At 41.3% G+C, this 69,073-nt stretch overlaps 1 long non-coding RNA gene across 2 annotated transcripts; it reads right to left on the reverse strand.

Moving 5' to 3' along the window:
• Nucleotides 1-20,768: 20,768 nt before the first annotated feature.
• On the reverse strand, nucleotides 20,769-58,416 carry LOC140529319 (uncharacterized). 2 transcript variants are annotated; one of them, XR_011975498.1, is made up of 4 exons: nucleotides 57,385-58,416; nucleotides 39,920-40,003; nucleotides 36,421-36,531; nucleotides 20,769-20,941 (listed from the first exon to the last, which is right to left on the reverse strand). It is a non-coding gene; the product is annotated as an uncharacterized lncRNA (long non-coding RNA). The 2 variants fall into 2 exon arrangements; XR_011975499.1 differs by lacking the exon at nucleotides 39,920-40,003 and having other exon boundaries at nucleotides 57,385-58,415.
• Nucleotides 58,417-69,073: the final 10,657 nt, after the last annotated feature.

Genomic DNA, 69,073 nt, shown 5'->3' on the forward strand with positions numbered 1-69,073 from the left:
TCATTCTGGTTCTTTGTTATCCTTATTTCTTCTTCCAGATGTTCATTAATCAACCCTATACCACTATGTTTTAGAATTTTGCCAGGAATAAATGTCAAACTCAGTGGCCTATAATTGGCTGATTTTACTCATCCCTTTTGTAAAATTTGGAACATTTGCCCTTTTCCAGTCCTTTAACCCCTCTCCTGTTCTCTACATGTTCTCAAAGATTTCTGAGAGTAGTCCAGCCAGTTCTTTCAGTACCAAGTTCATCAGGGCCTGGTGCCATGGATTCATCAGGGGTAGCTAGGTACTCTCTTACTAGCTACCTCATTATCTTGATTTTTACCTTTCAATTAGCAATTTTTGTTCTGGCCTTTCCAGTCCAAAATTATTCTTCTTAGAAGAGAAAATAGAAGATAAGATTTTAGCATTAATTGCCCTCATAACTGACATACACATTGGTCATAGATTTAAAGCTGTAAAAAGGACCTCAAAGGTTGTTTAGTCAAACAATTTCATTTTATAAATGAGAAAAGATCTTCTAAGCAGTAAATTGTAGAAAGAGAATTTGAATTCAGTCCTCTGACTACAACCAGTAGTTTTTCTACTGTAGAATGTACATAACACTTTAAGGTTTGCAAAGCTCTTTACAGTCATCTCATTGAGTATTTGAGATAATAACCAGATGTTACTAACTTCTGGTAACCAGAAGTTTTGCAGGCCTAATCTTTTTCCTATGAAATGTCTTCTTTTAACATTCCCCTGTCTGTGATGTCCCTGAGGAAGAATCTGGCCCTCTCTCTAAAATACTTGGGCCTCTTCAGCATTCCTGAACTTCTCTGAGAAATAGTGATGATGGAAAGAGTTGGGAGACTTTGTAATAGTGGCTTACCAAGTTGTTTGGGCAGCCTTTAGTGATTTTAATTCTCACAGGAAGGCCTTTGTGCCTTTATGAGAAATGCTCAAAGGCCTAAGGAAGGGGAGAAAAGGATGCACACAAAATCTATGAGGTTAGAGTGCACAGGGACCAGTGATGGTCACTGGTAAGATGAAGTTATAGCCAGAATCCAGGGAAGGCCTCAGCAGCAGGGCACGAGATGGGGATCCATAATGGGCCTGCCAAAGGCTGCCCACATAGATCATTAGTCCATCATTCCAAAGTCTCTCCATTCCTTCCATCATCACTAATATCTCAAAGAAGCTCAGGGATACTGAAGAGGCCTAAGTGTTTTAGAGGCAACATTTGAACTCAGGTCTTCCTGGGTTCAAGTCTAGCTTCAGACACTTACGAGCTGTGTGACCCTAGGAAAGTCATTTAACCTAGTTTGCCGCAGTTCCACACCTGCAGAAGGGGCTAGAGAAGGAAATGGCAAATCACTTCACTATCTTTGCCAAGAAAACCCCAAAGGGGTCACGATTGAAATGACGGAACAACAACATAATGACAATTCACACCCTGTTTGTCTTAGCCTCTATGGATTGTTAAGCCAATCTCTTTTGAGCAGTCATGATTTTTGTTGAGGAGGACATCCTCTGGGGTTTGGTGCAGTAAGCATAATATCATCTGTGAATGAAGCATCTGTAGGAATCCCACTCCTATCTGGACCTTTCACAAGACAGTCCTTCATGACGGTGCCATATACCTTTAGCAAGCATTCATTTTCCTGGTTCATTCCTTGCTTGATATTAATAAAAATGTGTGCTATATCTATTTTCCAGACTATGATATGGAATAGATGGTCAGTTCGTTGAATTAGTCTGTCAATGTATGTATCTGGGGCAGGCACTGCAGATGCCCAGTGAGTTGGTAAATTGCATATCGCTTTTAATGATCCCAATGTACTCTCAGCAAAAAGACTCACTTTTTTTAAAAGCATAAATGTTTTCCCAGCAATGCTGAGGGATTGAGAACCTTTGAATAGCACGAGCTCTAAGGAATCAAGGTTGCAAAAGACATAAAAGGTCAATGGAAAGATGCACAGTGACCACAAGTGGGCTGCTACGTATTTTTGTTGATGACCCATATGCAAGAAGTTTCAAAAGGGATCTCATGGAGGGAACGTATGATCAGAAAAGGGGGTGGGCTGACTCCATGGAAGAGGGAACAGTAGCATAATGGAACAGAAAAAAGATTTTGAACAGGACTTCTTCAACTTGTATTTTACACATAAGTAGCAGGTAGAGAGATACAGATAAATATGTCTGTATCTAACTATATACATATATTACTTTGGGTCTATGAACTTGTTTTTTAAAAAATAAGTGTTTTGGTAAATTATTTCAATATAATTGATTTCCTTTACAATCCTACATATTCTGTTTTTTGCATTTAAAAACATTATTCTGAAAAGTAGTTGATAGGCTTTACCAGAAGATAGTCAAAGGGGTCCATGATAGAAAAAAGTTAAAAACCCATGGATTAGAGGAAGGAGAAAGTAGAAGTGAGATCTATTAATTCCTATTACTTAGAAAGTGACCTAAAGGCCATGTAGTGATGAAACACAAATAAGGCGAATAATGATTTCTTGCTATGATGGTAGGAATATAGGCCACATAAAAGTTTCACAGCTTGGCTCCAGTGCCACCAAGTACCTCCTTTGAGATTTATAAAGGCTTTATAAAGTCAGTTTGTATGGCCCTAGTACTAGCTGTTCTAGGAATTTACTTGTCCAGATGAAAGTAAGGGTGGGGAGAATTTTTTTTTAAGAGGATAAGGAAAGCTCTAGATGGCCAGTGTTTTCTGTCAGTTAGATATGATATAGGTTTTATTTTGTTGTTGGGGTTTTTTTAACAAAATGGTTACACATTTTTGTTGATTAGCTTCCAATATTTGCTTGCCCAGGCAATTTCAAAAACAACAATAATAATAGCAACCCATGTTTGTATACTCAGTTTTTAGTTTTCAATATTCACTTCCAGAAGATTATGAGTTCTAAATTTTCTTCTCCTTCCTCCCCTCCCCCACCCCAAGATGGCATGTAATCTGATATAGGCTACAAATGTACATTCATATTAAGCATATTTTCACATTAGTCATGTTGTAAAGGAGAATTAGAACCAATGGGAAGAACCATGAGAAAGAAGAAACAACAATGATGACAAAAAAACAGAAAACAGTCTGCTTCTCTCTGCATTCAGACTCCATGGTTCTTTCTCTGGATATGGATAACATTTTCCATCATGAGTCTTTTGGAGTTGTCTTAGATCCCTGCATTGCTCAGAAGAGCTAAGTCCATCAAAGTTAGTCATCTCACAATGTTGTTATTTGTACGGTGTTCTCCTGGTTTTATTCACTTCACTCAGCATCAGTTCATCATCATTCAGTTCAGCAGCAGTCTTTCCAAGTTTTCCTGAAGTCCACCTGCTTATCATTGCTTATGGAACAATAATATTCCATTTCATTCATATACCACAACTTGTTCAGCCATTCCCCAATTGATGAGCATCTCCTCAATTTCAAATTCTTGGCCACCACAAAAAGACCTGCTATAAATAATTTTGTACATGTGGGTCCTTTTCCCATTTTTATAGTCTCTTTAGGATACAGACATAGTAGTAGTATTGTTGGGTCAAAGGGTTTGCACAGCTTTATAGCCCTTTGGGCATAGTTCCAAATTGCTCTCCAGAATGGATGGACCAGTTCACAACTCCACCATTCATGCTCCAATTTTCTCACATCTCCAACATTTATCATTTTCCTTCAACACACATTTATTAAGCTCTGAATATATGCTGGGCCCTTTCCTGAGTTTGGGATTACAAATCCATGCAAAAAATAGTCCTTGTCCTCAAGGAACTTACATTCTAATGAGGGAAAATACATAAAAGGGGAGCAACAAAAGGGAGGGGGAGAGAGTAATCCCATAGGACTATGGTGGCATCAAAAGAATGAGGAATGGTTGGTCCAGGTCCTTCCCCAAAATGGAAGTTCCAGGAAGAACTCACCAGTGGCAGAGGGGTCTCTCAAGTGGAGTGAGGAAGTGGTAAGAGATAGTGATGAGCTTAGAGAATGAGAGATACAGCATGGTGCTTTAAGATTTACAAAGCACTTTTCTCCTACATCTCAGTGAGATTATATAAGTGAAGAAACTAAGGCTGAGAGACTCCTAATGGGATCCTTAGCCACGATCTTATTGCTAGTACATATCAGAGATGGCATTCAAAGCCAGGGCTCCTGTCCATCCATTATCCCATTGCCTCTGTATTCCACTCTGTCTCTGAAAAGAATGACAACACATAGCACTCCTTCTTCCTAGCTACCCCCTCCCCCAAGGAAGAAGACCCTTCAGTAAGAAAATGTTGACAGTGAAGCAGCAATGTCAGCTTCAGACCTGACCACAGTGCCAGTGGAGCCACCGTGCCAATGGACCAAGAATGTGGTGTTGATCCTGTTTCCAGGAGAGGGAGCTGCCAAAGGGGCCCCACGCATCAACTATCTTTTCCATATCCGGTAGTGTGAGTTTTCTAAGGAATGCTGCCTTCTCTAATGGCACAGGATTCTGTGGGATTTTATACTCCTTCATATCTATGGAATCTGAATTGAATTTTGTCACTTGATTTTTCCTTGTTATTTACTCAGCTATTCTGTCCTAATTGCTATTTGATGTATAGTCCTTTGTAGGTCTGTTTTTCAAGAATGAACTGGATGTGAGTTCAAGCCATATTTACGTAATCATAGCCACCCCCAAATCCCTACCCCCAAATTTACCTAGGGGTAGTAAGGGGTCCAGAACTGAGGTTTTCAGATTCTAGAATCATATAGAATGTTATAGAGTTGGAAAGCCCTTAGAGATTCAGTCCAGTCCTTCATTGTATGGATAAGAAAACCAAGGCCTGGAAAAGGAAGTATCATCTGTGGTTACATAGCTAAGAAACAACAGAACCAGGGCTGCAGCCCAAGTTTGTTGGCTTCCTTTCTTGTTTGGGTATCCTTTCCTCTACCTTCCTTGGCTCTCGCTTCATTCATAATGTTTAGAAGAGATGGAGAAACTATCCCCAGTCAAGTAACTTATTCTACAGAAATAAAAGGCAGTTGTATACGGAGAGAAAGTCATGATCGTCCTACTTGGAGATTTATCAGAAATACCTTCTCTACTGACTTGAGTACATCTGAATAGTTTTGTGCAGTGCCTTTCCAGTTTGTAAGAACATGCACAGTATAGTGTGAAATCTTAAGCAATAATGTTTTATCAACCACTAAATTGCTGAGGGCCCCTTCCTAGGGATGCATAAGCTTTTAGAGCCTTTTTAGGACCTTAGAGATCATGTGAGCCCTGTCGTTTTTCAGACAAGACAGTGAGGTGGGAGGAGGAATGTCTTGCTCATGACCACAAAAGTTAGTAGAAGAACCAAGACGGGAACAGACATCTCCCAGTTCCCAGTCCAGCGCTCTTTTGGAGCCTTAGGTAACTTTTTCACATGCCACTGTTAGAGAAAAGGGTCTAGGTCTGAGTGCTCTGCCTTCTATTTCAATTCAGCAGACATTTGCTAAGCACTGAGCTAGGGTGCTAGGGGATACACAGATGAAAAACCACACAGCCCCTATCCTCAGGCCCTTTCAGTTTAATCAAAGAATGCAGCTTGTCTGTAAATGTGTGTTATAAAAGGTAGAACATGATCAGAGCAAAGGAGAGATCCACACAAAGTGCCCTAGGAAAATAGGAAGTGGGAGAGAATGCTTTCTGCTGGAGAAGTGGATGGGGGATGGGGCAACAAGGGAGCCATTGACTTACTTGAAACACAAACAACAAATAAGGATGTTCGACCAACTCTCTGTTAATGCCTCCTCCCACATATTCCTAGTCGTGTGTGTGTGTGTGTGTGTGTGTGTGTATGTTCATCCTTTGTTGCCGAAAAAGACCATGCCATCAGAGAAGTAATGGCATGACTCGCACTTGACTTTATTTTGAGTGAGGGAGGGCTGTGCAGGTCACCAGCCTCACTTGTCCTCCAGAGCCATCTCAATCCAGTGACCAGATATTCATCAGGATGACTGGAGATGACCCAGTGACTTACCCAAGGTCACACAGCTAGTGAGTGTCAAGTGTCTGAGGTGAGATTTGAATTCAGGTCCCTCTGACTCCTGCACTGGTGCTCTATCTACTGCACCACCTAGCTGCCTGCTCCTAGTCCCTAGGGTAGCACTAGAGCCCTGTATGTTTGTATATGCAAGGCATTTTATTGTTTATATTTTCCAGTTTCCTTCCAGGAGCCAGAATTTACCCCTCTCAGGCCCTATCATCTGGATAGTCAAATACAGCCCAGAGGCTTATATCCAACAGGCTTTCGTCATTCAGGGAAAAAAACACTAATGAAGTGCCCCTAACTTGAAGTCCAGGCATGGGAGGACCAGGGCCCCTGCCTCTAGCCTGGCCTGCAGATGTCTGGAAAGGCTGCCCATTTCTTCCTAGGATAGGCTTTCCCCACCCCCATTTCCATGAAAACCAGAAAGGTTAAAGGACTTGTTGCCCTAAGCATTTGTCTGCTCCTTGTATGTAATTAGGGAAACACTTTGTGCGAAGAGAGGTTTGATAAATGGATTTCAAGAAAGAAAGCAGGCAGTGACTGAAGTCCTGCCAGCCTGTGTGAAGTGTTCACATGTATTATACCATAAGCCTAATGTGATTGGGCCGTGCAAGGTATCAACAAGGCCTGTGTCCATGCAACAATACAGTCAAATGGCTATCATTCTATTTGGCAGCCAATCTGTCTGGCCTTCCACATGCCTTCCTCTCCTCTTTGTTCTCATCTGCCTCCCCCTGCATCATTTAACCCATTGCCTCAGGCTTCTCAGAGGATGCAGGTCTCCAGTGTTCTTCTTTGCACAAGATTTAGAGTCATCTCCTATGACTTTGTTCACTCCTGGTAATGACCACTGTTGGTCTTAAACAAGGGTCATGATCTATAGCACTGAAACATTCAGAAACATTAAGTGCACCAGAGCACCAGGTACATTTCCAAAGACAGCCCTTGGCAAATCTATGCAGTAATCCAAATTTCTCTATGGACTTTCCCCTCTCATTTCTTGATAGCTTTTCCCCTTTCCTGCCCTAAAACAAATCCCTTTTCAATATCAGGCACTTGGAACGAAGTGGGAAGAAGAGATAGAGGGTCTAAGAGTCCCTCTTGTCTAGAGCGTCTAATTCACATTGTGGTGTGTGTCACTACTGAAGTACTTCATGAAAGACCATCTATTGTAGTGGAATCAGAAATATATAGGAGTGAATACCACTTCTGATATATTCTAGCATTGTGTATGAACAAGGACAAGTCACTCCATCTTTCCATGCCTTTGTTTCCTCATCTGTAAAACGAGAGTTGAACTAGATGGCCTCTGATGTCCTTTATGACGCTGATGTGCTGAACCTGTATCCTGCTTATAGAGCTTTCTGTTGCTGCTGTCTAGTTGTTTCAGTCATGTCGGACTCCTTGTGACCCCATTTGGGGTGTTCTTGGCAAAGATACTGGAGTGGTTTACCATTTCCTTCTCCAGTTTATTTTATAGATTAGGACTTGAACTCAGGTCCTCCTGACTCTAGGCCTGGCACTCTCTCCACTGTGTCACCTAACTGCCCCTCATAGAGCTTTAAAGGCATGTAATACTGACTAGTATTGACTGAAGAAGCGTAGGTTCCCTGGGGGTATCTGCCATGCTCCTTGAATTTCTCTCTGGCTCCTGGAATTACTGGTTGTTACTCCTCAGCTCCATCCCTTTGAGGGGATGTCAACGTTGTCATTTATCTAGGTTGATATCTCCACCAACTATATATATGGTTTAACCACCATCCTACTAGTCATCCCTTTACTTTGTCGTGTTTCCCTTAAGGCAATTACAAAAGAAATATACATGTATAAAGGATTAAATCAGAAAAATAGGAATTATTATAGACTAATCTCAGTAAATACAGCACATATATTTTACAACCCCATATCTTCCTTCAGTCACCTCGTTAAACTCCCATCCCCACCACCATCACCACTGTCAGGTAAGTGGAAAGATGGAAAATTGAGGGCCCCTCCCACTCCTCCTTGTGATAGTTCCCAATGAGGAACTGATAAGATGAGATTTGCATTCCCAACAAAACCTTCAAGGTGGCTAAGCATCCACATGTGTGATATAGGAGTTTGGAATCTTGGTTTTGGAGCCTCTCTTGAAGATGGCATGAGCTGTATTAACAGAACATCATCTATGGTATTTTCCCTTTCAAATGGCCATACTCCCCTTTCCTTATTCCTAGCAACATAAAGTATATAAATTTAATTTGCATCTTGTCTTATTAGGGCTTTACCTTGAAGTACTGGGCAGTTCATCCCATCATCCTATCCCCTCAGGGATACAAATTGCCTGGCTACCACGATCCCACCAAAGCACTGGCTGCCAAGTCACCATTTTCCTGATATTACTCCCCATGGTCCAACACCTTCCTTTTAAAATCATGCATTCCTTAACTTTCTCCTCTAATCACCCTTCGGTGTATGCTCCTCAGTCATCTTCAGTGTTGAAACTCTCTTGGTGGGGCATGAATGCTATATGAAGATTATTTTGGTGGCCATTTGAAAGTTATATATTATTCATGATAGGTAGGCATGAAACTTCTTGGTACTCACATGCCTTTGGCCTCTTTCTCAGTCCTGAGACATATTTTCCAACATGTTTTCTATCTTCTCCATGCTCACTTTTGCATTGAAGTATCAAATGTTAAAACATAAATTTATTAGATTTATGGTATCTTATCAGAGACTTTCTTTACTTTCTCATGCTCTACAATAGGAGTTGATGCATAAACTACAATTATTTTCATGGTAATCTTTTTCTTTACGCCCACCACAAGCACAGCAAGGAAGATGGCCGAGTGTCCCACTGAATCATTTCTTGTTACCTTTGGACAAATGATAAAGCCCATCCATTTACTTGCCTCTCCAAGGAAGACTTGTGGCTACTGCTTTCTTTTGTCTTAGGACTTGATGTCTATTGAGAATGCCAAGACTGATAGGGTTCATTTCTTCCAGTATTGTCTGCTTGTTGGTGACTAAATAAGGCTCTTAAGTTTAGAGTATCATCAGTTATAATAATGATTTATTCACTGTCTATAAACTACATGATTCTTAGCTCCTGTCTCCTTCACAGCTGCTCTGTCCTTGTTGTTCAGTCCTGTCCAACTCTGTGTGACCCCATTTGGAGTTTTCTTGGCAAAGATGCGAGAGTGGTTTGTCATTTCCTTCTCCAGCTCATTTGACAGATGAGGAAATTGAGGCAACCAGGGCCAAGTAACTTACAGTTAGTAAGTATCTGAGGCCAGATTTGAATTAGGGCAGATGAGTCTTCCTGACTCCAGGCCTGGCATGCTATCAACTTGCACCACCTAGCTGCCCTGCTCTGCCCTCATCACTGTAGAAACACAAGGGGGTCATATAGATCTGAGGTTCAATTTTTCATTTCATGTATGACCCTGGACAGAGAATCTCTCTAATTGGCCAATGTGTTTTGGGTGACCCTTTCCATATTTACTTATTATGGTTCTTGGAAAGCAGACTCCATCTGTTGCCAGGGCCAGTCTTTCACTTAGGTTCGGAGGAGTCAGGCTCATAGACCCAGGAGCAGAACTTAATTGCTCAGTGTGTGTAGCTAGGTGGCACAGTAGATAAAACACTAGCCCTAGAACCAGGAAGACCTGAGTTCAAATCTGGCCTCAGACACTTGCTAGCTGTGTAACTTTGGGCAAATCACTTAATCCTGTTTGCCTCAGTTTTCTCATCTGTAAAATGTTGTGAAGATCCAGTGAGATAATAAATTGTAACACGCTTAGCACAGTGCTTTGTACATAGTAAGTACTATGTACATGTTAGCTGTTATCTTTATTATTATTATTTCCTTGGGGACTCCATGTACCTAAGGGCCCTCAGCATTATCACAGGTTAGCCTGAATTTTCCCCTTTATAGTCTTGGCCACCCTACACCCACACACAATCACTAGAGGAGTATTAATGGTTTATTTTCATATTTTAGTCTGGAATATAGTAACCAGGGCAGTAGCCCCCTCCCCTGTTTCTGCTCCACCCTGAAACCTAAACCCACTCACTCTGAGCTTATGTTTTTTTCCACTTACCCAGTGAGGTGAGATCAGGGCTCTTTCATGTCTGGTACCAAGCACCTTGTACAATAAGCCCTCTACAATTTGGCTCCTACCTATTTTTTCTGTCTTTATTTCATGTCACACCCCTTCAGGCACTCTCTATTTCAGTAAAACTGGCCTTCCAGCAGTTCTCTGAACATAACATTCCATCCCTTCCCCTCCCCCTTTGCATCTGTTCCCCCTCATCTGGAATACACTCCCTCCTCACCTCTGCCTCAGGAAGAATCCTTAGCTCTTTCAAAACACTGCTCAAATACTACCTCCTACACTAGGTCTTTCCTGATCTCCCTCCCCCTAGTTAGTAGCAATATCCCCCTCTTGAAATGATTTTTTTCATTAATTTGTATATATTTTTGTAGTAGGATTATTCCCCCTTCATTGAAGTATGTCTGTCTAGTCACCACTTCTGGCTCTAAACAACCACACAGAACTTGAAGGGGGGGGGGGGCTTCTGGATGTGTATGATTCATCACTGAGGTGGTTACACTATATGTTGATGAGGGGTCTTCTAGTTGACTGCTGAGCTGGAGAGCTGATAGCTCAGGGACTGAGTCCAGTGAAAGATAGAAAGAGTTTCCCAAGTGGCTTCAGAGCTTGAACTCAGGGTTTGTAAAAGGAGGCAACCCATCACTCTGCCTCTCTTCCTTTCAGGAAGCAGGAGGATTATCCCAAGCCAGATCCTGATAGTCTCCCACCCTGGCCCCAAGCAGCCTCAAGCGCCTAAGCAAGCCTGTGCCTGGGATGAGGATGCTTCTCTTTTGTGTTTCCTTCCCTTGGAATGTGACCTTGTGAGATTCTAAAAATCTGAAAATCTGTGGTTGCAAGGGCATTCCCAGCTTTCTGACATGGTAGCAGAGAGAGTATCCACTGGCAATGACTAGGTAAAGAAAAGGAAGGAAAGCAGGACCCTAGCCTCTCTATACTCCCAGTAATCATACTCTATGCCACACTTTATATTGACTCTTTCTACTCATCATGTCTCCCCACCCTCCTCCCCAATTAGATTGAAAGTTCCTTGAAGGCAAAGACTGTCTCTTACCTCTTTTTTGTATCCCCAGCACTTAGCATAGAGCCTCGCACATAGTAGGGCCTTAAAAAATATTGATTGGTTGATTCCATTAGCAGTGAAGTAAACTGAGTCAAATTAAATTGAATGAAGGAATACTTGACAAGAGAAAGCCCCTTAGTCTGGGTTAAATATGGGACATAAATTCTCCAAAACACTCACAAGAATCAGGACTAGGAGGGAAATGGTTAAGAAAGTCAGATGGGAATGTTCATCTGTTTGCTTGTTTACATGAGAAGCTTCTAGCAACTTTTTAGAAATCAAGTGTAACAAGTATCTCATTGACCTGACTCTCCTCGAGTTGAAGCCAATTACATCTCCCGCTCAGTATTCTAGGGATACTTCTGAGGTGTTTGGGATAGGTGATAAGTTGGAACCTCTATTTTGGGTGTATTTCCTTCATTGCTAGCTTCTAGTGCTCAGCACTCCAGTTCCATTTAACCAATTAACACCAATTACCTTTTACAAAAGAATTTTTACTTCTAAGATATAGCAAGAGGAGAAGGTCAAACATCTCCCCACCCAACACTTCAGGGCACACTGTCCCCTATACCACCTCAACAGGGTCTCATTGAATGTAAGAAAGAATTCCCTAACTGATAGTAGAAATTACCTAGCATTATTCCCACCAAATTCATGTCCAAATGTGGGCTCACTGCTAGATGAAGCCATATCAGGATCTCAAAGCTTCACTAGCTCACTGTAAACTCTAGCATAGACTCTATTCCCAACCAAACCTTGGGTGGTTTACTCTTTTGACCTCTGAAAATTCACAAGGTTATAGCCTCTAATCTTTTTTTTTAACCTAAAATAAAAGAACATATGGTAAGGCAAAGAACCAAGATTCGTAGTCATGGGTTATATGTTGGCCTTGGAGGGAGAGGGCCCAAGGTCTTTCCCTTTACAACATTGTCTCTCTTCTTCCAGAAAAAGGTAACTTGGAAGGTAGCAATCATCGAGAGAGAGAGGGGGAGAGAGAGAGAGAGAGAGAGAGAGAGAGAGAGAGAGAGAGAGAGAGAGAGAGAGAGAGAGAGAGAGACAGGGACAGGGAGAGAGACAGGGACAGGGAGAGAGACAGAGAGAGGGAGTCAGAGAGAGAGAGGGAGAGAGAGAGAGGAAAAAGGAGGGAGGGAGGGAGGGAGAGAGAGGGAGAGGGAGAGAGGGAGGGAGAGAGGGAGAGAGAGGGGGAGGAGAGAGAGAGGGAGAGACAGAGAGAGAGAGTTTCTTGTGGGCTTGTAACCCCAGATTCTGACTCTGAAATCATACCACCTGGTTAGCAGATCAGTTACAAAATGGTCTGGGCATGCTCCAAATCTCTTCAAGATACTTCCATGACATGTCATCACAACTCTTTGGAAAGCAGTCTCCCTGGTCTTTTCCACATGAGGAATTGCATCAACCAAGCATGCTGATGCCCGCTCAGAAGAGCTAGACTCTAAGACAGAGATAGTTCCATATAACAGTCCCCTGTTACGTAAGGAATACTGTCAACTTTCATCTCCTGCTTACTATCTCTAATATAGGTGTGGGCTATAACTGGTAGGTCTGTTGGATGGATTTATTGATGTTTATTAGTGAAGTGCTGGATTTGGAATCAAAGGGTCTGAGACTCAATCATATCTGTATGTACTACACATACTGCCTGTGGCAATAAACAAGTTTCTTGACCTCTCTGGGAATGAAATGGAGAAGCATTTATTAAACGTTTACTATGTACCAAGTATAATGTTAAGCACTGGTGATACAGATAGAAAACTGAGATAGACCCTCCATGAACCCTCATTCTAATTGAAGGAGTCAACATTTACAATAAAGGAGGGTTTATGTTTCTCTTTAGTTCATAGCAGACAGAAAGTCCAGGTAATACTTAGGGACTCTAGTGAGGCAAATGGCAAAGCCCTGAGGAGCTTGGGGAACAATGGCAGAGCAGATGGTCCCTAACCAAGGGTCGCAGTGAAATGGGGCTCTGGGATGTCTCCTGCCCAGATAATAATGTGAGGGTCGGCATCCAACTACTGGTAGAATTCTTCACCTGATGGCAACTGGCAATCAGGCAATGAGGAGCTGGGTTTGAGAAGGAAAAATTCTATGAATCTCCACAATGGGGGAGGTGGTGCTGGTCTGCCTTCTAGCCACCCATTGCCAGGCTGGGGCAGAGAAGAGGTAGAGCTCTGGTTCTCTGATATAAAAATGGCTGGTCCTCCTCATCAAGAAGCCCTTTTTTTTTAATCTGCAAAATTATGGGTGTGATTTGATGCTCAGGGTGGCTAGCCAGGTACTGCTAGGCTGAAGACACTGGGGTGGCAACACTTGCCAGTATCTCTTTTTTATTTTTGTCAATCTGCCCTCACAGTTAGCCCTGAGTTCGTTGTTTTGGGGTTTTCTGTCTTTTCAATAGGTAAACTAGGATCCCCAGTGCTCCAATTCCATCCCTACTTCAGATTCTGGGGGAACAAATCTCTTTTGGACTCCAGCATAAGCAGCCTTCCTCATCATAGAGGATGGGAGGTTGTGGGAGGAAGCAGAGAGAAAAAATTTTACAAAAACATACCTACTGTTCCATCAGCCATGGAACAAAGAACCATCCTTACACTTTGGGGTCATCAAGAAAGAGTTCTGATGGGCTTAGATTGCCCCATTAGTATATACCTGGAGCTCCTACTAAGTAGTCCATTTCAGTGACCTCATGACCAATAAGAAGCAATCCCAGAATGTTCTGCTGTATCCAACTCTTCATGACTCCATTTGGGATTTTCCTGACAAAGATGCTGGAGTAGTCTGCCATTTCCTTCTCCACCTCATTTTACAGATGAGGAACTGAGGCCAACAGGGTTAAGTGACTTGCCCAGGGTCACATAGCTTGTATCTGAGGTCAGATTTGAAATCAGAAAGATGAATCTTCTTGACTTCAGACTCAGAACTCTGTTCAATTTGCCACCTAGATGCCCAATCCCAGAATATCTGCCACCTACTCTGATGTAAGAGTAAGGAAAGGCCCTTCCATCAGGGATTCCACGGGAAGACATAATGTGACATGAATATTACAAAGAAGATGAGAATGAAATCATCCTCAAAGAGACAAATCTAATAAAATCTGTTAGCTTTTCAAATAGAGTTGAATTTAATATTAACCAAAATATGAAAGGGCAGAGCCACAAAACTGGGAAAGAGCCAGATTGGATTCTTGAAACAACCCTGGACATTTAGCCTAATGTGGCTGTTTTATCATTCAGAAGTGGCTCCTTCTTCTCTCAATTTCTTTTCTTTGATTTTATGTTTTTTTTATAGTTTTATCCAATTTATAATCCACTTTACGATGACCTCTTTCGTGTTTTCTGAAGGCAATTTTTCTTTTACAACTTAAGTTCTTTTTTATTTTCTAAGAATAAAAAAGAACAGTATTAATGACTTTTTATACTTCTATCTCAGATGGATAAAGCAGTTACTGAGGCCTCTGCTGCCAGACAAAATTGAATACTTAATAAATAATTCAATTATTTTAAAATGACTTCTAAATAAAATCATAGAAAATTAGACTGGTTTCCATTAGAAAAATATATAATCTTTTTAAAAAATGCTTTAAAGTGTAATATCATAGGGTTTTTCTTTGAATACTTTAAACCATGAGCCTTGAGGGAAAAAAAAGGAAAAGGACCTATATGTACAAAATATTTATAGCAGCTGTTTTCTGGGGGCAAAGAATTAGAAATTGAGGGGTTGCCCATCAGTTGGGGAATGGCTGAATGGTATGTGATTATAGTGGAATACTATAGGAAATGAGAGCAGGATGCTGTCAGAGAACCCTGGAAAGACATATGCAAAGTGAAACGTACTGTGTACAAAGTAACAGCAACATTGCAGGATGACAAGCTGTAAGTAAGTTGGCTATTCTCAGGAATAGTGATCTAAGACAACTCTGAAAGACTTATGATGAAAAATGCTATCCATCCTCAGAGAAAGAACTGATGGTGTCTGAATGTAGACTGAAACATATTTTTAAAAAATTTTCTTTATTTTTTCTTGAGAGTTTTTTGTCTGTTTTCTTCCACAACATGACTATTATGGAAATGTTTTGCATGACTACACATGTATAACCTGTATGGAATTGTTTGCCTTCTCAAGGAGGGCAGGGGAGGAAGGGAGAGAATTTAGAACTCAAAAGTTTTTAAAATGAATGCTAAAACTGTTTTTACATGTAACTGAGGAAAAATAAAAAATACTTTAAAAAGAATTAAAGAAACTATCTTACTATGCTTCCTCCTGAAATTCCTTCTGTTCTCTTGTATATTTAAAAAAATGGGGGTTTATACTCATTTCATTTCTTCTCTGCAACATGACTAATGTGAAAATGTGTTTAATAAGAATGTATGTGTAGAATCCATATAAGATTGCATGCTGTCTTGGGAAATGAGAGAGAGGGAAGGGGAGAAAATTTTAAACTTATGATTAAAACAATCACTTAAAACAAGTGATTGTTGAAAGCTGAAGACAAATAAATTAATTTTTTTAAATGGAGATTTAAAGATAAACCATCTGTAACTCAGTCTAACACTTTTATACTGTTAACTGAGAAATTTTCCTAATGCACGATAATATCACTCCCTTACTAGAAAACCTTCAGTGGCTCTCCATCAGCTACAAAGCATAAATTCTACATTGGGAAATTCAAGACGTTTAACAATCTGATTCCAATTTAATTTTCTAGTCTTATCTCATACTTATCATCTAACTCTTCAGATGTATTCCATCAGACTTGGTTCTAGTCTATCCCCTATCTTCTGTCCCCAACAATGTCTCACCATGTCCCCCATGCTCTTGTCTCTACTGAAGTCCTTTTTTTTCCAGGTGTTGCTCGAGGGCTACTTCTTTCTTGGTACCCCCCTTCCCACTCTCTAGCCTCAACTGTACTCCATCAAATTGAAATTGATGTCTCCCTCCCTAAATTTCTCATAACATGATAAGTCCTTAGTACTGAAACCATACTTACTTCTACCATAGTTATTCATGGATATATCTCTTCTCCCCATTAGAGTGTAAGTTCCTTGAGAAATTATCTGAGTTGTGTCTATAAAAGTACTACATATTTAAAAGTGGAAGGAACTTTCCAAATGATCTAATGAGTCCAGGGCTGGAGAACCTGTGGCATCGAGGCCACATGTGGCCCTCTAGGTTGTCACATGTGGCACTTTGACTGAATTTAGCTGCACGGAGAACCTAGAGGGCCACATGTGGCCTCAAGGCCACAGGTTCCCCACCCCTGAATCCGACCCATTCATTTTGCAGTTGAAGAAACAAAAGCCTGAAAAAGGAGTAATTCGCTCAAGGTCAAACAAGTAGCAGAGCCAGAACTTGGACCTATGTCCTCTATATCCAGGCAGTTAAGTGGCACAATAGATGGAGTACAGGGCCTGGAGTCAGGAGAACCTGAGTTCAAATTCAACCTTAGACACTAGGTGTGTGATTCTGGGTAACTCACTTGACCCTGGTGGCCTCAGTTTCCTCATCTGTAAAATGAGCTGGGGAAGGAAATGACAAACCACTCTAGTATCTCTGCCAAGAAAACTCCAAATGGGATTAGGAAGAGTCAGACACAACTGAAATGACTGAACAGTAGCAACCACCTTTAACTCCAAATTCAGTGCTCTTTCCACTGGACCACAAAGCAATTATTACTTGCCTTGCACATACATAATAGACTATTAATAAATATTTTTTGAATTTGTTGGTCCTAAATCTATGCCATTTTCTTAGATTCTCAGTGGACGTGTATGATGGCAAGTCAATATTCTCTTTAAAGATACCTTCTCACCCCTGGAAGACTATTATTAAGCTGCCTGCCCCTTAGCCTTTTCTCCTTCAGGCTAAATGATCCAAGTTGTTTTATTCTTTCATCTTATGTCCTACTCTCCAGCCCTTTAATCATTTTTGTCATTCCCCTTCCCCCTCTACTGCCAAAACATCCCCATGTTTTCCAAAGGTAATATGATGTATTGAAAAGAGAAGAAATGTGTGACCTGCTTCCCTTGAGAGCATCACTTCCAGTTAATTAGACATAGTAAAGAATAATCCATGGAATGCAGAACCATATAATTACAGTGGATGGAAAGGGGGAACTAGGGATTTTTCAGAGTAGCAATGCCTCTGGGCATCTGCAAATGATTTTCACAGATAAGTAAGCAGGGATATTTTAATTGGTGATCCTGCTAATTATTTCCTTTTCTGTGTCAGGGATTACTACACAGGGGAATGGAGTTTCCCTGGGGGGGAAATGAGTCTTGGAGCAAATACCACAGAACATTGTCACCATGCTGATGCTTATATTCTCCAAGCCACACGCAAGAAGACTTATTAAAGGATATGAGTTTCTTTCAAGTCAACTCAATTTTGTTCAATAAACATAAGATTCCCACCTATTAGTACAAGGTCCTATGCGAGGGGTATCCTAGAGGGATCTAGGTGGCTCAGTGGATAGAATGCCAGGCCTGGAGTCAGGAAGACTCTTCTTTCTGAGTTCAAATCTGGCCTCAGATACTTACTAGCTGTGTGACTCTAGGCAAGTCACCTAACCCTGTTTGCCTCAGTTTCTTCATCTGTAAAATGGGCAAGGAGCTGCAAAGGAAATAGCAGAAGAAAATGGCAAATCACTTTAGTATCTTTGCCAAGAAAACTCCATATGGACTCATGAAGAGAAGGACATGACTGAAAAATAACTGAAAAACAACTAAACCGATGCTAGTGGCTCGCGATATAGCATCAGAAACAAAACAGGCTTGCTCTCAAGAACCGTTAGCGATAAGGAAATACAAGATACACAAAAAATGGTTCAAAGTAATTTGGAGTAGAACAAAAAAAGGCCTTAAATAGAAGGTGGAACCTGGACTATGCTTAAAGGAAGCTGTAAATTGAAGGTAAATTGGAAGAAATTCAAGGGCATGTACCAATTGATAACCAAAGAAATACTTTATCAACTGATACCAAGGAAGCCTTGTCTGGAACCATTAAGCAATACAGGGCTGCAAACTACCACTGAATTCTCTCAGTGGAGCCTTGTCTAACGATGATGGACAGCTTACTAAAGAGGTAGAGAATCAAGTCCATACAATCAAAGAAGGAAGGGAGATCCCTCTAGGCCAACTTAGATGATTTTGCCAAGGAAATGGAAACAGAGAAAGGAAGTGACTTGCTCAATGTCACTCAATGAGTTAGTTAGTGGCTGAGCTGGACTGGAACCCAGAATCTTCTGACTCTTTCCATAATACCTAGCTGCCTCCCACTGAACCATGCTCCAAAACTACACAGGTGAGACACAGGTTGGCACCAAGGTAATTTAAGCACCAGACAATTTTAAAGGTCTATAGAGGCCAGACTTTTGTGTATCTGTTAGAACAACTTTAGCTGGTATTACAACTGATGTAGCCTTCACAAGTACCACCTGATTTTCTGTCCTGCCTACCCACAGGGGTCAGTCATACCTCTAGTTGTTCCTGCTCTTGGGCTCCCCCCCTCTACCCCCAATGGGGGAATTTACCCCCAGGGATTCCTCCAAACAGAGCTATTGCCAGTGTACACACCCATACTCATTAGCTACACCACTGCCTGTTTGGGACATCACAGAAGGCCCTTCCCCCCCCATAGAGATACGCATAACATGAAGGGACAAGATGGCACCACCCACAGATCCTGGAATGCAGCCAATCCTGTTGCCATTTGAAGTAAACTTTCACTCAGCAACATTGGGGAATGAATCAAAGTATCCCTTGGGAGTTGCTGAAAGGGGAGCAGAGATGAAACAACCCAAAATTCTACAACTGGAGGCAGTAAAAAGAGTACTGACCTACAGAATCAGGGCACTCACCAGAGTCCCAACTCTGCCACTAATTCATTGTAAGACCTTGGATAATTTATTTCCCCTCTAAGGGCCTCAGTTTTCTTCTCTATAAAATGATGTGGTTTCACTGGAGGCTTTCTAAGGTCCATTCCAGTTCTGGCAGCCTATGACTTTATATCTCTACATATGTATAACATTGATTCTAGAAGGTAGCTTAGAGGTCATCTTATCTCCACTTTATCCTGTATTCAGCTTGTTTGTACATAATTTGTCTTTTTTTTTTTTTACATGTTGACTTACTCATTAGATTGTGAGATGCAGGGACTATCTTTTGCCTTTCTTTGTATCCTTAGCATTTAGTATGATGCCTGGTACATAGTAGGTACATTAATTAATAAATATTAATTAAGCAACTGACTGGAAGCCTGATGCTATCCCATACCTACAGGAGTCAAGTGAGTTTTAGGAGAAAATGAAGAAATTAAACCTAACAAAACCATTTTACAGAGAAGGAAACTAAGGAAACTGAGTTAAGATTACACAGAGAGCAAGCATCAGAGGTTAAACTTGAACCCAGGGCCTCTGTCTCCAGAGTTGCTCTACCACACTGCTGGATCTTGAATATTAAATAGACAGCTCAGGGTAAGGGATTTGATTAGCCCTTATCCAAACAGATGATTTCCCAAGTCTGGAGAGAATAGTGAATGTGAGAGCTGGCTCTAGGTACCTTGGGGATGCAAGAAAAGGAGAGCTGCAGGTGGACAGCACAGATGATACACTCACCTGCTTCATACCTTTCATAAGAATTCTAGGGGGTAGTACTAGAAGGAAACTGAGAACCTTCTCTCCTTTTGCAGATGAGGAACCTGGAGGTCAAAGGAGTGGCTTTCTCAAGTAGTGGGTCAGTAGTGGATTTTAAAGTAGGTCCTTGGACTCAAAATCCAGTGGTCTTTCCCCTAGACCCCCAACTCTATCTGCCACTTCTGAACATAGTCAGACACAAGCATTGGAGTGGGCTAACTCTGACTATGAAGAATATCTCAGTCCACTAGAAAAACAGACCAAAAGAAACCTAGGCAATTAAACAGCAAGAGTCAAAAGGGTGCTATGGCTAGAGACTGGCAAGACTTCCCAGGAGGGTATCCCTGGACTTGACTTCTCTGTGTCTCCATGTCCCCATCTGTAAAATGGGCATGATCATATTAACTCCTTGACTCACAAGGGAAGGTTGTGGACATTCATTCTGTAAAAAGCCTCTGAGCAGCAAGACACATTATAAATAGGACGCGGTATGCTCTGATTACCTGTTAGACCCTTGTGCCTTCCAGCAAAATAGCTTGCCTGAGCCAAACTGCTGACATGGTTCAGTGGCATGTGCTAGGAAGGCAAAATTTATGGTGGGCTTATTTATATAGAGTGAGTCACAGAAACCATGAAGTAAAGGAGGAATGGAAAGAGGCTTCCTGCAGATAGGTAACACACTCACCCTGCCCTTCCCCCAATTGCCCTGGAGATGGATTTCCTTCTCATTCACAAGTCAAAGTTCATAACTCCCTCCGAATCCAGACAATGGTCTGAGAGGCCCAGTCTGAGGGCTAAGGGGTGGAGAGCCCAGGTTTGACAAAGAGGTGAAACCTTTAGAATTTTAAATATGCTACACGGGAGTTTAGAACTCTAATCCCTAATCACGGCTGAAATTCCCCAGTACAGCCTTGGAACCATTATTATGCCTTCCCAGAGATTATGTTACTCTCTAGTTGTGGCCCAGGTCAGAGTAAAGTCAGGTTGCCCTAAACCTGCATAAGGAATCTTATTAACTTACTGGAATGGATTCTCTTGTCTCTCCTGCCTGCTGTGGCCCAGCTCTCCAGGGGTCGAGGAGTTTTCTCAACCCTCAGTGGGTTTAGTTGAGACCATTATGTCTCCAAGGAGCTGAAACAAAAGAAACACAAACCCAGAATTTAGACCTAGAAGGGAGTATCCAACAAGTTTATGGATGAAGAAACTTCATAAAGATGAAAAGATTTGCTCAGTGTTATAAGTAGTGGAGAAACTGGATGGTGCAGTGGACAGAGTGCTGGGCCTGGGGTCAAGAAGACTCATATTCCTGAGATCAATTCCAGCTTCAGACACTTTGAGCAAGGCACTTAGCCCTGTTTGCCTCAATTTCCTCATCTGTAAAATGAGTTGGAGAAGGAAATGCCAAACCACTTCAGTATCTATGCCCCCTCAAAAAAAAATCCAAATGGGATCATGAAGTGTCAGACATGAATGAAATGACTAAGCAACAATACTCAATTGGTTGGAGATAAATGAACTCCATTTACCCATCTCACTCAGCTATCCCATGGGGCAGCTACTAGAATTAGAGATATTTTGTTTAGATGCCCCAAATCCTGAATTTTACATTTTACCGCTGAGTATGCTGCACGTGGAGCCATCATGGACTACTGAAGTACAGCAAGCTTGTCTGGTTTCCACTCTTCACTTTCCCGACTTTTCTATTTCCTGCCTAGAAAGTTTTCTCACCTTTGATGTGTCTTCACCCTCTGGACTTCATTTCTGCTTGCTTCATCTCTGATCCAACCACCATTTCATGAAGTGGACATGCTTACTTTTTAGCTCTAGGCTCCCACCCTCACTCTCCGTACTTCATTTCCTCATCGCAGTCCTGTCTTTGTGTAAATACTCTTCTCTCCTCCCCATCAGCTCCTTCCCTTCAACTCCCTTTAAGTATTTTCTTTCCTCATTGGAATATAAACTCCTTGAGGGTAGATACTGTTTTTTTCTTCTTGTATTTGTGTCCCTAGAGTTTAGTACAATTCCTGGAAAGCAAAAACTTGGTAAGTAGGAGCTTAGAACAGTTCCTGGTAAATGTTTAATAAAAGTTCTAGCTAGCTATCTGGTCTGGGAGGAAATGTCAAGAATCATTGCAAAGAAAAGCCTCAGCTGTCTGTGGGTCTCAACATCTCAAAGTATTGTCCCTGTAAAGAACAGGAGGCAGGGATCCACACTTGCAAGCCTTTTTGCTGTAAAATAACTCATGTTTTTATAGCAAAGTTTATAAGGCACTTTCCTCACAACAGCCATCAAGAACAGATAGTGAACAAAATCTTGTACATACTCAGCTAGTAAGACCCAGAAGTATCATTCAGATCCCTGGGGTATATATGTCTGTATCTATGTCCATATCCATATCCATATCCATATCCATATCCATATCTCTGTGTGTGTGTGTGTGTATATATATTTAAATATACACAGCCCACCATATATATGCATAAACAATATGAATACACAATATACACATGTGTATATGCACATATTAGCATACATGTGTATACATATATAGGCGCTGTGTATTATGGAACCCACAAATGTTTAGCCCTCCTCATTTCTCACCTGGCTGCACTACTTTAGGCCTCCTCTGACTTTTCCACCATTCCCCCTTCTCCAGCTGTCCCATCTCTCCTCTCTGCTTTTCCACTTCCTTTTGTATATTATCTTCCTCCATTAGATTATAAGCCCTTTGAGGGCAGGGACTGTGTTTGTCTTTTTTTTATTTTTTTGTATTCCATTGAAATATTTTTATAAAAATATTTTTCATAATATGTGTTATTTAGGTTAACCTAAAATAGATTTGGTAATCTTATTTTTAATGATACTTCCCCCAATTACACATAAAAACAATTTTAAACATTCTTTTTAAAAAATGTTGAGTTCCAAATTCTCTTTTTCCCTCCTTCTCTTCCCTCTCCCTGAGATAATAAGCAATCTGGTATAGGGTTGCACATTTGCAATCATGTGAAACTTTTCCACATTAGTCATTGTGTGGAAAAAAGCTTGAACCAAAAAAGTAAAAAGAAAGTGAAAAAGAGTATGTTTCACTCTGCATTCAGACCCTGCCAGTTCCGTATCTGGAGGTGGATGGTATTTTTCATCATGAGTCTTTTGGGATTATCTTGGATCACTGTATTGCAGAGAATGGCGAAGTCATTCACAATTGATCATCATACAATAGTGCCATTACTATGTACAGTGTTCTCCTGGTTCTGCTCACTTTACGTGGTATTAGTTCATCTAACCCTTCCAGGTTTTTCTGAAATCATTCTGCTTATCACTTATTATAGCACAAAAGTATTCAACTGCAATCATGTACCACAATTTGTTCAGCTGTTTCCCAATTGATGTATAGTGTTGTTTGTTTTTTTAATTTTATTTTATTTTTATTATTTTTTAATGTTTTACAATCACTGCCATAAAATTAAGATTTTATCCCCCCCACACCTACCTCGCACTACCCCCCTCCCTCCCCACGACAGCATACTATTTTGTATAGGTTCTACATATACTTTCCTATTGAGTACATTTTCACTATAGTCATGCTGAATTAATAAATAACTATTTTAAAATGTATCCATTTTAATTTCAAATACAGTAGACATCAATAGATATAATTCACATGAACAAAAGTTCTTTGGGGTCCTCAATAATTTTTAAGAGTGTAAAGTTCTGAGTCCAGAAAGTCTGAGAACTGCTACTCTAATTCATTAGGTCATCTCTTGTAGCAAAAAGGCATTTTGGACACGAGAGAGAAGTCAGATAAAATAATGACTCAGCTGTGCTATGGTAAACAGCTGAATCACTGCCACCTCACTGTATTGCACACAATCCTCATTGTTTCCCTCCACCTACGGTTCTCTCTGCCCTACATATGCCAAAATGTTGGAGGTTAGATTCCAGAGAGATTGAAGGTGACCTAGGAACTTCTGTAACAAAAAAGGTCACATTAACTTGTGATCATGATTCAGAAAAAGTCCTGAGTGCAGAATGACCCTTAAGCCAACCGTATGACTTCAGAAGTTCATAAAATCTCAGGGTTAGAGACCACCACATTTGAGTTCCTCATTTTACAGATGGGAAAACAGGTCCAGAGAAATCCAAACTTAAAGGTTTAAAGAGAACTATAGTCATTTTCAATTAGAGATATACAGATCTTCATTTGTTTTTCACAACAACCCTATGGAGGAAGTAGGGCAAATCATCCTTATTTTATAGAAGAGGAAACTAAAGGTGAGGGAGCTTTGCCCAAGGTCAACAGTGTTAGTAAGTGGCAGGTGTGGGATTTGAGTCTAGGTCTTTGCCCTCTAAGTCTAAGGCTTTCCCCATGATTGCTGTTCCTAATGACAGTGCCAAGTCAACAGAAATATCCATAAAATTACATCCACTATCCCCTGCTTACAAAGAAATACACAATACATCTCAGAAAGTTTTCCATCAAAAAGGGTCCAAATAAAAATATTTTGGAGATTTTAAAGAGGCAAGTCAAAGTCTCTGGGGAAAATTCCCTTATGGAAATACTGAAGGGAGGAGCAAAAATAAAGAAACAATTTTGTATTATGCTGGTTCTGTCGTAGGACTCTGTAGTTTAGTTAAGGAAGTACCAAAAGGCTCTCCTAATAAGGTTCTAGTCCTCAGTTTCCTCATCTGTACACATTAAACCCTCCATAGACTATTGCTATTTCTCATACACAGCCTTCTGCCTCCGTGCCTTGCACCATCTGTGTCCTTTGCCCAGGATATATTCCCTCAAGATCTCTTCCTCTTTGAGTGTTGGGTTTCCTTCAAATTCATGTTGTTGCTCCAGAAAGACTGTAAGCTTCTTGAAGACAAGAACTGTTTCATTTTTATCTTTGCATCCTTTGGGCCTAGCAGAGTACCTGGGAACATGGTAGATGCGTAATAAACTCTTGTTGACTGATGGTAAAATTTGAGTGTCAGACCAAATGATGTCTAAGGAGTTTTCCAACTCAAAATCTGTGATTTTGCAATCTAGCAAATAGGTAAATTGAAGGGGGTCTTGTTACCTTGAGGCCCCTATGCCCTGGAGAGCTTGTCAGTTGCAGTGCAAATAGAATTGGAAGGTGCTGAGAGTTCCGAGATCAAGACCTTCATCTTGCATTAAGTTGCAGATGTTCCAAGGGGGCTTTCCTCCCCCTCCCCCTAAATTATTATTAATTACATAGTTACTCAGCTTTAGGGGAGGCTTATGGAAGCCTGGGGAGCTAGGGAGCTCTTTTCTCATAAAGACTTTATTCATCCCAATGGAACATATCCACATGTTTTTGTTTGAATACAAATGCTCCCCACAAACAGCAGCTTGCACAGGGTTTATCAAAAAGTACTTCCAAGATGAGAAGCTTTTTAAGATGGCCAGGGGAAGTAGCCTCAGTCTCAGCTAGAGGACTGGTGGTCATGCTGGAGTCACAGGGTTGCTTTGTCATCTATGATCTTTCAATGCACTGGAGTGGTCACTAGCAGCCCTGCCACTGACAAGACTTCTGAAGACTTCTGATGACTCAGGTTGGGGAGACAGTCCAACAAAACAAAGAACCAAGGTATAGGGAGGGAATCTGATGAGGTTGAAAGGAAATAGCAAGGTTCCTTTTTTAAATTCAACCAACATGAATTAAGCACTTTCTGTGTGTAGAACCCTGTGCTACGCACAGGGGAGACTCAAAAATGGCATAAAACATATTCCCTGCCTTCTTCTTGCATTCAGTCTAAAGTGAAAAAGGGGATACTCTTGGCATGACTCACAAAATAGAACATGCTAAGTGCACAAGAGAGGTGAAAACTGAGTTCTATGCTATATGTGTAATAAATCCTTTCACATTCATTCATTCAAGATTCATGAAAGAACACCTTGCTTCTCATGTGGAGAACCAGGGAAGGCTTCATATATGATCTTCTCTTGGAAATTATTTTTGAAAAGGTGGTTAAGATTTCAGCAGAAAAATTTGGAAAGCATTGTGGATCTGTGAGAAACAAATGCTCTTGAAAGGGAACAGGGAATACTTAGCTTATAAGTTACAAACCAAGTCATGGGAAAGGGACAGTGACTTTAAATCCTTCTGATGTTGTAATACTGGACATAAGTGGAGAATAGACAAGAACGGAGCTGAGCTGAAGGGAGGCTTCCAAGGTCTGAGCTATCCACTTCCAAGGAGTGGACAGCAGAAATTCTGTGTAGTGCAGGGGTCTCAGCTTTTTCTGAGCAGCTATCTCAAAGTCTGATAGGGTGACGGTACAATTTAATATTAGGTGAGAATCAAATAACAATAAGCATTTTCTTTAATACCTGTTACAAACCAAGCACAGATACAAGGACAAAAATGAAATAGTCCATGCCTCTCCCTCAAAGAAATGGCAGGGAGGTGGGAGTGGGAAGGGAAATTTTCTATTGGAAGGCCCTGTGAGTCAAAGAGGGGCAGCTATAGTGCAAAGAACACTGGACCGGGAGTCAAGAAGACTCCATCTTCCTGAGTTCAAATCTGGTCTCAGATACTTACTGGCTGTGAGACCTTAGGAAAGTCATTTAAACCTGCTTGCCTCAGTTTCCTCATTTGTAAAATGAACTGGAGAAGGAAATGGCAAACTACTCCAGTATCTTTGCCAAGAAACCCCAAATGAGGTCACAAAGAATCAGACACAACTGAAAGAATTGAACAACAGCACTGATAACATGAGCTAAGGAGAGGATAATAATCTGCTCAGAGATCAGTCACATATTCAATATTCATAAATGGTTACAGCTGAAAGAAACCTTGGAAATCATCTCAGCTGGCTTTAAAGACTCCAAACATCAAATGTATGGCAAAGCTATCAATGAAAAGAAGCAGCAACATCAACCTGCCACAAGTCTCTCCCCCGGTAGCTAAATCACTGCCAGAAGCACCACCTAAAAACATGATTCTGAGAAATACATAGATTTCGCTCCACTGCCAAGATATCTATGATACAAAGAAGGCTAAGAGCTCATATTCTGCAGCATGGCTGAAGAAAAACATGCATTATATTTTTGTAGCCTCTACATTTTGCTGTCCTGCCCTCAGCGTGGCTCCATTTATACAATTCTGGATCCAGTAGCTTGGGGTGCTGTGCTCATGGAATGACCCCCATAGAAGGGAAAACATATTTAAGGCCCAGATTAGAGGGAAGAGTATTGGATCCTCAGATTTAGAGCTGAAAGGAACCTTAGAGATCACCTTACCTTTCATTTCACACATGAGAAAAATGAGGCTTTTGAGATGTTAAAAGGCTTGCCCTCAATCATAAGGCAAACTTATGGCTGAGCCAAGTGTAAAAGACCCAATCACCTGACCCCCAGTGTAGTGGGCTTTCCACTACTACCTACTATTTCTCAATACTAAGGGGTCAGTCCATCAAGAGAGCAGTTTCCAGTCTCCTGATGTATAAATATAGAATAAGGAAACTGCAGAAAACAAATAACTGTATAGGGAGGGAATATTTTTGGCCTCACTGACCTCTAAGTTCATGCACAAATGCACAGGCATGCATACATAAATAGATATAAAATCAGGAAGTTTGGTTGTGGAGTATCTATTCTGGGGATGCCTGAGTAGCCCCATTACAACATAAATGGTCCCAAGTTAGAGCAGCTGATTTCAAGGAAACCTTTAACCCTCTTTTGTAATCTGATAGCCACACACTTTATTTTGGGGGGCTTTGGGAAATGTTTGCAGAATTTGATTTTCCTTTTCCTTCTAGTGAGTAACAATCACCACTAAATGGGTGTATCAGTTTGGGCTTTTGTGGCCTAATTGCCCATGAATAACAGATTTCCCCTGTACTGATGGATATTCAAGGGAGAGGGGTTGTGGGAATTTGGGTAGAGAAACCTAAGAAGAAGCTCAGAGGCCTGGTCTCCTCAGTTTCACACAGGTACCTGTTCTTGCCTTTGAGAACCTAATAATAATAGCTATTATTGATATAGCACTTTAACGTTTCCAAAGCATTCTACAAATATTATCTAATTTGATCCTCACAACAACCCTGGGGATGGGTGCTGTTATGATCCCTTTTATACAGATGGAAAAACTGAGGCAGGCGGAGGTTCAATGCCCAAGTTCACAAAGCTAGCAAGAGCCTGAAGTAGAATTTGAACTCAGGTCTTTCTGACTCAAAATATAGCATTTTATGCATAATGCCTTATATGGCAGGGGTATTCTAAACCAGGTAGAATCCTTTCTCTCTGTCTCTCTGTCTCTGTCTCTCTCTTTCTCTCTGTATCTCTCTCTGGCTCTCTCTCTTTCTCTCTCTCTCTTTCTCCCTCCCTCCCTTTTTGGTTATTGCTCATCACTAAACCTGGGAAATTAAACCCAGGTTCCTGTAGGCATTATCACAACTCATTGCAACAGATGAAGAAATGAGGACAGGGAACTTCTCTAGTGGAGTTAGGTGGTAGATCTGTTTCCTCCCCAAGTTTTAAAGGGCAGTTTCGTAGGATAAAAGATTTCTGGATATCTTTCCCTACTTACCTTACCACTTCAGGGGAAGCAGAACAAGGTGTGTGAGGTGCTAAGAATTAAATGATGTATATAATTTACTGGGGAGGGGGATGTTCTTGTACTCTAGCCTCTGGAAAAGGAGGTATAGTGATCCCAATTACAAATTTCAGTAGGTGATTTTAGTCTTTGATGCCCCAGAACCTCTCTGTCATTGGATCATGAAGCCATGAAAGATCTTAGTGCTCTTTCCTTTTAAAATTAAACTTAGTAACAATCATAAAAAAACTATAAAAATTAATAGGTTATGCATAAATCTAAACTTGAAATTATTTCCAGTTTGTTTTAAATATATAGGTAATAGGGATCTCAATAGATTTATAAAATATTTATAAAAATGGCTCAAGCTCCCATGTGCTTCCACATTACCAGCAAACAAATAGCAAAGCATTTAGCTGAGACACAAAAACAAAAGAAATAACAAAGGAAAATCAAATATCTGAAGAATTCTCAGGTTCTTGTCCACACACACAAAGAGACAAAATATCACATAAACCTTCCCTCATCTCCCTCCATGCCCTACTACCACACACACATATCATTAGAGGAGGGAATACTACCTGGAAAACCCATACTCCACATTCAGAAAAGAATTCTTTAATAGTTATTACACTTCTCAAGGGAAACCAGGTGGCATAGTAGATAGAGTACCAGGCCTGGAGTCAGGAAGATCTGAGTTCAAATGTGGACTCAGACACTTACTAGCTGAGCTACCTTGGGCAAGTCATTTAGCCCATTTGCCTGAGTTTCCTCCTCTGGAACCAGCCCTCCCTCACTCAGATCAAAGTCAACTGCAAGTCATGTCATCATCTTGATGTCATGGCCCTCTTCAAGAATGGAAGACCAACACAACAACCTCTGGAAGATTAGCTGAAGAAGGAAATGGCAAACCACTCCATTATCTTTGCCAAGAAAATCCCAAGTGAGGTCACCAAGAATTGGACATGACTGAACAGCAACATACTTCTCAAGGCTCTGTCTCCTAGTAACCAGCTATATCTTGATCCTACTCACTTCTGGCTTGATTCTGAGAGTTCATTGCGGCTGATGTTCCTATTGGCTTCTGCTACTGCTACTGTCTGCTGGACCTACTATTTGGTTGTTTCCCACTCTCAAGTGTTACTGCTCTTTTGTGAGACTGCCAGCTCATCCTAGGAGTTAATGGACAGACTTTTCAGCTCTTTTAACTGACTCATAAAAGGATTATTTAAATCAGACCTGTACAACCTGTGGCCTAGCAAAGGATTGCAGGAGGCCCAGGAAAAACGTAGAGGAAAACACCCTTTGGTGCTCTGCAGGTTGTACAGGCCTGATTTAAAAGAATGTCTTGACTTTTTTATCCTTGACTTGCTCTTATGTATCTCTTAAGGGTTAGAAAAGTATTTTCCTAAGGACAACCTTGTGAAGCAGGTAATGAGTATTATTATCTCCCTTTTACATATGGGAAAACGGACTCTGAGACCTTCAGGGACCACCCAGTTAGGCCGATTAATGCAGGGTTTGAACCCAAGAGTGCTGTTACCAAATCTAGCATTCTAATCATTGGTTCACTTTCTTTCCTCAGCCTTAGGCTGGCACAAACACAACAGGAAGGCTCTTCCTACCAGGAGATCCTGTCTAGTCTCTGGAATGATCTACAGCTCTGCACTTCATGGCTGAAGTCCTGTCTGAGTCCTGACTCTTCCATCTTGTATCTCACTGGAGTTCACAGTTCTGTCCATACCTTTTGTCTCTTTATCCTAATCCTGACAGGCTAACTTACTCCCAGTTCTGTGAAGTCCCTATCTCTCTCCAGGTGTTCATAGTTCTCTACATGTACTGCCTGTTATTCATTGGAGTTCCTGGAAGGTCCCAGCCAAGGATTAGATGTTTCAGCTTAGTCAAGTTGTCAGAAAAGAAATTCCCTTTCTCAAGGCTTATTTGCATTAGAATTGCTCCCAAAGGACTGGAGTCCCAGACTCATTCCTCTCCCATCATCATGTTCTATTGTTCTGAATGTAAGGAAGTCACTGCCTCACTTCCAGTCCTCCTACCCTTCCCTTATCAGTGGGTGTAGGGCATTTCATTCCCAAGGGTTTCCCCTAACAGATCATTCCAAATGTTCCCTCAATTTCTCTCACTCTGTACTGGGGACACTTAGGCAAATACTTGGGACCCACTCCCAAAAGGTCCTCATTTTGCCTCTAATTTCATGCCAAGCTATATTTCTATCATAGTCCTAGGAATGAGTAGCCAGAGGGGCTCCACACAAGGAGTGTGACATCTGAGATCACCCTGTCAGAGGGATGTGCTGACTTACATAGCCTTTCTCTTCAGGGATTACTCTGCCAATGTCATCTGTTCATTGCATATGTGAGGATGTGTCCTACCGCATGTCTTCCCAACCCCCTTCCACAGGAAGAACATGTACAGACCCACCAGTGGTTTGCAGCTGCTGCCTGGTACTGGTTTGTGAAGCTGCCACAAACCCAGAAGCTTTTGCCCCAAGAAGCCACTTCCCCCAGTCTACTACCTCCCCCTTCTCATCCTCCCTTTCCTGATTACTTCTCACTAGACATGGCAGACAGACCAGTTTGTCTGCGGTACTGGCTTCCCAATTACTGTGCTGCCACAGGGTTTGAAGTCGTGTTTCTTTTCTCTTTCCTATTTGCAGAAGGCTCCTCCCCTACTCCAGTGACAGTATTAGGGGTAGGAAATAAAATGAAGGCCTGTCCATGTATGGCGTTGGGCATTAAGGTAGTATTTGATACGTGTACAAAACCCATACATCACAACAGTCCTAGCAGGGTGACAACTGATTGGTAGATTTTGCTATTTGTTTTTAGTAATTCAGAAGAAATTTGGAGCTATTAACTTAATGAAAGTTTCAGCAAATTTATCTGCATGCTCTTGGTGTTGTGAATTTTGCTTAACACTTAGATGTGGATTTGCTTTAGACTTCTTACTTTTGAAGATAATGGAGCACAGCAAAGGAAAATGACCTGTCTACAAGGCAAACCTCTGCAGGGTTCAACATTTTTTAATGCAGGTCTCATATACAGATTCCCAGATGCCAGAAGAGCAGGAGTCTAAGCTTCTTTCCTTCCTTTATCCCCATTATAGCAACTGATACTTCCTCTGCCTAACCCCCCACTCTCTCCCTCTTTCTTTCCTTGGAACTGGGACCTTGGAATCCTTCAATGTTTGTAAGGAGCCAGGAGACACTATGTCAGCTCTCTTAGACTCTCTTAGGAAGGATTGTGGAGAAGATAAGATGTAGAGGAAAGGACAATTAAATCATTGTCATTTCTTCCTCTTCAATGTCCTTTACCATTCCATTTCTGCCTATAATCTGTCCCATTTCATCAAGGAGGAAGCAGTAAAAAGAGCAGTAACTCTAAGTTAGAGGGTGTGGGTTCCAGTCCTATCTAGGTGACAACCAACCTGATGGGCCTTGAATTCTACATTTGAAAAATAAATGGTGGACCAAGTGCTCCCTGAGATCTATGCCAACTCTAGATCTATGATCATGTGATTTCCAGGAAGTCTTTAATCTCCTATCTTTGATTCTAATCACTCACTAGTAGCATACCAGGCAGTAGTCTAGGGTTGTGTCAAATAAATACCATGTTATAGGACTCAGCTGGGACAGGTCATAACAATCAGTTTCTTTATCAGCAAAATGGGGATAATAGTTTTTCCTCTATTGATCTCATAGCAATATTGTTAGGATTAGATTGTAACATATTATTATGATGTAATACTACTGTACTGTATGCCGTACTGTAAGAAATGATGAACTTGGTGAAAGAAAATCATGGATAGACTTGCACAAAAGAGTGAAGAGTGAAATTATTGAAACCAAAAGAACATTACATACAATAACAGCAACATTGTTTTAACAACAATTTGAGTACATAAGTCATTTTGACTATTATAAATACCCAAATTCACTACAAAGGACATGGGAACAAAGGCGCTACCTGCATCCAGAGGAAGAACTGATGAATGGAAATATGTACAGAATGATTTTACACACATACATATTTATACATATACATACACATATTTGTGCCTAATGGTAGCCATCTCTAGGGTGGAAGGGGGAGAGAGGGGAAAAAAGAAATTTACATGATAATTTTATTATATATTTAAAAGGCATAGCAAATTGTACACAATAGATTTGTAGTTTCATGGGCAATCATCTTTTTTTAAATTATACTATGTTATGGAAATGCTTGTTTTATTCTATGAATTAAAAGTAAAATAAACTTTTAAAAAGAAACAATATATGTGAAAACATTTTGCCAATACATCTTCTGTTGTGATGAATTGCAATGATCATATTCTCCATAAAACTGACTTGGAAGATGCATAAACTTATTGTTGTGGTTGTTTGTCCTTCATTCTCAAAAGATCAGGGAGATGATGCCATGACTTGCAAGTGAATTGGATTTAAGTGAGAGAGGGCTGTGCAAGGTCACCAGCCTCACTTTCTCTTTCAGAGCCATCTGGGTCCAGTGGCAAGATATAGATCAGGACAACTGGAGATGGCCCTGCAGAAGGTGTATAAAATATTAAATATGTGTATTCTGGGCATTTGATTAGTTGATTTATTAATTTGAGTGAATTAGGCATCAGATCATGAAAATTACCCTGAAACTCAAAGAAGTCTCAAGAAATCATCAGAAACACTAGAGGTATTGGCAGCAGCTTCCAGCAACCTGGCAGGAAGGGATCCTACCCCCAAGAATATAATCCAACTTCCAATTTAAAAATTTGTAACCCAACAAGTTTCTCTATCTGTGACTTTGGACAAGTCACTTTAATTCTCTGGGCCTCAGTTTCCTTATCTATAAAAGGAGAGAGTTAGATTAGATGAATTTTCTAAGATCCTTTCCAGCCTATGACATTATCAACAAAGGCAAGTGTATGGTCTGTAGGTGCCAATTTTACAACATCCATGGAATTAACTATACAAACCATACCAGGTCACGTGTAAGTACATATTATTTGGTATTACTGAATCATCTAGAAGAGACAGTACAGTAGATAGAGTACTGAGCCTAGAGTCAGGAAGACTTGAGTTCAAATCAAGCTCAGAAATGTCCTAGCTATGTAACTTTAAGCAAGTCACTTAATCTCTGTCTCAGCTACTCAACACACATTTATCAAATGTCTACTACATACCAGGCACTGCACTAAGTGCTGCAACACTTTCCCCATCTGTAAAATGATAATAATAATAGCACCAACCTCCAGAACAGGAAATGCTTCATAAATCTCAAAGCACTATATAAATACTGACTCTTAATTATTATTATTAGATGTAGCATTTACAATACTCCTCATGTATTGTCTGTGGGCATGTGTATATCATTGGTATATTGCTCTGGATTGACCTTCTGTGATATCCTCTTCCCTATAGGCTCCCTATACAGTCTTAGTAAGGGTCTAGACCCCACAACTGGATGACCATGGTGATCACCTCCAGCCACAAAATAAAATGCTCCCTAAGCTCTAACCTCCCTTCCTGGATCACTGCCTTGTTGTGGCAGAGGGATTTGCATAGCTCAATGAAATTATGAGCTATTCCATTCAGGATTACCCAGGATGGACAGGTCATAGGAGAGAGTTCTGACAAAAGGTGATACACTAGAGAAGGAAATTGCAAATTACTCCAATATCTTTACCAAGAAAACCTCATGGACAGTATTAAGATGATAAATGATTTGACACCAGAAGAAGAAGCCCTCAGGTTGGAAGGCATCCAGCATGCTACTGGGGAAGAGTATAAGACAACTGTAAGTAGCTCCAACACCAATAACTCGACTGGGCCAAAGCTGAAAGGGAACTCAGCTGTGGGTGTGTCTGGTGATGAAAGGAAAGTTTGATCCTGAAAAGATCAATATTGCACAAGAATTTGGAATGTAAGGTAAGCAGGATATGGTCAAGCAGGAGATGGAAAGATTGCACATCAACACCTTGGGTGCCAGAGAACTTAAATGGATGGGGATGGGTGATTTAATTAAAGTGATCACTACATATACTACTACTACATATACGGTGGGCAGGAATCTCTTGAAGAAATGGAGTAGCTCTCATAGTCAACAAAAGAGTAAGAAAAGCAGTACTGGGGTATAATCTCAAAAATGACAGAATGGTATCTGTTTGAATCCAAGGCAACCCATTCAACATCACATACATACAAGTCTACGCTCCAACCACTGATGCTAAATGAGGCAAAAGTTGATCAGTTCTATAAAGACCTATTTCTTCTAGAAATAATACCAAAAAGATGTCACATTCTTCATAGGCTATTTGAATACTGAAGTAGGAAATCAGAAGATAATTGGAATAAAGGCAAGTTTGGCCTTGGACTACACAATGAAGCAGGGTAGAGACTAATCGAGTGTTACTGGTCATAGCAAACTCTTTTTCAACAACCCAAAAGGAGATTTGCATATGGACATCACCAATGGTCAAGATCAAAAACAGATCAATTATATACTTTTCAACCAAGGAATATATCAGATAGGGGTTCATCAGCAATAGTAGCAGAAAAAGACACTTCCAACCTCTTAGGGATATCTCCAAATCCCTGAAGGAGACATCTTTCCAAAGTTACTAATTATCTCTTACCTGCCAAAATCCAATGGACTTTTCTTAATCCTCATTCTTCTTGATTTCTCTGCAGTTTTTAACACTCTTGATCACCTTCTTCTCCTTGATGTTCTTTTTCACTCACTCTAGTTTTTTGTGACCCTACTCTCTCCTGATCTTCTCCTAACTCTCATCCCCAACATTCAAACTGTTGCCAAGGTATATTAGTTCTACCTTTACAATATCTCCCATATATGCCCTCTTCTCTCTTCTGACACTGCTACCACCCTGGAACAGGACCTCATCTCTTCATACCTAGACTATTGCAACAGCCTCTTGGTTGGTCTTCCTCCTCAGTCCAGCTCATCCTCCACTCAGCTGTCAAAGTGATCTTCCTAAAGTGAAGGTCTGACCATGTCACCTCTCCAACTCAACAAATATCAGTAGCTCCCTTTCACCTGCAGGACTAAATATAAATTTCTTTGTTTGGCACTTAAAGTCCTTTCCAACCTGTCCACTCTCTACCATTCCAGTTTTTCTACCTTGCACATCCCCATGTACTCTTTGATCCAATGACATTGGCGTCTTTAATGTTCTTCAGACACGATGCTCCATATCCAGGCTCTAGGAATTTTTACTGACTCTCTCTCATTCCTGAAATGCTCTCCCTCCACATCTCTGCTTCCTGGCTTCCCTGGCTTCCTATAAGTCCCAAGTAACACCACCTTCTACAGGAAGCCTTTCTGGAACCTTCTTAATGCTAGTGTCTCCCCTCTGTTGATTACTTCCAATTTTTCCCATATATAACTTGTTTGTACATGGTCATCTGCATGTTGTCTCCTCCACTGTATTAGGTCCTTGAGAGCAGGGACTATTTTTTGCCTCTCTTTGTATCCCCAATGCTTTAGCATAGTGCCTGACACATGGTAGGAGCTAAGTAAATATTTATTGATTGACTAACTGACTGAGATGTAACCAGATGGTCTCCAGAGACCCAACCTGTCAATGAAAGTAAGAGTTGGGAGAATGAGCCTAGAGTTAACTAGGTCCATGGTACTTACTTATTGATGAACATGTTGTATCCTCTCAGAAAAAAATACATTTGAAGTCAGGAAATGTTTTACTTTTGTATGTATGCCCAATGCTTACTAGAGGGTCTTGTATGTACTAGGTAGATAATAAATGCTTTTGGTTTGATTCACTGGAGTAAGAAAAGGAGAATGCAATATATCAAGAGATTTTAAAATTTAGAATAGAAGACACAAGAGAGCTTATGAGAATGGCCTCTATTTCCTCAATAAATTATGAAGTCATACCCTCTGTTAAAAGGGAAAGAGAAAAGGGTAGTGCTGGAGGCTCAAGGATAGAGATTTGGAACAGTCACTGTAAAAAAAATGCCACAGAGTCAATTATGGACGAGTAAAAGGATCCCAGTTGAGATCAGACATCACAGATTTGTACCTGACCCAGTCATCTGGCCATGAGACTTCCTCCAGCACCATTCAGCAGCACATGAAGATCCAGTAGGGGGAGAAGAGATAGATGGCGAGGGTGGATCATCCAAGGCATGAACTGCAATATGAAAAAAGAACATGTTGTAGAGAGTAGATGGCAGCATAACTTTGAACGGGTTAACTATAGGGTCAAGATTAGGAGGGGAGAGAAATAAAATCAGACAGAGAAGGGATAATGGACTGGAGAGCTGGGGGAGGAGGGGAGGGGTGAGAAATGAAGGTACTGAAGGACTTGGTAAAGAAGACAAATAAATTAAAGAGGAGTCAGGTTTAGGGAAAGATGGAATCATAGGAGGTCATGGCCAAGTAGGGATATTTCAGAATTCTTGATCATGGAAGTGGATATACGCCTATGGGTGGGACTAATGATGTTCTTGGGCTTATTAAATACTAGGCTATTATTTCCTGTAGGACAGCTAGGTGGCTCAGTGGATAAAGTACCAGGCCTGGAATAAGGAAGACCTCATCTCTCTGAGTTAAAATCTGGTCTCAGACACTTACTGTCTGAACTGTGTGACTCTGGGCAGGTCACTTAATCCCAAATGCCTCAAAAAAAATGTCATCTAGACCAACTCAGGCAAATGGAAGGATACTCCCCAGGGCCCAGTCTGAATGCTAAGATAGCCAATAGTGGGTTACTTCTACCCTATCTCTCTTCTTCATCTTTAGCTGTCTGCCTTTAAATACATTTGATAAAGTAGAAATAGCATTGAATTCAGAATTGGAAGACTTGCATTAATTACTGGCTCTATTTAACTCTGTGTGACTTGGGACAAATTACGCTTCCCTTTCCTCCAAGATTATCTCCAACATATCCTGGATAAATCTTATTTGTACATAGTTGTCTGCATGTCTCTCCAACTGAGTGTGCACTCCTTGAAAACAAAGACTGGTTTTTGCCTTTCTTTGCAGACTCAGTGCTTTCTGGCACATTTTGTTGTTTAGTTGTTTTCAGTCATGTCTGACTCTTCATGATCCTATTTGAGGTTTTCTTGACAAAGATATTGTAGAGATTTGCCATTTCTTTCTCCCACTCATTTGACACATGAGGAAACTGAGGCAAACAGGATTGTGACTTGCCCAGGTCAACATAGCTAGTAAGTGTCCAAGGCCAGGTTTGAACTCAGGTCTTCCTGACTCTAAGAACAGTAACCTGGCACATGGTAGGTGCTTAACAAATGCTTATTGACTTCACAATTTACCTTTCTTCAACATCTCGGGGTTCCCCCCTTTCCTATAATGTGTTAAATTTCACAAGTAGTAAGAAAAATGTCGAGTCTCCTTCTGAACTCATTGTGATTTTCTGCTAAAGTCAGGAAGACCTGATTTTGAAGCCTACTTTAGTTACTCCCTAACTGTGTGACAGTGATAAAGTCATTTAACCTTGTTCAGTTAGCCTCAGTTTCCTCATCTGGAAAATGAGGTGAAATAAGGGGATAATATATATTAAGCACTTTGCAGACTATGAAGTGTTATATAAGTGTTAGCAGTAATTATTGTTCTTTGTATCTTTTAATATTTTTTCAGTGCTCCTTCCTTCCTTTCTCCCTTCCTTTCTTTTTTCCTTTCTTACTTCCTTCTCATCTTTCAGTTTCTTTAATAGTAAAATGAGCTAGTTAGACTAGGTGATCTCTAAGGTTCCTCCAGCTTGAAATCTTTTGACCATATCATCTTTTAAGCCCTTCATGCCCTTCCCTGGCATTATCAACCTGATATCCCCACCAAGTAGGAGAGGATCTGCCTTATCAGTAGGAGCATCCATAAAACATCACTAAGACTCAAATTCTTCACACGAATGAAAAGCAATATGTTATTAGGGACTTGACAGTGCAATGTACTTGGCAGTGTGCCTGGAACCCTAGATGTTTAAAAGTAGTTGTGCTGGTTGTCTGTAGAGTGCTTTTCTGTGTAGCCTGATGTACCCAGCTCTAATCAATGAGTACATCAATCTGCCTTTTTCTGATGACTCAGCTGGGGCCCTTCATGAAGTGATCAAGGACCTCAAGATTGCTGAGATGGTTGGCAAAGTGAGAGAGGCTGTTCCAGAAGTTAGGTTTCAAATTCACTAATGCTAATGTTGTTCTTATCCAGAAAGAAAAACAGGAGGAGGGCAAGAAAGAGGGAAAATGGCAGGAGATAGTGGCATGATCTGGAAAGGAAAGAAAAGAGACAGAAAAAATGAAGGGGAGAAGAGTTAAGAACAAAGGAGAAAAGAGGAGGAGCAAAGAGAGGGTGTTGGAAGGAGAAGGAAAAGAATAGGACAGAGAGAAAAATAAAGAAAGGGAGATACAATTAGACTGATGGAAGAACAGTTTAGAAAATACCTTAAAAATAGAGGCCCATTCTTCTCCCTGCTCACCTTTCCTCCATCCCTGCCCGCCTCCCCCCCAGGCTTAGAAAATGAGTCCCACCTACACCACATACAGAGCAATGACTTGTGGTGTTTGTTAGGGAGACGATAGTGCTAACCCATGGTGGGAGGTTAAGAAAACCCACTACTTTATGGGTAATAAACTATTCTCTCCGTATTTTTGTGATTCAGAGTCACAGACTGCCTAGGGAAAAACTCTCTTGGCCTCCTACTATTGCTACTTCATCTCCACCTACATCAACTTGACCCCTCCAGAACCCCTTTCCTGTTATGCCTACTGATAGACAGTATTCTATAGTTAATAAACCATCCTTCATATTATACCTTTTTGTCCCAGGCCCCCTTTTTGCACTCACAGAAATTCGCCTCTCACCAGAAGACCCTGCATCTGGCTACCCTTTCCAGTACCAGGTAGATCTTGCACCTCACTCCACCCAGGAGGAGGGAGAGCAGGATTACTATTGTGTAACTTCCTACCAGTCTGGAACCCTCTCTCTACCACCAACTTGTACTAATCTCTTCTCTTTGGAAGTTTATGTTATCCTTTGATCACCTTATGGAGGTGTTGTCATCTATTGGTCCCCAGGTAATAGTGTCTCTTTCTCAGGTGGTTCAAAGTCTATTTGCCTGGGTTCTGGATAATGGACAATGCTCTTGTGCCTTCCCAGTCACCAATGGAATGAAACAGGGCTGTGTGCTTGCTTCCATGCTTTTTAGCATGATGTTTTCAGCCATGTTGATAAATGCTTTCAATGAGGATGAACATGACATCAAGGTCAACTACTGTATTGATGGCAAGTTCTTCAATTTGAAAAGGCTACAAACCAAGATCAAAGTAGAGGGAGTACTGGTGCATGATTTCCTCTTTGCAGATGATTGTGCACTCAGTGCAACCTCTGAAACTGAGATGCAACAAAGTATGGATCAATTCTCTGCTTCCTGTGCTAATTTTGCCCTAATAATTAACACCAAGAAAACACAGGTGCTCCATCAGCCACCACCACACCATCCATACATGGAACCATCAGTTACAACAAATGGAGAAGTTTTGACTGCTGTGAATAAGTTCACTTACCTTGGTAGTGTACTTTCCAGGGATGTACAGATTGACAATGAGGTTGATGCACGAGTTGCCAGAGCTAGCTCGGTATTTGGGAGGCTCCAAAGAAAAGTTTGGGAGAGAAGAGGTATTAGACTGACTAACAAACTGAAGATCTACAGAGCCATTGTGTTGACCTCATTGTTATATGCTTGTGAAATATGGACAGTCTACCAGTGCCATGCCAAGAAACTGAATCTCTTCCATTTGAACTGTCTTAGGACAATTCTGAGGGTCACTTGGCAGGATAAGGTACCAGACACTGAAGTCCTTGCTTGAGCTGAACTGCCAAGTATTCAAACTATGCTTCAGAGAGCACAACTCCAATGGACTGGGCATATTGTTCGAATGCAAAATGTACGCTTGTCAAAAAGACTATTTTATGGAGAACTCGCATGGGGCAGATGATCACTGGTGGCCAGAAGAAATAATACAAGGACACTCTTAAGGCCTCTCTCAGGAACTTTGGATTTGACTGTGCAACATGGGAGACACTGGCACAGGACCACTCAGCATGGCATGCCCACATCAGAAAGGGTGCTGTGCTCTTTGAGCAAAGCAGAACTGAGACAGCACAAAGTAAACACAGGATGTGCAAATTTGGGATATCCACCAAAAATATTCACACAAACTATCTGTGCCTAACCTGTGGTGGAGCATTCGGAGTTCGTATTGGTCTGATCAGTCAGTCGGATGCACTGAGATTTTACTTTATCATAGTGATGTCATTTTGGTCCTCTTTAAAGACTAAGGACAACAACCAACCAACCATCTTGACTGCCATTAATAACAATGTTCCTGCATAAAGGGCCTAGTTTGTGTTTATACTATTTCAGGTTTGATCTTTGCAAGAGACTTCAAAGAATTTCAGCCCATTGGCTCAATGTCCATTTTCTTAAGAATCTCCTCATTGATAAGAGAGTGATTACTCAATATTTCTGGCTGCTTGAGGGTCAAAGTTAGTGAGAGCCTGAGAGAAGAGAGAGCTTCTTCTTGACTTGCAGCTTAGTTCCAAATTCTCTTCTTTCAAACTCTTGCCAACTTCACCTCTCATGCAATGAGATTTTCATGCAAATGGGGCTTTGGGTTACTTCAGTTCCTAGATAAGTCTTTTTCACCCCGACCCTTGCCCTTATGCTCAGAGTCTTCAGTAGGCATATTTATGTCCTTTCCCCCTAAAGTGCCTCCTACTCATCCTTGTCTGATCATGGGTAGCACTTCATCTCTACCAGGCACTTTCCCAGGGCTGTGGCACAGCTATGTTGCCCCTCTCTTCCCATAGCATTGATCAAGAAAAGTCTTTCTATGTCTTCCAGAAAACCAGCTCCTATTCCCCAGAGCCACAGAGATCCTAAAGCACTTCGCAACCTATCTCCCCGGCTTTGATCCCTGCTACCAAAGACCTTGCTCCTTCATCCTCCCTCCTTCCAAAGACCCTGCTCTTCCATCCTCTTCCTGGGCTCATGGTCTAAGGCAGGCATTACCATTTTTGTTTTGCTGCTGCACTTGAGGACCATGGGATATTCCCCTATGACTTGCAGGTGAAATTTTCCAAATGTGTTGTGTCTTTCATTAAAACATGAGCTTCTTGAGAGCTAGAGCCACCTTACTTTTCTATTTGTAACCCCAGAGCTTAGCACAGTGCTTTGTACTTGGTAAGTGCTTGATAAATGCTCTATTCATCTATTCATTTATTTTTTGTAAAGGGGAAGAATAGTGTCTCCCCTCCAGAAACAGCATGCCCTGTTATTGCCAGAGCATAACCCTCATTGCTTTGTCCTAGTTACAACTCTAACTAAATGTGAGTATTTGAGAGGGAGGAAAAAGGAGGGAAGAGGGAGAAGAGAAGGAAGAGGAAAGAGGAGAGTGAGAAAGACACAGACATATGGAGACAGAGACAAACGGAGTCAGAGAGAGAGAGAGAGACAGAGAAAGAAATGGACAGGGAGAGAGGTGCAGAAGTATGTTACCTTACCAAGAGGGTCCCTTTTCTCTCAGTTAATTTCTGAGATACTTTCTGGGCTAAGGCTTGGGTTGGTGAGGATCCAGTTACTATTATCAGATAATCAGGTGTTCAGCATTAAGATAGCATAGATCAACAAGGTACCTGATAACTCTGAGTCTATGAAAGAACATTCTTGCCCAACGCTGGAGAGCAAAGACTGTGAGCTGGGCTCCCTTGGTCACATTCTTGCTCCCTTTGTCAGTTGGGTGTTTCAGCAGGGGGCAAGGGAAATCTAGCCTATAGGTATTTCCTGTGTACAACACTAGCCTTGAAGAAAATGCTGAAACCTTTGACTCAGAACAGAAAGAACAGTAGCCTGTAGGGGTTAAATAGGAAACCCAGCCTAAGGCTAAAGGCTTCCTGGGTTTCTCATTTCTGGCTCTAGCACATCCATCAGCCAACAGTATCATAATAACTATTATTTAACTGGTTTGTAAACTGTTAATCACTTTCCTCACCACAACCACTATCTTCATTTTAGAAACTGAATTTAGAAATTGAGATTCAGAGGTGACTTACTGGGCATCACCACTGCCTACTATGTGCCAGATACTATGCTAGGCACTGGGATACAAATCCCTACTGTAAAGGAATCTGTATTCTAATGAATACTGTATTGGTGGTCTGACCAACAAGCCCAGACTTCTGAGCACACCAAGAGTGCCTCTGATGCAAATACATGGAAAAAACGGGGAGCCAATTTCCAGAAGAGTTGTGATGATGTAATAAAAATGCCTTTGAGAGATTGAAGCATGTATAGACACTGGTTCTAGTCTCTTGTGGTTTGTCCTTCATTTCTGAAGGGGATCAATGACATCCCAGGTGATGTCTTGACTCATGGTTAACAAGGTGTCACTTGAATAGTTTTGAAGAAGAGAAAGGATTCCAAGGTGGGTTGGGAGAATATTGCAGCAGGCATGGGAGTGGGCCAGTGTAAAGGCTCAGAGGTAGGAGAGCCCTTCCATTTTACAGGACTTGAGCCTGACAGTGTGATGTTGTAGAGGAGACAGTAGGCTTGGATTAACTACCTCTGAGATCCTCAGTTTCCTTATCTGTAAAGTAATGATGCTAATACTTACCTACCTCATAATGCCATTGTGAAGAAAGCACTTTGTAAATCAGAAGCGATATATAAATGTGCTCTATTATTTACTTAAACCTGGGTTATAATGATGCTAAAAACAGAGGTTATAGCAAGGCCAGGAAAGGGAGCAGAATCCAAGCTCACTCCCATTATGATGGGACTCAACATATACATTACTGAGACTTATTTTCCCAACACATACTTGTACTAATAAGTCAGGAATCCAGCACTCAGATGGCTACATCTCCTCCTCATGATCACAGGAGTAACCTTGAGGGCCTGTGGATTTCTCCTAATTCTAATGGGTTAAGTCCCCATTCTGGTATGTTTTCCCCAAAATCAAATCAACCAGTTAGTCTCTTCCATATCATCCAACTAGTAGTTAATACTCCAATATCATTTGACCAATTTATGTCAGTGATAATTAACACCGATTAGCATTAGTAAATGTATATTTGCTGAAAAAGATTAGCCAGAAATACAAACATGTGTCCCCTAAATTGGGGCACATGCTTGCTTCCACACTTCAGTCCCAGCAAAGAGTAGGTTCAAACTTAAAGTCTTGGTTAGAAAAGCATTCCTTTCACCAAGCTCACTTCACTTCAAGGTATACCATTGATGACAGATAAGCTACTTCTTTACTTGCAAGACAGTGTCTCAGCTTCTAGGCCAGTCCACTTCGGGGCTGAGTGAAGATGGCTACCCCTCAACGCCAGCTCCTCACTGGGCTCAGCTATTGTCAAACTCTGCTATTGACTCTAGTTGTCTGGCTTCATGGTAAATGAGAAATTCCTCAAGGCCTCTCCCCAATTGGGAGGCCTACAGCAGGTCTTCTTCCTTCATTGAAATCTGCCAGGGAGAGAAAGACCAAGCCCCTCCAAGGGACCTTTCTGTACACACACCCCAGTCTGGCAGCCAATTAAAAAGATTTCTGTTACTACATAGTAAACTAACAAGAAACAATGGGAATATGCTCTGAAATGGAGCACATGGCTCTCCATCACCCACCATCACACAATTCCAAAAATAGGCATCCCAAGTATCTATGTCTGTTAGCACCAGGCAGAGCAGAATTTGTAAGCTTCAAGGATTGGGCTTCTATTTACCAGGGGCACTACCTACCCCTCAGGCCCCAACCCAAACTCCAGCTCCTCCAAAAAGCCCTCTTAATTATTCCTAATTGATCCCATAGTATTTTTATTCCTATAGTACTTAGAATCTGTAACAGTAGTCATTTAAACTTTCTTGAGTATGAATACCCAATATGTTTATATTTACTTATATATATAAATCATAAACATGTACTACTATACTAATACATTATAAAAATAAAAGTTAAAGATATGAGATAAAGATGAAATAGGATTTGATTGTCACTAGGGAGCCACTAGAATTTGTAGGGAGTAACACAATCTGCCTGAGCTTTAGGAAATTCATTTCAGCAACTTTGTGGAGGATGACTTAGAGAGGGAGCAGATTTGAGGCTAGAAGACCAATTAAGAGGTTACTACAATAGCACAGACAAGAGATGAGAGGGTTTGGACTGGGATAGCAGCTGTGAGTAGAGAGCAAGGAACAGATGGGGAAAAAAGAGAGAGTGTGGAGGTGGAAATGAAAATATTTGGCTATTGACTGGATATACGGGAAGGAGAATGAGGAGTGGAAGATGACACTGAAGTTGTGAATCTGGGTGATGGAAAGGACCTCAACAATAATAGGAAAGTTGGGAAGAGGGGTAGGTTTAAGGGGGGAAAGAAGGTAAAGAGATGGGGGGTAGGGGGGATTTGTTGCACCCTACCCATGTTGACTCATCCTGTTAAACTCATTCTGTCCCACCCAAATGGAAAAGGGGGTTGGTGAGGGCCTTTCTGGTTACTGTCCCAGAAGGTAGAGCTTACTCTCTGAGAGGCATCTGCTACAGCCATGAGGTGATTTGGGGGCGAGGAGGTGAACGAAATAGGAAACTTTTACATCGTCAATGGGGCAGTTATGGTTGATGCCCATTTATTGCTTAGGTTATATATAACTGCCACACCTGGCTCAGAAGAGGAACCTTGACGAGCCCTGGATCAAGAGTGGGAGGCAGTATGTTTGTACTGGAGATAAGTCCCCAGGCCTGGCTATGGCCGGAGGGTGGGCTAGTTTCATCTTCTGACCCTCTGACTGACTGATCACCTACCCCTTGGGGCCATGACCTGGCCTCCTGAGGGTTCGAGCCCCAGCCTCCACCTTGGAGACTACGTATCTCTACAACAATTTAGCATTTTATTATATGCTGTTTGGAACGTGTTTGCCTTGCTTTATGTATGACAATCTTGTCTCCAGGCAGGCAGGTGTCAGATGTCAAAGTCCCAGAACTTTCGATCAGTGCCTGGTATATAGTAAACACTTAAAGGCTTTTTGACTGATAGATTCGAGGGAGGTGAGGAAGAGGAGGGAGGTGTTTTCACCTAGGCAAGTAGGAAAAGAAAGAGTTTAAACTCAGCCCCTGCCCTGCGGCAACTCCCTTTCTATAAGAAAAGCGGTAATCCTTCACCCGCCGTGCCCCCGCCCCTGGCCTGAGGATCGCGTGGTAACACAGGTGCGTAGCTAGGTGAGCGCAGGTGGGGATGTGGCTCCCCAAACGTGGGGTAGAGTTTTGTTTAAGAAACATTTAGGCCTAAGGGCCTTGAGGCAATTTTCTATTGAGCCTCCAGGATTGGAAATTGATCTGAAAAGCCCAGGGAAAAAAAGCGGATTATCCCCTGCAAAGCAAAAAGTCCAGGCGTCAGGTTGCCCAGGCTGCCAACCCGCTGAGTGAGTGAGTGAGTGAGTGAGTGAGTGAGTGAGTGAGTGAGTGAGTGAGGACAGCTCCGCCTCCGGCTCAGTGTGCGTCACGTGGCATGCTGATTTCCTAGTGACTGATTGTTTCTTGTATTTGTTTTGGGGTTCGGAAACCGGGAGACTCTTCGCAACGGGGAAATCCCCCACCCCTACGTGTCCTGGAGGGGCAGAATCTGGAACACGTGACTCGGGTTTACTGCAGGGCAAAAGTATTTCACTAAGTGACAGAGACCTGTTGGTTTTCCAGGTGTTTCACCATCTCGAAGTGCCAATCACTCAGGCTACTCCAAACTTGCATCACCGCTCATGCTCTGTAATGTTTATCTTCAGTTAATATAACGGACGGATGGGGGTGGGTGAATGGATCGCCAGGCTGAGACAGCAGAACATTCAGGGGTATGTTGGGGGACAGATCTCCTCCCAAGTGTGCCTTTCTTCTCCGTGAGGCATTGCGTTGTTCTGCCTGAAAACCCCCTCCTCCACCCGTGCGCTTGAATAGCAGTTATAGGTGACCAGACTGCCTTTTGCATCATTCTCAGAACCCCTTTTCAAAGGTTTCAAGCCAGGCTGCTTGGAGTTGCTAGGACCGGGGCCAGCCTGCAAGTTAGAGTGACTCATCACTTATCACAAGAATCAGAGTAACTGGTGACTCTGGGTTACATATTATGCGACCCTGAGGTTTGGCAGGGCTGGGATGAGGTCAGCTTCACCAGGCTTATTGCCATGTAGAGGAAAGAGCGATGGCCCAGGGTTCAGGGTTCTGGGATGTTGCATCCGAATTTTGTCATTTTTTTCTGGGTGTCCATCAGTAGGTCACTTGTGCTCCGACCTCAGTGTGTCAGCCAGTCAAATGGAAAATAAGGAGCTTATTGTCTGTCTGTCCTAAGGGCAAGTTGGATCATTCCATTCAGAGCTAGCAGATATCTTAGGGATCATCCAGTCCAATGCCTTCATTTTACATATGGGAAACTGATCCTCCGAGAGCACTCTGTGAATTACTTTAAGGCAAACCCTTGATCAGTGGAGCCTGCATTGGAATTTGATCTGACTTCAAATCCTCGACTCTTGACTGCACTGTGATGTCTGGGTTCACTGTCCCTGGTAAGAGGGGAAGGCTTCCTTGGAGGTGATGGGATACTTCCTGCACAGTGCCTCTTTTCATCAGCCAAACATGGACTCCAGAAGTTTCTTAATTTTCAAAACTACTCAGAAATCTCTGTTACCTTGAGGAAACCTCCAGGCAGATGTTCAGTATGCCTTGAGCCTATGAAGGAAGAGCTGTTGGGTACCATGGGAGTTGGCAAGACCCCTCAAGACCACTATTGCCTTTGCCTTCAAAACATAGAGTTAATTAGAAGTTATTCTTCATAGACTCAAGATAGAATTATTTCAGCATAAATGGCTCAGTCTTAAGCGAATCAACTCCCCCACAGTCCCTGTTATTTAAAACCCTAGCTAGTCAGGGGATTCTATAGCCTCATGAACACTTGTCCCTGGTGCCACTCTCTCTGTTAGGGGCTCTTTGGAGAAAAAAATTCTCTGTGCTTTCACAACACCGAATTTTTATAGTTTTCATTACATTCCTTTGTACATGTTATTATTTTGTTCAGCCGTTTCAGTCACATCCAACTCTTCAGGACCCCTCTTGGGGTTTTCTTAGCAAAGATGCCAGAGTGGTTTAGCTATTTCCTTTTTTAGTTTATTTTACAGATGAGGAAACTGAATCAAAGAAGGTTAAATGATTTGCCCAGAGTCACATAGCTAGTTAATGTCTGAGGCAGGATTTGAACTCAGGTCTTCCTGATTCCAGGCCTGGCACTGGCACTCTATCCACTGCACCATCTAGCTGCCCTGTTTTGTCCCTAGATTCACTTTTGTTTGTGTATGACCTGTTTCCCCTCAACACAAAAGCCACCTCCTCTATGAAGCCTTCCTTGATTATCTTTCTGTGAAATCATCTTTTCTTCCTGTGGCATTTGTGGCCTGGTATTTTGGTTATTTATATACATATCTATCTTATATATCATATCATATATATCTTATGTATTATATGTCATCTCTCATCATAGATGATAAGCACTTAGAAGTGAGGGATTATGCCTCAGAGGCCTTTGTGTTCTTCATAGGACCTAGCATAGTGCCATCCTCACATACAGTAGGCATATAGAAGGTATTTACTAGTTAACAGAGTGTAAAGAATGCTAGAACCAGACTCAGAGCTAGATTCGAGTCTTGGTTCCTTTGCTTGCTAGCTGGGTGACTTAGGATAAGTCCTTTCACCTGCTTAGGCCTTAGTTTCCTCTTCTCTAAAATGAGGATTCTAAAGTTCACTGCCATTTTGGAGAGGAAGAGGGTAAGGGAGCTGACATAATAGCTGACATTTATATAGGTGGGGTGGTGTTGCACGGACCATGAACAACTTCCCTACATTCTTAGACGAACCATATGCTTATGACTCAATGCTGGAGGGGCTCAGTGCTCTGAGATTGCAATTTCCTTAAAGAATCACTGAGTCATCAATGTTCCAAGTTCAGTGGTCTCAATGGCATCTCACAGTGCCAGGCCTCATAATACTGAGTTATGTACATGTAGTTGTCTGGACATAGAGAAAATTTGCTAACGTTCTGTGGAAACCCTATTATTATGTATTAATACTTTCTACCTGATCTTATTTGATCCTGAGAATACCCCTCGAAGATAGGCAATACAGGTATCTTTGGTGTCATTTACAGAAAAGGAGACTAAGGCATGGAGAGATGAATGGATTTTGGCCAGACTGATCATGTGGTGATTATTTATGAGTTTGTACAGAGGTGATCTGGTCTGTTAAGGAAAATTACATGGTAGAGTTGGGTTGGGTTTGGAATTTGCTTTTTAAGGGCATGTGGTATGAAGTGAATGCCACAAAGAAAAGTTGCTTATGGTGTATTGTATGATGAATTTTGAAGGTAAGGGGGAAGTAGAAGATTTGGGCAGGCCTGGGCAGCAAACCTTCCCCAAGTTCCCTTGAATTTCTCCTTTGATGGCATACACTAGACCACAGAACGTCTTGAGACTCCAAGTCAGGTATTGGGCTAGTCTATGTTCCATCAGCCCTGGCTGCAGAGTGACTCCATAGAGCTGAGTCCTGAGGATTTCCAAATGCGTAAAAAAGCATTGTGGAAGCATCCCCCCCACCCCCCACCAATTCTGTCCCCAGGAGGAAATGGATCAGACAAAATAGAGGCAGATGAAATTCTCTAGGGATTTCCCTGTGGTAGTGTAACTTCTTTTCCAAACCCACCTTCAGTTGAAAGATCTGTCAGGCCCCTGTGAATCATAGGATGGTCTATGCAGAGGCAGTGGGAATAGAATCTCAGTGCTAGCTGGGACTCTACAAGGTCATCTAATCCATGCCCCTTCTCCAGACAGGAGCCATAGCTAAAGTATTCCACTGTTTAGTCATTTCAGTCATGTCCAATTCTTTGTGACCCCATTTGGGGTTTTCTTGGTAAAGATACTGGAGTTGTTTGCTGTTTCATTCTCCAGCTGATTTTTCAGATGAGAAAACTGAGGAAAACAGGATTAAGTGACTTGCCCAGGGTCATGCAGCTGTTATTACTATTTGTCCTTCATTTTCAAAAATGACCAGTGACATCATGGGTGATGTCTTGACCTGAGCGTCAAATTGGATATCAGAGAGGCAGGGCTGCACAAAGTGGTCAGCCTCACTTTCTCTTCCAGAGTCACTGAAGTGCAATGACAGTGCAGAAGTCAAGATGATTGGTGATGGCCTGAGACGCAGTAATAACCTTGGAGTCTTCTATGTGCTCTAAGTGCTGAGTGTAAGTTCCAAGTACTCCACAGCACCTGCTTTAGCTTTCTTTATGGCTGTTGGGACAAATTGTTCTCATCTGCCCATTTGACCAGGGAAAGTCTTCACATGCTTGGGGTGGCCAACCCTTGACTCATCAATGGGTTTGAAACTTGTTATTTACCTTCAAACCTAGTTTAGCCTTAGTTTAGTTGGTTTACCAGAATATGGTTGCTATGCATGCTACAGCTAAAAAGAGAGGAGCCAAAGAGAGAGGTGTCTGAAAGGTGAACACCAAAGGTGGATGAGTATACCTGAAAAGGGCTCAGTAAGCCCTCATAGCACAGGCATTAATCCTCCTGGGACACCCCATACATACTGCTAGTAAGGATCTGAGGCTGGATTTGAATTCGGGTCTTCTTGACTCCAGGCCAGGTTCTCTATCCACTGTACCATCTAGCTGCTAACACATTCTAAACCCTGGCTTAGAACCTTGTTCCACCATCAAACAGCCTTCTCACAGTTGCTCTTACTCGTGACTGCTACATCTTCAGTCTTCTACTGTGGTCAGAAGTAGGACCAGAGCAGTGTAAGTGAAGCAGAAAGAACAGGGGAAGAAACACTATGCTGAGAGAAATAATGGAACTGGATAGAACTGATAGAAAGGAAAGGGTCATAGATGGTTCTGAAGATTTTTTTAACCTGAAAGACTGGAAGGATAGTGTTACCGCCAAGAGGCCAGTTTCGGGGGAAAGAGGATGGATTCAACTTTGGAAGCACTGATTTTAAAATGATGGTTTCATAAAGTGGGGATAGCCTAGCCCAGTGATAGACAATCAATAAATTTAGATGTTGAATGATTATATAAATTAATATGCCTTCAAAAAATCTTTTATTTCATTGTTGTGGGTATTCCACACTTCACTATTACAGATCAAAACCCCTACAACTCTTAAGACAATTTTTTTGAGTTGCTGTAGCCAAAGAATTCATTGCTTAGTGGCCTAACTTCAGTGATGAACCTCTTGTCACTTAGCTAGAATGGACATACATATCATTGGTGGACAAGCACTTAAAGGCTTTCCATTTAGCTGGATATAGCAGGGCCTATGTTCTATAGGTACAGCCTCTCAGAACCCAAGACCACCTCCATGATGTGAGTAAAAGGATTTTAGTGGAAAGAATGAATGAACAAAGTGGGGGCCTCAAAAACCTAAGATGTGCTAGAAGAGAACTCAAGTCTCCTGATTCCTAGAAGTCTATGGGTCTGCTTTATGTTCCATAATCACTGACTGGTACATACAATTACACTAACATCCTTGGAGAAATGAGTCATTTTAGGTTAACCCATTTATGCACAGGATGGAGGGATCTGAGCCTCAGGAGGTGCTCTTTCTCTCTCTTTCTCTCTCTCTCTCTCTCTCTCAGACGTATATATTTATTTATATACATACATATATTACAACTACTAAAGAATTTGTTTTCCTTGTTATGCATAGTTACAAAGAATTTGTTTTTCTTTTTTCTTTGTCCCAATAGAATGAGAGATGAGAGGGAGAGAGAACAAATTTTTATTAATAATTTTTTTTTAAATAGAGAGATTTGGGTTAGGGTGCTTCAGATATGGATTTTTGCATGTACTTTCAGATGAGGTCCTTACATTATTAGCTTTACTTAAATGTTTTACTTTGTTACACAGTATCTCTCAGAGAATTAGGGTAATCTATAAGTATTTGTAATGTAAACTAAAACACATCAATAAAACTGTCCCAAAAAAACCAACAATCAATTGTTTGTAATGAAGTTCCTGATTTCATGTTCAATTCCCTTTTCTATGTAATTACAAAATTAATGACGTCAGCCAAAGCAATATGAACCCAAAGGAGAAAAAACAAATATTTCTCCAAAATTTTCTACAGCATTGAGAAATGACATATTTGTAAAATGAAGTTTACTTAAAAATAGAATTTTGACAGGTTCCGTGAAGTAATAGGAAAGTCCATGTGAAAACTAACAGCATTCGAAATGTAAAACTGCTTGAGAATTGCTTAGCTACAAAAAAAAATAAAAAGAATTAACCTGGTCGGGAAACCACATCAATGTTTTCCTTCAGATCAAACCTTCAGAGTCTCAGAAGTGGAAAAGAGAAAGCTACACAAGTCCTTGGGGGTTGAACGACAGCTCTTAGTCAGCTCACTATAATCCCTTATATAGTAAAGATTTTAACCAAAGTGTGTAATGCTTCCCCAATGATGACATTTGCTATCCATAAATAACACGTACAGTATTTCCAAGGGACTTCTGAAACTTTTTTTTATATTATTGATGTTTTGTTTTTATGTAACTTTTATGTCTAAACATACTCCTTTCTCTCTCTTCCCCTCAGAGAAATTCCTTGTATTCCTTGTAACAAAGAAGAAAAAAAGTCGTTCAGCTAAACTATTTAAAATGGCAGGCAAATATGACATTCTATACAGGGCTTCACAGCCATAGTACAGGACTTTTGCAAAGAAAGGAAGGGGGTGAACTTTCTCATCTCTTTTCCTGGGGCCAACCTTAAACATTATAATTATACAATGTTCAATTTCTTTTTCTTGTTCTTTTCATTTATATTATTGTAGTCATTACACATATTGTTTTCCTCGTTCTGATTACTTCACTCGCTCTGAATGAGTTTATATGTCTTCTTGGAATTCTTCATTTTCATCATTTCTTATGGTATAGTAGCATCCCAGTATATTCATTTGCAACAGTGTATCTGTTTCCTAGTTCTATATCTGATGCTTTCCACCTCTGGACTTGATGACTGCCGAGGTCTCTTGTAGTTGTAGATTTCTGATTCTGTGATGTGACTGGTATTACTATTTCATGGTCCTTCGCATTCTTATATGGGTTGTTCCCTCTGTATGAGAGACAGAGAGAGAGAGAGAAAAAGAGAGAGAGAGAGAGAGAAAGAGAGAGATAAAAGAGAGAGACAAAAGAGAGGGGTGTGTGTGTGTGTGTGTGTGTGTGTGTGTGTACATGCATACAGGCATATATCTGGGTGGGATGTGCATGTGTGCTAATGTCTGACCAACAGGTTTTTCAGCCCTGTGCTTGTAGACAAATGATATTCTGCAGTTGCTCCCCACGCACACAACTCCTTCACTATTCCTCGCTGTAGATGCCTGTCAGGAATAATGCGCTTGGTGAATGCTTGCCAGACTGCTCTCTCAGTCACCCTTAGCAAGGCTTTTTTGAAGTTATATTTCACTGAATCTCTTGGACATTTCTCCTGCCTTTCTTCTTGTGTCCCATGTCTTTGAGGTTCAATTTTCTCATCTATAAGAGGGATATAATAATACTTGCAACATCTGACTCCTAAGTTGGTTATAAGGAATTACTTTAATATCTCTATATAAATTGTTACAATTATTATAGAAGCAATGGAAAGGGTGTCTATAACTGCATATATTTCTGATTTCTCATCTCTTCAAAATTTTTATGAGAATAAGCTTACACATGTATCAGTCAGCTATGTTGTGGAGTAGTTGAGAAGATCTAAATTCAAATCTACCCTCAGATACTTACTATCTGTGTGACCATGAGTATGCACCCAGAGCTCTTGGGCCTTTTGGAAATGATGAACTCCCTGCTTGCTTCCACACATGTGGTAGTCTAGAGTTAAAAGGTATTGGAATTTTAGAGTAACATGGAAAACCCTGAGTGATCCTTTAGTCCTACCCTTCACACCATGTTAGTCACAAAGAAATGTAATGATGAATCTGAAAAAAGACAAGGCAGCTTCTGGCTAGTGCTCTCAACTTGGGCTCTTCAGGCAGCACTAGGTGATTTGCCTTGAGGGGTAAAGGACTCAGGCAGCCCTGTCTACCTTTGACCTTTGGTATTTGTTCTTTCCTGACCTCAGGCAAACAGGGCCCCTGAAAGGGACCTATCTGGAGGACCTTGTGAGTTTGGAAGATTTCGATGTTCCACAGGAGGCAGTTTGAGCTGAGTGGAGGTAGGAGAGGTGACTCTGGAGTAACAGTGGCTGATGGTAAGAGAAATGTCTACCTGGGGGAAGTTGGCCACCTGAAAGAGCAAGATTGATTGTTTCATTTCGTTAGCCAGATGAAATGTAAAATGGCTAATTGGCAGCCTTTCCAACTATTTATGTTATGAGATGCCTACAGTACATTCAGTGTGATGTCCAGTAGACAATGATTGATGTGTAACTGGAGCTCAGGAGAAAGAACAGGACCAGTTGTATATTTAGATCTAGGAATAATATGTATAGAGATGATAATTGAACCAATGGGAGTGGATGGGACACCTAGAGAGAGTATAGTGAGGAGAATAGAGAGCCTAGGACCAAGCTTTGGGATATACCCATGGTTAGGGACAAGTGTGTGGATGATGGTCCAGGAAAGGACACTGAACCTGTGTCTTCCAGGTCCAAAGCTCTGCCTTCTAAACCACATTACTGCCCAGTACCACAATATATGGATTTTCAGTCTTTTGCGTATATTTATACTTCTTTTTGAATATGGCTTTTTCAACTATTTCCATTAAACTTGGGGGAAGTCCCTGAAATTGGGCATTTAACTCCCTCCTCTATATTCCCATAGTTCATAATATAAGCCTGTTAAATCAGGCTCCAAACCTCCACTCTTCAGCACAATCCCAGGCCCAGAGACCCACAAGCATGGACTTGGGATCATCAGAGGGTTTCCAGGCTTAGATAAGATCAGACATTCCAAGAGACAGTTTAGTTCCTTGTAGCTGTTCACCTGATCCATTCAAGGCCAGGACCAGAGAAACTAGGCCTGGGATGGGATCTGGGAGGTCGGGGGTTGGGTCCAGAATCCAGATGAGGGGGGCAGGAAAGTAAAATACTGCTTTTATCTGATCTCATCTTCACCTAACCTATCTCAGAAGACCCTGACCCAGAGGTTTCATGGCATCCAGTGTGGTTTCTGGTTCCTATGGAGACAAAGGCACATAGCCAAGAAATTGTTTTTGTTCAATGGAGAAAAATGAACAATCATAACAAGGAGACTGACGTCTAGGACTAGTTGTGTCACTCCTCTATCTTCCCTCCTTCCATTCCCCCAGGGCCTGATGTGTCTAGGTTACCACTTCCTTGTGGTCTAAAGCTTACTCCATCCTTCTCTCTCCAGCTATCTAATCTCTGTCAGTCTGTCGGTGATGTATATGGCCCTCAGGCAGTGTGGGGAGAGTTTATTCTGAGGCTAAAGCTGGTTGGGTATATTGGGTGGGGTGGTAGCAGTAATGGTTGTATTGAAGGCATTCCTATTCTATTGAAAGGGAAAGCTAAAGTTCCTGTCCCCAGAAAGCTACCAGTTAAGTGGAAGAGACACACTTTTACAGCCTTTAGAGCTATAAGACAAAACACTCAAGAACACACACGTGCGCGTATGCATGCGTGCACACACACACACACACACACACAGAAGGCTTGCCTGGCAATGAACACCTTGTTACTTGAGATATTTAAATAGGTCACCTGGGTGACCACTTGTTGGGGGTTGTTGTTGAAGAAACTTGGACTAAAGACCTCGGACTAAAAGGGACTTAGAGTTGGAAGGGACTCTAAAGGCCAGTGAGTCCAGTCTTTTCATTTTACAGATGAAGAAACTGAGGTAGTGAGATCCTAAGTGAATTGGCCAATGTCTAAGGCAAAATTGGAATTCAAGTCTTTCTGACAAGTCCATTGCTTTAGCCAGAAGAAGACAGTTAGGGGCTTAGTGGAAGTCAGAGAGACCTGACTTCAAATCTGGCCTCAGACACTTATTGGTTGTGTGACCCTGGACAAGTGACTCACCTTTGTCTTCCTCAGTCTCTTCAACTGTAAAATGGAGCTAATAATAGTATCTGTCTCCCAGGGTTTCTGTGAGGATCCAATGAGATGACATACTGCTGGGTCCCTCACTTTCCTTCCAGGGTTCTCCAGTACCCTTAAGGGGATTTGAGTGAGGAGACGATCTAGGTTCTCTGCCCCCAACTCATGTAACCTCAGATGAATGGAGAGGCTCCCTTGGACTCTGCTTCTATTAGCCACTAACATCAGATTAGCTTCTACACAGAAATATTTACTTCAAAAGATATATTCACAAATATACAAACTTAAGCCCCCAAAACATGGGAAACAAAATCTCTCTTCCCTGGTACGTACCGCCTCCATCTCTGGGGGTAGTGTTAAACAGGAAGAGCCTTTGGGACGAAATGAGTGTTAAGCAGGGTTCTGAGGGGGGGGAAGACATGAACTGGGGGGGATCCTGTAATGACCACTACCCGTGATGTCAAAAGCATTTAGTTTGCACATAGTCCTTGGCTTGGTGCTATACAGAAGGAGTTTAATATACTTACCAGGTTTCTTCCTTTTGGAAGTGTGTGTGTGTGTGTGTGTGTGTGTGTGTGTGTGTGTGTGTGTGTGCGTGCGTGCTGCACATATAGGTTATACACACACATATGTGAGATATATATATATGTATATACATATAGGTTGTTTACATATGAGTCATGGGAAGGCATGAAATCTATGAAATTTTGTTCTAGCTCCAAAGGAGACCTTGATTCCTGCCTGGAGGGAAAAGAAGAAGGAACCTTCCTCTGGGAAGGTTGAGGGGGTGCGGGGGATGGGGTGTGGGGGGGGCAGGTGCCAGATTAGAATTATATCTTATCTGTCCCTCTTAACAGCTGGTCTAGGAGTATGATTTTTTTTTAGGTTCAAAAGCCATGAATGAAGGAAAGGAAGGAAGGGAGGGAGGGGAGGTGCTAGCTTCCCTAATTGCCATCCCTTAAAAGGGGAAGATATGCCAATCGTCTACTTAACCAGCTTAGCCCATTCTTATCTCATACTAGTTACACAAGTCCTCACAAATAGTGAATAGCAAGTAAACCTGCTTATCCAAACAATGAATGAGAATCAAAGTTATACAGTTCAGCATTTGCCAGAAAATACACAAAGGGAACAAGCTCTCCCACTGGGAGCTAGGTATTTCAGTTCAACTAAGAGAAAGGCCCTGATCTCATCTCATCTGCAAAGTCTTTAGGGAGGCAAGCTGAAAATCAAGGATGTATTAGTCTCCAACCTCCTCTATAAGTTTGTCACTTCCAGAGTCTTTTGTCCTGTCTCCTTCCTGGAGCTGATCTCAAAGACGACAGCAAAAATAATAATAGCTAGCATTTCTATAATACCTTAAAGTTTACAAAGCACTGTACACACAGACACACAGATATCAATAAAAACTCATTTGATCCTCACAATAGTCCCCATTTTAAAGGTGAAGAAACTGAGGTGGAGAGAGACTAAGGGACTTGCCCAGGGTTACCCAGGTAGGAAGTGCCTGAGGCAGAATTTGAACTCAGGCCCTCCTGATTTCAGGTCCTTCACTCTATCTACTGTACCACCTAGCCACCCACAGAGAAGGAGCCATGTGTGGGTTCTCTTAAAGAAGGAATGAAGCTTCTCCAAAGCTCCCCCACTGACTCCATCTCTCACAGGCATACAGGGTTGTGTGAGGATTGTCTCCACCAATCCAGAATCATATTGACCTGGTACCTTGCACCATCTCCCACCCAGCTTGACTGGGAGTCAGGTTACAAGTGTAAGACCCCTTTTCCAAATCACAGGATAATAGCTTTAAAGCCAGAAGAGACCTTAGAGACAATTCAGTACAAACCCTTCATTTTACAGGTGAGGAAACTAAACAATACAAGTTAAAGTGACTTACCTGAAGTCATGCAGGAGTAATGACAGAGGTCTTAAAAGAATTTTGATCCTGTAGCCTCTTGATTCTGGTTAAGCCCACCCCCAACCATCAAAGACAGAGGAAAATCTCTCCCATTTGTAAAGAACTTGAGAGGGGCACCCCAAAGACTTTGAGGAAAGTGATTGGGAGTCCAGTGTCTAGCCTTCTTGCTAGTACAAACAGCTCTGTAGTCAAACTGTCCTTTTGGACACTGCCCCCTCTCCCACGTGTGAAAATGTCTTTAGTGACAAGTCTGATAACAAGAGACACACACTACTGGACAAATGGACCCAGGTCACCCAGTCTGATCTTCCCTGGCTAATCATCTCTTCTTTCCCCTCTCTGGACCTGATAGTGTCTTGGGTGATAGCCACTGTAGTCTATTCAAGTTAGTATTTTCACTCAACAATTTCACTCAACAGACCTGGGCCCCTCTACCTCACCCTGCTACAGCAACCCTTCCACCACCTCCAGGCAGACATGCTGCCTCCCACTAATTCACTTTGAGTTGAAAGGGCCTCTGAGGCCATCTCATCCACCATATACCTGAAAAAAAAATTCCCCCTCAGCATAACCACTAAATGGTCATCTAACCTTTTATTAAAGACGTGTAGTGAGAATTCACTACCTCCCAAGGCAATCCATTCCACCTTTGGGGAGTTTTAGTTATCATGCAGTTTCCCTGACTTCAAGCCCCTATTTACCTCTTTGAAATTTCCATCAGTGGCTTCTGATTCTGCCCTTAGGTATTAAGCAAATAAACAAAAGAACACTTAATCAATCGCCCTTCAAATACTTTGATTTAAATATCATATCCCTTCCAACCCAAGTCTTTTCTAGGCTAAATATTCCTGGTTCCTTCAGCCAATTAATTCTCACATCCCATAGACTCAGTCACCAGTCTTGTTGACCTTCTTGAGATGCTCTCTAGCTTATCAGTGTTTTCCCTAAACTGTGACACCCAGAACTGAACACAACATGAGAGATATTGTCTGAGAGAGGCATACTAGAGCAGGACTCTGACCTCCTTATTCCTGGAAGCATGTGTAGCCTCTCAACACAGCCTATGATTACATTAGCTTTTTTGGCTATCATGTCACAATGTTGACTCACGATGACTTTGCAGTCTACTAACATCCCCAGATCTTTTTCATAGAAACTGCTATCTAACCATGCCTCTCCCATCTTGTATCTGTGAAGTCAATTTTTTAAGTATGAGTGTAGGACTTTACCTTTATCCTTTGTTAAATTGCATCTTCTGTCAATCCACTTTTCTATCCTGTCACAATCTTTTTTTAGATCCTGATTATCATCCAGTCTGTTTTGTGTCGTCTGCAAATTTAATAAGTGTTCTATCTATGACTTTGTTCAAAGCATTGATAAACATATCAGACACAAGGCCAAGCACCAATCCCTTGGGCACCTATTGGAGAACTACCAGGTTTTTATTGAACCATTAATGATTGCTATTTGAGCATGGCCATCCTGAGTTCCAAATCCATTGAACAATGGCCACATCTCATTAGCCTGCATTTCTATTTTTCATAAGAATAGATTCTTTATCCAATGCTTTGTTAAAACCAGAATATATTTATGTACACACTCAAAAATATATATATACACATATATGTCAGGGAACATATATGTATATGTCCATCTATCTATCTAAAGTTCCCTGCTCTTCCAATTTAATTCTCCCTATCTGTGGCCAATGTGTGGCCCAAACAAATTTAGGCTGTGGTTCTTTACGTGCCTTGGTATTCTTTCATTTGAGATGAAGGAAGTTGAAGGCTATGACCTTGTGAGTTTCAAAGGGCAAAAGAGTGAACCACTCCTGGTCCAGGAGTCTGGGAGTTGAATCCATGTGGTATTTTGCAATGTTATTTATAGATTGAAGGACTATCATGTTAAAGAGAGACTTGACTTATTTTGTTCAACCCCAGAATGCTGAAATGGGATCACTGGGTAGATGTTATAGACAGGCAGATTTAGACTTGATGTAAAAATAAGTTTCCTAAGACTTAGAGGTCTCCAAAAGTGAAGTGGGCTGCCTTGGAAGGTGATGGGTCTACCTTCATTGGAGGTCTTCAAGCATAGGGTGAATGAAGACTTGTGGAAAAAGTGGAAAGGATTCTTGGTCAAGTATCTTGGTCAAGGATTAGATTTCCCAAGCTCCCTTTAAACTCTGATTTTTTTTTTAATTCTGAAAAACTAACAAAGAGAAAAGGAAAAACTTTAAAATTTTGTTTTAATTGTGTCAGTCATATTAAGGAATCATTTGCTCCAGGAAAGTCCCCCTCCAAATCCTATTCATCAGTAATCCTGGGATCTTGATGGCTATGCCAGTGCAGTGCAAGCTCTGGCAAATCTAACAAATTTCCAATATGAGTTTAGTATCTATTGTCCAAGGACAAGCCTAGCTAAGTGTGAAAAGGCTCATCACCAGAAGGTTGGCCAACAGCTGATTCCTTTTGACTGTTGCAGTTCATGAACTTGTCTAATGAAGCCTGTAGGGCTTGCAATCTGTCCATGGAATTAGCACCAACACTGATGAAATCATAGTTCTTTGGATACTTAAGTAATTTATCTGAACTGCTTACCATTTATGAATAATTTGCATATGCATGATACCCATGTATGTCCTTAAAGTATCTGATAACTTTTTTTTTGGCACATTTTACCTTATCACAACACTTGACTGTTCATGTATGCTCAATCTTCTGTTGTTCAAGAAATGATTGAACATTAGAACTGGGATATATCTTTGAGATAATCTAATACAACCTTTTCCCACTCCCACCAACAAGTTTTACAGATCAAGAAAGTGAGAAGCAGAAAAGTGAAATGGTTTGTCCAACCTCACAAACCCCAAGTGATAGTCATGGGAATCAAAGATGAAAGTTCTGAGTTTTTTAAGACCGACTCCAGTGATCTTTTAACTATCTCGTATTTCCTGCCTATAGAATATGGCCGTCTGTCCATAATTTTTAAAAAATAGATTTTTATTGATACTTATTATTTTTATATCACCTAAATTTTCCCCCCTCTCCAGGGTCTTTTTCCTTTTCTTTTGGAGAGACATCCTTTATAATGAATCATTTTTTAAGAAGAGAAAAAAAATCACCAATACAATACAATTAATCAATACAAAAAGTTGATATTATATTCACTATCCCACACCTGGAGTCCCCAATCTCTATAAAGGAATAGTGTGAGGTGCCTTCTCCTATTTCTTCTCTGGGGCCAACCTTGTTCTTTATACTTTCACAACATTCAGTTTCAGTTGTTTTCTGGTTCTTATTCTTCCTGTTTATTCTGTTACAGTCATTGTATAAATTGTGTTCCTGACTCTGCACACTTTACTTTTCATTGGTCCGTATAAGTCTTCCCATGCTTCTCTATAATCATCACGTGATGTTCATTGTTTCTTCCAGTGGTATCAAACTCGATTAAAAATAGGGCCACTAGTCCATACAGAAGGATCCCTGTGGGTCTCATATTGACTTAATTGTAAAATGAAATGTTATCTGTGTTTAATTGTATTTTTATTTATTTTGCTAAAATTTTTTGCTGAATATTTTGCCAGATATTTCCCAATTACATTTTAATATGGTCTGGGCTGCACTTGGGATTGTTGCGGATTGGTCTGTAGCCCATGTTTGACACCTCTGTCTTACAGCATAATTCCATTGCATTCATGTACTATAATTTGTTTACTCTGTGGACATCTACTTTGTTTTCAGTTCTTGGCTACCACAAAAGGTGCAACAATAAATATTTTGGTATATCTTTGCTGTATATGGAGACTTTTTTTTCTCCAATAACTTCTTCTTCACCTAACAGTGACATTTTAGTCACTTTATTTGCAAAATTCCAATTTGCTTTCCAGAATGGTTGCACAAATTCACAGCTGTACCTGCAATGCATTAGTGTGTTTGTCTCTCCACATGTCCATCAGATTTTTTTTTAAGAAACAAAACAAATAGAAAGAACATTGCTTATATCCTTATTCTCAGATGCTGATGGTTTTTGTTTACTTTTCCTTACTAGTCTATGAATTCCCTAAGAGCAGAGAGCATATCTCCTATTTGTCTTATAGCTATAGCTCAGTTTAGAACTCTACAGACAGAAGGTACTCAGACCCCATTGCTTGAAGGGCTGACCGATGCTATTTCTATACTCACCTACTCTATGGTAAGCATTGTGCTAGGTGCTGGGGATATAAACTTAGAATGGCTGCAGTTTTATTGCTGGAGAGAAGTAAGGTCAATGTCCCAGCCCTTATAGTTTTCTCCATCCAGCGCAGCCCTCTGATTTGCGTTGAAACATGAGGGCCATGGCAGAGGGGTTGAGGTTTAGAAGAGTCCCTTCATCCTAGCTTCACCTAGATCCTTTGTTATTTTGCTAAGTGAAGTCCATGGGAATTTTTTGCTGAGACTGGAGGTGTAATAATAATGAAGAGAAATCATATAAGCATAACATAAAATTATGCTGAAAATGTACCAACAAGCATTAGCTCAGAAGGATATTTAAAATGCCTGAAAGCTTTTAAAGTTGCCTAGGTATAGCTGGGGGGGATCTGGATCTCAAAAGAGTAAAAACAAACAAAAAAACTTGAGGCTATGAGTTCTTAAGAACTATGATCCTAGCAGCTGCCAGAGTAGCTCAGTAAAGAAGCTATATTGACAATGAAGACAAGCATGCATATGTAGCAAAGAATGGAGAGCAGCTCAGCAGAAATACTCAGCAAAGGGGATGCCCACCAAATGGGGGACAGCTGTATAAGTTATGGCGCATGGATGGGATAAAATATTAAGAAATTCTAGGGATAATTTGAGAGAAACCTGGGAAGATTTGTGTAAAATGATAAAGAATGAAGTGAGTAGGGCAGGAGAACAATTTATTCACTAACAGCAATGTTGTTAAGACAGCTTTAAAAGACTTAGAAACTGATCAACATAATGTTCTACCATGATTCTGGAGGACCCAAGATTCTTGAGGACCCCTCCAGATATTGAGCTGATGGACTCAAGGTATAGATTGAGATCTTTTTTTTTTTGGATATGGCTAATGTGAGAATTTGTTATGCTTAACTATACATATTGGTAACAGGGGTTTTGGTTTTCTTGCTTTCTCAGCTGGGGGAGGGGATGTATGAGGGAGAGGATGAGGATACAAAACCAAAGTAAAATAAATAAAATTTTTTAAAAACACCTAGCAGAAAACAGGTTAAAGGAGATTCCTGACAGAAAGTGGCAGAGAGAGGTGTGATCACATTAGCACAGTGACAGTTCTGCAGCATTTGAGGTTTAAGGTACTCTGGCCAAGTGTTTCTTAGCCACACACACTGCCTGTGGTTATGCCCCTATATGTGTTTTCATAGTGATACATGTTGCCACCTGATTTTCCCTTTCATGTATGTTTGGTCATGTATGTTTCTTGTGGTGTCCCTTCCTCCACTGGTGACTTAGTAACTTGTGAGGGGATGTGCACTTGCATGTATGGGTAGGGGTTGGTGAAGGTGGTGGTGCCGCCATCCTTCTTTTCACTTACCTGTTAGCTGAATGCCTTTTGTTTTGAGCTAATGTGTCCTCTGGTTGGTTTCATAAGAGAAATATTCTGGTGGAGGCCCAGGAGCTCTGGTTTTTAGTGCATGCTTACGTATAAAGTGCTTTAAACCTATGGCAGTTTAGGGGTGGGATGTGTGAGGATGATCTGAGTACTTTACAAAAATACAACACAGATTCTCCTCTAAGGGAATTTACAATCCAATAAGGGAAGAACACAAATGCTATGATATTAAGGAGAATGCAATAAACGCAAAGGAGAGATATGGCAAAAGGCTATGAGAAATTAGAGAGATCACTTTTAGGGGAAAGGTGATGCCTTCCCTGGTAGGTTCCAGGGAAGGCTTCATGGAAAGAGGTGCTAGTCTTCAAGGATCTACTGAGTTGATCCCTGAAGGCAGGCTTTAGCTATAAAAAGTAAGACTTGTATAAGTCTTCCTCACCCCCAAGGCTTTTGAGCTCACATACACTAGATAATCTTGGGGGCTGATCCCCAAGGGGTTATCTTCTCCCCTTGGCTGGTTAGCTCCCTATCCAGAGTTTACTTTAGGACAATCTCTTGATAGCATGCCTAGGTTTCCCCAAATTTAGAGAACAGAAGCTCCTTCACAAGCACTCAGAGTAATATGTTCAATTAAAAGATGGGACAACCTATATTTTATCCTTCAGAAAATGAAAAAAGATGCAAAGACTCACTGCAATTTAGAAATTTGTTCAGTTGTTTCAGTTGTATGCAATTCTTTGTGTCCTCATTTGGGGTTTTCTTGGCAAAAGTACTGGAGTGGTTTGCTATTTCCTTCTTCAGCTCATTTTACAGGTGAGGAAACCAAGGCAAACAGGGTTAAATGACTTGCCCAGGGTCACACAGTTAGAAAATGTCTGAGGTCAGACTTGAACTCAGGGAGATGAATCTTCCTGACTTCAGGTCAGGTGTTCCATGCACTATGGTGTCACCTAGCCACCCAACTTTGAAATAGATGTAGAAAATATAAGGCACTCAGGTGGACCATAAAGTGTCCCAAGAAGTAACCCTTGGAAGGCTGCTGAATAGTCAGTACATCTTCCCCCTGTCTGAATCTCTTAATTGGAAGGGTGTCTTTCGTTTCCCCAAGCTGAGGTCCCAATGACTGCTCCTCTACCCACAGGGGAGGAGATGATACCAGAGCAATCCTCTTCTTTTTCCAAAAAGGCATTATTTAGGAAATACCTTCTCCTTCTAGATGAGGTCTCCCAACTCTCCAGCTCTAGAAGTTGGGGCTCCCCGACAGGGCAGGCTGAAACGGATCATAGGTCTAGAGGTCAAAGGGACCTTGGAGATCATCCACTCCAACATTCTTGTTTTATAATTGAGCAAACTGAGACTGAGGGAAGTTAGCTCATATCTGGAGCCAGTATTGACTTGTGCCTCTTGGGCCAGGGTTCTTTCTACCACTGGCTTCCATGACCATCATTTATCTCCAACTCTTCTAAGGCAGAGATTGATGCCCTGCGCTTTCCTCTCTACTCCTACTAAGACCAGTTTTAAAAGCAAAAAGTTCTTTTCCAACTCCTTCTGCATTTGTGACTAGCTAAGAGTTTGAGCTTCCTTGTTTTTTTCATATTTCACATTTCTCAATTTAATTTCCAGAACTGCTAAGTCAACTACCCTCTCTCACTTGATCACATACAAAAGACTACACATATTTTTCAATGATATGACCAAGCTAGAAAGGCAGGGTTGGCCACAGACACAGTCTCCTGATTGTTGGTGACCGTGCTGTAACCACATACATGCCTCTAGACAGAACCTTGAAGAAAATGAGTTTGAAACCAAAGCCTTTTTCCCAACCAATCTTCAGGTTAAGTGATCTAGGAGGGTATATAGGTGATGGGCAAAGGAGAACAATTGGTGTCTTCATTAAGTCAAGTTTGCAGCTTTTATTAAGAATGTAATATGTGCCAGGCACTGTGCTAAGTACTAGGAAAACAGAGAAAGGCAAAAGAAAAAAAAATAGTTGCTGCTTTGAAGGAGCTGAATCTAATTGGAAGGCAATATGCAAACAACTATGTACAAACAAGATAAATATAGGATAAGTTGGGGAGAGCCTCAGAGGGAAGGCACTAAGATTAGAGTCGACCAGAACTGGATTTTTGCAGGTGAGACTTGAGCTGAGACTTGGAGGGAAACCAGAAAGTGAAAATGAGGAGGGAGAGAGATCCAGGCCAGTGAGAACACTCAGGATCAGGAAAATGAAGTGCTGGACGACAGCAAGGAGGCCAGTGTCACTGGATCGTAAAGAATGTGTGGAGGAGGAAGGCATAAGAAGGTTAGCAAGGGACAAGGCAACGGGTTATGAAGGGCTTTTAAAACCAATAGAAGATGCCAAAATTCGATCGCTACTTCCTTATTCTTGCTCTTGACTTGTTTTAGCCATGAACCAGGGGGATAGGGATGGTGATGGAGGTATTAGAATGGTCACAGTATACCCTTTCCACCAAAGAATCAGCATTTTCTTTCTCTGCCCAGGAAAATATCTGTTGATTTGTAAGTGATACCCATTTGGTTGGGATCATAGATTTTAAGTTCATAAGATTTAGAGTTTGGAAGGATTTAAGGATTGGATTTTGGAACTGGTTTAAAGTTGGAAGGAACCCCAGAGGTCATCTAGTTCAGTACTCTCATTTTAAAGATAAGGAACTGAGGCCCAGAGAGGCTAAGTGACTCATCCAAAGTCACACAGGTAGTCAGTGGACAAGATGGGAATTTGAATCCAGTCGCTCTGGTTCCAATTCTCCTGCATACCATGGCCTAGATTTAGTTTGCTTTCAGTTTTATTCCTCGATCTGTTTTGTCCTATGGGCCAGTGAAAGCAATGGATGTCTTTATATATTTAAAATTCATGTTACCACTTTCCCATCTAAACTTGCTGTTGACCTTTTTTAGTCATGAGTTAATAACTATAGAGGATCTTGTCCTTTGAGCTCTCTTCCTCCGTCAAAGTTCCTTAGTTCCTTTGTTGATGGCTTGTTTACCTTGTAACAATCCTGACAGTCTTGTGGTGGCTGTGGGCTGGAACAAGTCCCAGAGAGAACTATGACTTCATGGACTATGCCTTATCCTGGGTTCTCTGCCAGCAGCCAAATTGGCACTGATTTGGTGGAGTCTCATAGCCAGCACTAGAGGTGTAAGAGTGAGGCAGCTGACTCACTTGCCTCAGGTGTGAAGACCCCAGGGGCACAGAAAAATATATAAAATATGTCTCTACTGTCCTAAGAAGACCCATTCCTTTAGGACAAAGGAAAATAGTTCTGTAGAATCTTGCTGAGGGCACAGAAGTGGCTAACTATGGCTCTGACCAGCACAATGGAATCCACATTGACCCATGAAGAAATTCCAGGAAAATATCAGACCATTGCAGCTATGTTGCCCGGAAGAAGCAAGAGAGAGCTGGGTCTGGAGTCAGGAAGACCTGCGTTCAAATTCTGTTTCAGACACTTACTAGCTCTGTGATCTTGGAGAAGTCACTTAACCTCTCTCTGCCTCAGTTTCTTCAACTGCAAAATGGGGATAATAATAGCACCTATCTCCCAGGGTTATTGTGAGGATGAAATAAGGTAATATTTGTAAAGTACTTTGCAAACCTTGAAACATTATCTAAATGATAGTGATTATTATTATGCATTTTACAAATTGTAACCAAAAGTTGTCATACATCTAAACAACCAAAAATAAATCAAATAATGCTGAAGTGCAAATAAAAGGAAAAGGAAACCTGAAACTTGATATAAGAAGTTTGCAGTTTCTTCCTCCTTGGTTTGTAATGTCAGTAGGAGGAGAATAAGAAAGGTAAAAAAAGAGAGAGAGAGATGATATACACACCATTATACTGGGCTCTACTGCACAATTGTCCTTGTTGAGTAGAATTGAATTGGAAAAAAGTTAGATGGGGCAGGAACTTCAAAGTATTGCCTAAATGATATTTTTGGGTTATCTTTGGATATTAATTATCCAGACCCTCCCTCCTCCCCCACCCCCCAAAATCTTCCCGGAGAGAGACCTCAATGGAAACATCTCAGAACCATTTACCAGTATCATTAGTAAGGCAAAATGGTGTACTGAAAAGGGCCCAGGCCTTGGGGTCCAGGGTTCTGAGTTTGAAACTTAACTCTGAGACTTACTGTGTGTAACCTTCTATGAACAAATCTTATCGAACATCTCCGAGCCAAAGATGCCTCACTTGTAAAATGGATGACTCCCTTATAATAACTTGTAATATACAAAGAGAAGGGTCATCTTATTGAATTAGAAGCTCCAACTTGCTGAAACTTTGGCCTGTCCACTCAGGGCTTGGGGGAGCTATTTCTATAGTAGCTCAGTAGGATGTGATAAGAGGTCTGAGGTTGTGATGGAGCCAGCTCATACAAAATCCAATTGTTAAATTTTCAACGTAACCATTTACCCCCTTAAAATTGTCAAAGGCTACAAACCAGGGCTTGATTTATTGATTTTATGATTGTCTAGACATAAGAAAGAGGTGGAGAAAATGTTAATAATGCAAATTAGATTTAAAAGTATGACTTGCTTACATTTTTGGGAGGAGAGCCAGTTGATAAACATTTATCAGAACACCTCTGGATGACAATCTGAGAAGTGGTGGTTATAGAAACAGAAAGGAAAATGTAGATCCAAAATACATTTCAGAGGAAGATTAAATACTTTTATCACCTTATTTTGCAGATGAGGAAAATGAAGTTCATAGAACATCAGTTTATTGCTAGATGTCTCAGAGGACATCTATTCCAACCCCTTAATTTTATAGATAAAGAAATTAAAGGCTAAAGTGATTCAGGGACTTTGCCCAAAGTCACATGAGTGAAGTGCCAGAGACAGGATTTGAACCTAGATTCTTGTCCAATACTTAGCACAGAGCCTGGCTCTTAGTAGGCGCTTAATAAATGTTTATTGCCTAACACTAGAATTCATGTTACCTCTGTTGTTCTCCTTCGTTTTTCAAAGAGGATCCATGACATCATGAGGGTGATGTCTTCACTTGTTTGTGAATTATATTGAATGAAGCAGAGTTGCACAGTCTTCAGCCTCACTCTCTCTTCCAGAGTCCAGTGACAAGACAAAAATCAAGATGGCTGATGATGGCTTGGGATACAGTGGATTCCCTTGGAGTCTCTGGTCAAAGACTCCAGGTGCTCCAGAGTGCATGCTTCAGCCAACTTCATGGCCTTTGGAACACATTGTTCTCATCTGCCCATTTCACTATGGGTCTTACATGCTTGGGGTTAACATCCCCCCAACTTATTGATGGGTTCTGAGTCCCCTTGGTTACCCTCAACCTAGTACAGCTTCTTAGACTTGCAGGTGAGTTGGGTGGCAGGTGGACGCCAAAGGCAGATGAGCAGCCCTGAAAGGGACTCAGCAAGCCCTCACGACAGGGATACTAGTCCATCGCTGAATGCCCCATACCACCCCTCTGATCTTTGTACCATGTTCCATGCACCACAGATATTCCCTATGAGATAACAGATGACCTGATGTCAAGGAAAGAATCCAATCCAAAAAGACTACGTGTCACAATTTTTGTTTCAGAAAATATTGTCATCCTATCTACATGAAGACATTTCAATAGAACCTGTAGGTGTCATGGCAGCAAAGTGCCTTAATCTTTCCCATCACCTGCATTCTATTGCCCTCTAGTGGTCACGCTTCTCACTGGATTTCAGAAAAACACCACAGAACCACTGAATGTCTAGGTAGGAAGAGACAGAACTTAATAAAATGAACTAATCCAAAGCCTTCATTTTATAAGTGAGGAAGCTGAGGCCCAGAGACTGGTAGTGATTTATCCAAGGTTACACAGATAATAAGTAAAAGAGCTGGGAAAAGAATCCAGTTCTTCTGTCCCCAAATTCAGGTCTCTTTCTACTAGACTATCAGTTTCCCACTTACCCAGAGTGTCTCGTTGCCTGGGTTTTGCCCAAATCAGCTCAGTCAGCCTTGGAAACTGGAATTAACTTCCAACTTCCCCTTCTCAGTTACAAAGTTTAGAGCCCTGTGGGAAGGACTAAGGGATGATGTTCAGATGCTGACCTCCAGATTGGGGCAATAAATA

Source organism: Notamacropus eugenii, chromosome 2 (assembly GCF_028372415.1).
Source record: "Notamacropus eugenii isolate mMacEug1 chromosome 2, mMacEug1.pri_v2, whole genome shotgun sequence".
NCBI lineage: Eukaryota > Metazoa > Chordata > Mammalia > Diprotodontia > Macropodidae > Notamacropus > Notamacropus eugenii.